Raw genomic sequence first — 67,808 nt, 5'->3', positions numbered from 1 at the left:
CGGGGCCTCCGGTAGGCCCGGCTGCGCCAATCCGCGCAGCGGCCCGCCCCCTGACGCCGAGCTGGGCCCGGCGAGGCCCCGCCCGCTGACGTCCGGGATTTGCATGAGTTCTTGTGCAGCCGCGGCCCGGGCTCAGTTGTCTGAGCGAGCGCGAGCCGGGAGCCGGGGCGGGCGCGGGCAGCGGCGGGCCGGCCGGGGTGTGCGGGGCGAGCGGCGGCGGCGGCGGGGGCGCTTCGGCCGGGGCGGCAGCTGGGCGCCGGCGGGAGCTAGCAGCGTCTGCAGCCGCGCCGGCCGCCCGCGCCCCGGCGCGCTGCGGCTGGGCCATGGAGCTGCCAGCTGTTGGCGAGCACGTCTTCGCGGTGGAGAGCATCGAGAAGAAGCGGATCCGCAAGGTAGGGCGGCGCGGGGGCGGCGAGCGGCGGCCGGAGCGGCCCGCGAGAAGGCGGGGAGGGGGTGGGGAGGCTGCGGGCCGGGCCGGGGATCCCGCGGAAGCTGATGGAGTGCTGTCTCTTCCCCCCAGGGCAGAGTGGAGTATCTGGTGAAATGGAGAGGCTGGTCGCCCAAGTAAGTCGCGGCGGAGGGCGGGGGCCCGGGGCCGAGGCGCGGGGCTTGGGGCCGCGGACCCGCCGAGCTGCTGGGGGGGGGGGGGGGGAGCGGACGGGAGGCGGGGTGGAGGTGGGGTGGAGGGAGGAGGGGGTGGGGAAGTCGGTGGCAGGCACTGGGGAAGCCGAGCCGCCGAGCCCGAGCCCGGCGCCCTGTGTTGTGCTCCGCTCTCCGGGAAATGCCATCACTAATTTATGCACTAAAAGGAGCCGGAGGAGCTGGAGAGACGCGGGGCCGAGCCGGGGAGGCCGGCGGAGGGAGGGAGGGCTCAGGCACTGACTGATGTGCAGCAGAAAATGGCTCCTTTCCCCTTTCCCTCCACCGAACGGCTCCATATTGCAAAACCAAAAAAAAAAAAAAAATTAAAAAGCGACGAAAATGCAATTGTGTGCCTTCTCCCTCCTAGTGGTGCAGGGAGGGGAAGAAGAAAGGCAGAAAATGTTGGGAACTGTCACTGCAGCGCTTTTGGTGGAGAATTTTTTTTCTTTAATTTGAAATGCGAAGGCACCGGATGGAGATAGACGCGCAGGCACACGCACACTCACACACACACACGGAGGCATATTTTTGTGTTGCTGAGTATTTGGGGTTTGCTTGCCCGTGACAGCAGGCTCCTGGGCCACGAGGGGGTGTGGGGGGGCGCTTGGCTGTTGGTGATCGGATTAGGGGTCAAATGGAGAACGACTGAAGCCCTCGCGGGGACTCGGGGCTGGGGAGAGGAGGGGGAGTGCGACTTTGCATTTCGGCTGCTTTGCACGCAGGGTTCCTGGTGAGCAAAGTGGCTTTGGAACATGTCGCAGTAACATGCTTAAAATTCTTGACAACTGCAAAATAAACTGCTAGTTTCATTTTCCTTACCCCTCCCCTTTCTTCCTACCCTTGCGTGTTTATTTGAGGGGGGCAGTGTATCAGGGATTATGTCAGGCCTGCAGAAATCTACCCTCCACATCCACAGCTAAATGTTCATAAAGACAGAGTAAGGCTTTATGTCACTCCCCACCTGGAGGCCTCGGCAAAGCTGGCTTTTTTTTTTTTTTTTTTTTTTTTTTTTTTTTTTTTTTTTTTTTTTTACACCGTGTCCCCCTCCCTTTTCCCTTGCAAGATATAACACGTGGGAACCGGAGGAGAACATCCTGGACCCCAGGCTGCTGATCGCCTTCCAGAACAGGTGAGCGTCCCCCACGCAGCCACCGCCTGCCACCCGTGACCGTATATGGGAATGGCAAAGGGGGCGACGCAGTAATAGGAAAGGGGAGGGTAGGGAGCTGGTGGGAGCCCCCTCCCTAACCGGCCTGGATGGGCACGCTGCGGCCCCAGCTCCTCTAACCAGCGTCCTTGGCGGTTGCTGCAGCTTGGGGTGGGGGCGGGGCAGGGCCAAGGAAGGCCAGGCTTGGGTTTTGGGGGAACTTTGGGAAGGGTGTGTGTGGGTGGCCCTGCAGCTGCCCGGAGAACTTGGGGCTGTGCCTGGCTCCCCAGGGCCCCCCCCTGTTGCAACCTGGGAGCCCCACCCCCGGAGCCTAGGTGTTGCTGTCCTGCAGCCACTGGCCGCTTGGCACCAGCACCTCGCGGTGCAGCTCTGAGGGAGCTGGCATTGTGAAACCGCCCGGACGTCATGGAACTGAACTTAACCTGTTGGCGGCTGGAGAAAAGTTGACATGGCCTTAAAAGCTGCACCCACACACCCCAGGGAATTTAAGCTTGGTCAGGAGTAGATTCCACAGGGTGCTGGGTTGCCCCCCATCCTGACCCCACTGGGCTGTTTGGTAGGGCAGGGCCACCCACCCTCAAGGCAAGGGGGCTTGACCCAAGGGCCTGGGGTGGGCGCTGCCTGGTGGTGGAGGGGTGGCTTCTTCTGGGGACTCATCCTCGTGCGCACGGTTGCTTGTCACGCTGCAGCTGCTGCAGCTGGGTTCGTTGCCGGTGGCTGTGGTTCTCTGTTTCGGAGAGGGTAGAAGGGGGAAGGGCGGGGAGGGGAGGAGCAGCCGGGGCCCTTGGAGCTCGGCCACCCCGCTGCCTTCCATCTCTCCTCCCCCTTTTATTTTGCACTATTTCCTGTGGCGCATTTGGCGCTAAAACTGTAAACTGTAGACCCTCTGAGCTAGCCACCGGCGGGGCAGGGAAGTTGCCCTCCTGCAGTGCAGGGGGGCCCAGAGCCGGGATCCTGCCCCATTCCACCTGGGAGTTCACCACCCTGTAACCATGTCAGCAGCTGATGCCACGTTGCATAATGGGCCCCTGAAGAATTAAAACACAGGCTGTTGCAATGCCACGCAACTTCAGAGTCAGGCCCTGGCCCCCACCCTGGGGCATGTCAGAACTCCCCAGGGTTAGTCCAAAGGGGCATGGGGGTGGTGGCTAGAGTCTGTGAAGAACCCGTTTCTGGCCCAGGAATGGGCTGCAACTTTGGCAACACTAGAGAGGCATCCCACTCTTCTGTGGAGGGCTGGGTAGTGCCTGGGAAGATCCAGCCCCCAGCTGTGGATCACCCTTAGGCTGGCCTGAAGGCAGGAGCCTGGTGGCTGTAGTGACCGGTGCCTCCGCCCATGGGCTTTATTAATAATTTGGAAATTGAGGCGGCCAGGAGCCAGACTCCAAGGAGGAGGTGGTGCTTCTCCTAGCTGCTCCGGCCACGCCCACCTGCTCAGCTGGGAGGAGCCCAGGGTTCACCAGGTGGCTACAAACCTGGCCAGACCCTGGCCTTGGTGGCCTGCCCCCGCCCCCAGCCCCTAATTGGCTCATTTGCCGCTGTGTAAACAAGGGCGCAGCCCCTCCCCCTGTTTAGTGCCTGGCCTTTAAGAAAGAACCCTCCCTTCTGCCGGAGGCACTCGTTATCGGAATCTTAATGAGGTCATTAGCATCCCGCGCTTCTGACGGGAGGGATGAGGTCGGCGCACACCTCGCTTGGGCTGGTTTGTCTTCCCTGGACCCCAGTGTCCACTCCGCTTCGCACAGAGCCACAGGTCCAAGGCTGCGGGCACGAGTGCCAGAGGTGCAGCCCTAAGCTTCTGCCTCCTGAGCACAGAGGTGGGGCTTGGGGGGTGCTGATTCAGGTGTGGGCATCAAAGTGGGGGAGCCCTTCGCCCAGGACCTCTTGGGCAGAGGAGGGTTGATGCGAAGGTTGAGGGCACTGAGGACTGACCCGCCCTAAGCTCTTGATTCCTCTGTGTCCTGCCAGCCCTACCTGATGCTCTTTGAAAGTGGGGGGCCATCACCGAAGATTCCGGAATTAGCGGGGAGGGGGTGACTCAGAGGCTAACAGCACTGCCCTCTGTTCCCTCCCCCTCAGGGAACGGCAGGAGCAGCTGATGGGATATCGGAAGAGAGGGCCCAAGCCCAAACCGCTGGTGGTGCAGGTGAATACACGTGGCCGCCCCCGGGGACCCCCTTGACATGTCCACCAGAGCTGCCTCCAGGCCCGGGGATGGGGGGGTGGTTCCTCCCAGCACCCCAACCCCGCTTCCTTTCTACTAGACCTCCCACCTCCTGCCCCCCATGAGGCAGCTGCGGACCTGGTGAGGGCTGGGACACTCCAGAAACTCCTGGCATGCGGTGGGGCCGGCTCCCTCCCTCCTCTCACCCCTGCACCCGTTCCCTCAGGTGCCTACCTTTGCCCGTCGTTCCAATGTCCTGACCGGACTCCAGGACTCCTCCACTGACAACCGTGCCAAGCTGGATCTGGGCGCGCAGGGGAAGGGCCAGGGGCATCAGTACGAGCTCAACAGCAAGAAGCACCACCAGTACCAGCCACACAGCAAGGAGCGGGCGGGCAAGCCCCCGCCGCCGGGCAAGAGCGGCAAGTACTACTACCAGCTCAACAGCAAGAAGCACCACCCCTACCAGCCCGACCCCAAAATGTACGACCTGCAGTACCAGGGCGGCCACAAGGAGGCGCCCAGCCCCACCTGCCCGGACCTGGGGGCCAAGAGCCACCCGCCCGACAAGTGGGCGCAAGGCGCGGGGGCCAAGGGCTACCTGGGGGCAGTGAAGCCCCTGGCTGGTGCGGCGGGTGCTCCAGGCAAAGGCTCCGAGAAGGGCCCACCCAACGGAATGATGCCGGCCCCCAAAGAGGCTGTGACGGGCAACGGGATCGGGGGCAAGATGAAGATAGTCAAGAACAAGAACAAGAACGGACGCATCGTGATCGTGATGAGCAAATACATGGAGAACGGCATGCAGGCGGTGAAGATCAAGTCCGGCGAGGTGGCCGAGGGGGAGGCTCGCTCCCCCAGCCACAAGAAGCGGGCGGCCGAAGAGCGCCACCCCCCTGCCGACAGGACTTTTAAAAAGGCGGCAGGCGCAGAGGAGAAGAAGGTGGAGGCGCCGCCCAAGAGGAGGGAGGAGGAGGTGTCCGGGGTTAGCGATCCGCAGCCCCAGGATGCCGGCTCCCGCAAGCTGTCCCCGACCAAGGAGGCCTTTGGAGAGCAGCCCCTGCAGCTCACCACCAAGCCCGACCTGCTGGCCTGGGACCCGGCCCGGAGCACGCATCCGCCCTCTCACCACCCGCACCCGCACCCCCATCACCACCACCACCACCACCACCACCACCACCACACCGTCGGCCTGAATCTCTCCCACGTGCGCAAGCGCTGCCTCTCCGAGACCCACGGTGAGCGCGAGCCCTGCAAGAAGCGGCTGACTGCGCGCAGCATCAGCACCCCCACCTGCCTGGGGGGCAGCCCAGCCGCCGAGCGCCCAGCCGACCTGCCACCAACCGCCACCCTCCCGCAGCCCGAGGTCATCCTGCTGGACTCGGACCTGGATGAGCCCATAGACTTGCGCTGCGTCAAGACGCGCAGCGAGGCCGGGGAGCCGCCCAGCTCCCTCCAGGTGAAGCCCGAGACACCCGCGTCAGCGGCGGTGGCAGCCGTGGCAGTGGCAGCGGCGCCCACCACGGCGGCGGAGAAGCCTCCGGCCGAGGCCCAGGACGAACCTGCAGAGTCGCTGAGCGAGTTCAAGCCCTTCTTTGGGAATATAATTATCACCGACGTCACCGCGAACTGCCTCACCGTTACTTTCAAGGAGTACGTGACCGTGTAGCTGGAGGGCATCGGAAGGGGAAGCGCCATTCCCGCGGGGGGGGGGGGCGGGGGGCTGAGCACCTGGGGCCTCGGGGCAGACTCCCCTCTCGCCTACCCGCCAACCGCGAGAGACCCGGGCTGGCCCCCAGGGTGAGGACGCCCGGAGCGGAGGTAACCATGCTCCCCCTGCGGCGGCTCAGACTCGGGCAGAGGCCCGTTCCACGCGGTGCCGGCGGGGCTCGCCCTCTCCTGCCCTTCCCTGCTGGAGATGGACCCCCGGAACGAACAGGGCAGCTCTGCGCCCGGCCTCAGAGTTCTAGTATTATATTTTAACCGTGCTAACTTGTCAAGTGCTGACTCTACTCCCGTTTGTACGTGGTGTTATTATTGAAATGTATTGTTTGAGCTCAAAAGGCCCGACCACCCCTCTTCGGGCTGCTATATATATATTTATTTGTAGGTATTTATATATTGAAATATAAAAACCTAGATTTATGGAGTTTCCTCTAGATCATGTTATATTCTATATCAAACAAACTATTTTCTTTTGACCTTTTTTCCCCTCCATCCAGTATTTCGGTTGACTTCATTTTCTCCCCTCTTCCCGTTCCAGGAACTGCAATACCAGTAACCTTGGTATATATTTTTTGATACTGTACACATGGATGTGTTGTTTCTATGTGCAAAAAAAAAAAAAGTTTGTTAAAAGGCTACACGAGCTCTCTAGAAACTGCTGCTACTAGAAATGTCTAAACTATAAGCTTCCAACTATTACCTGCTTGAATGTAAATATTAAATGGAGATGTTGAAGGTGCATTTTCGCTGTTTGAGATGAGCTCAGAAGGAACGTCGGAGGCAGGGAGGGGCCGGACCCCTCTGGCCACCAACTCCGCCTTCGAGCCCTGTGCTGAACCTTTGCACCAGCAAAGTGGGCTGGTTTTGCGGGCCGCAGCGCCGGCGCAGGAGGGTGACCCCGCTCCCTGGGAAGTCGAGAGGCGCCCGGCTGGAAAGGGGAATTCCTGCGGGGGGGTGGGTGTGGGAGCCGTCCCCGCCCCCAGGGCTTTCCAGCCGGCGGTGCCCACTGCACTGGCAAACACGGCGTTCTAGGTAGGGGAGGAGGGGGTGCAGGGGTGGGCGGCGTGGACACGCGGGCGGGGCTAGTCCCCCTCGCGGCCCCCACCGGGCAGCGGCTGACCTTTGGCTCTCCTCCCCTCCAGCCCCCACCCTTGGGGCTCAACACACCCAGGCGCAGGCCCTGGCGGGGCAGGGAGGTTCCTTAATAACCGCGCCCGGTAGGGCAGGTTCCGCGGGGCGGGGACCCCCAGCCTCTCCGCGTCCCCGGCTGGCATCGCCGGCCCCGCCCCACCGAGGAAGCTGCCGAGGCCCTTGCTCTTCGGGCTCTCTCCCCGGAAACCACCAGGCCAGAGGCTCCCACTAGAGGCGCGGCGAACGCGGCTGGGGTGGGGGGTGGGGGGCTTCCTGCAAGATGGATGGGGAAGGGGAGGAGGGCAGGCGAGCGAGGCCTGCCACCCCCACTTCCTTAGCGAGGAGAACTGGGACTCCTTACCCTTCTCCCTTGGGGTGGCAAGGCCAGGGCCCTTGGTGTCGCGTGGGAGGAAGGGGTTAAGGGTCCGGAGGGGGCGACGGGACTGGGCCGAACTCTAGAGTGCGGCTCAGCTGGCCAGGAAGCCGCGACCCGGGAATGCGGCGGCGGTGGCCAGCTTTCTGCAGACGCAGCGATCTTACTCCTGGTCGAGGTGGCCGCACAGGGCCAGGGAATGCGGGGCTGGGGGCCTGGCGGGCGCGGGGCTTCTCCCGGCCTCCGAAGCCCTTCCCCTACCCACTTGGAACCAAGGGGCCCGGGCCTGTGCGGGGCGCCAGGGCGGAAGAGGTCAACGTGGTTCAGAGAGGTGGGGGGGTGGCGAGGTGGCGAGAGAGCCAGTGTGGGGAAGGCTGGGGAGAGATGAGGGCCAGGAGGGCGGGGAGGCCTGAATGCGGACAGTGTGGCCAGTGTTGGCTGCAGGCCACCAGCGGCTGGACGTGGGGGAGGGGTGCCCAGCGGGGGGGGGGGGGGGAGGGGGAAGGGAAGTTCTTTAAAAAAAAAGCCGTTAGGAGTTTCTAGCCCTGGCTTTTGTGAGTGGTCCCTCCCACTCCCCGGTCACCCCAGCCCCATTTAGAGTGAGTTACACACTCCCCTCCCCCTCCACGGAATGAATGTCCTTTGCCACCCCTGGAGTGGAAGGAGGGTGATCTTGCTTCTGGCAAACTGCCTGCTGGGCACGAGAATTGGGCCTGTCCTTCACTGGCTGGTACACAAAGGCCCATGCCAGGCATGGACGTAGTCTCCCTGTTTTTCTAGCTGAGGAGAACTGAAGACTCAGGATGGGAAGGGAAACCCCTTGTTCAGGCCCGCACAGTTAGTGACCGGAGTGACCCTTAGTCCTTGGTGGTGTTCCCCACCCTGTGGGTGGCTTCTGCCTGGCTAGGTCTGGGGGTGGGAGGGGGAGGTAGAGGATGGCACTCCCACAGAGCAGGGATGGAAACTGTTCCACTACCATTCCTGGAAAGGCATGGCCTGCAGGTGGCCTGAGGCCTTCAAAACCAGGCCTGCTAGCAGAGCCCTCGAGTGGAGAAGGGTGGTCCTGGGCAGAGCCTGAAGCCTGAGGTCAGAAGGCAGACAACGGGCAGAGCTGCTGGGATATCAGCCTGCTGCCAGACCTAACAGAGTGCCTAAGACCCCCTCTGCCCCTAGAGGGTCCAAGACCCCTTCTGTCCCTAGAGTGTCCAAGACCCCCTCTGTCCCTAGAAGGAAAGGGACATTTACTGACCTGAGACATGCCAGGTGCCACTGGGCTTGTGGCTCTTGTTCAATTCAGTCCTCACAGGGGTTGGGCTTCCCTGTGGGAGGAGAGTCTGAGGTCCTGATAGGCAGACAGCCTGCCCAGGTTCCATGCTCATTCGAGAGCCCAGCTGGCTGCTCCACCACCTGCAGGGAGACACCCCATGGCCACCTGCCCCAGGGCCTCTTAGACACAGGCCTTCCAAGGTGTCAAGGGTTTGGAAATGCTCCAAGGGGGTCAGGGGCCCTGGCACTGGGACAGGAGGGTTTCTCCTCAAAGGGTCTTTGGGGTGGGGAGAGTCCAGCTGCCTTGGTTCTCCTGGGTGTAGACTGCCTCTTCCTAACCCTGGATGTCCCTCAGTGCCCAGCACGTCACAAGCAAAGGGTAGTAAAACCTCTCTTTGAGCCCAAGCTCAGGGAAGAGAAGGAAAGCAGGGCACTAGGTCTTAACCTTGCACACTGGGAAGCCTACGTGTCTATTTTTTCTCGAAATGAATCTTTCTAATGGGGCTGAGCCTCCAGCATCCAGGCTGGAGTTCGCCCAGCGCAGAGAGAGAAGCACTTGTGTATCCACCCCTGAAAAGCGAGCCCTGCCTGCCCCAGCCCCGCCCCAGTCTCTGGTCTCGGTGTAGCCTGCCCCTCCCCCAGCTCATTTGCAGAAGAGCCAAGTTCAGCCTTTTAGCATTTGCTCCATCCCTGGATCCCACTGGGGCCAACGGAGAGGAGATCCACAGATCCAGGGTGCTTTGGGTCCAGTGTTGGCAGATTGAGCAAATAAAAATCTAGGGCGCCCAGTGAAATTTGAATTTCAGATGCATAATGCGTAATTTTTTAGTGGAAGTATGTCCCATGAAATGTTGGAGACATATTTCTACTTCTTAAAAAAAGGGATGTGTTGTTTATGTACAATTCAGACTTTAGTTGGCCATCCTGGATTTTATCTGGAAGCCCTATTTTGGTCCTGTGTCGTCAACAGGATCAGTCCCTGCCCACAGGAATGTTCTAGTCCAGTAGGAGAGAGAAGGCACAGGAAGCTGAAAGCCACCTGTCCTGCCACTGTGGTTATGATACTGCATGTTGTCAGGCATAGAACATGCTGGATGACTGCATGACGGTAGAGTCCTCACCTGGTGTTTAGTGGGGGCTGGCTAGGGGTTCTCGGGTTCTCTGTGCATGCGATACAACCCAGAGAAGTGGGGGAGACCAGAATGGGTCCCTCTGCCATTTGGCTCATGTTGGGCTCCTCCCCCACTCCTGCCAGCACCAAACAGCAAACTTCTAGAACAAACAAGGGAGACTTGGCTGGTGCACCAACTCCCCTCACCAGAGAACCTTTACCTGCCCACAACTCCCTTTTCTTGGTTACCTTAATGGATGAACCAAGATGGTGAAGATGAATTGGGTCGGGAGAGAACCTTGAGCACTCCTGGAAAACCCCCTAAGTAAACACACAGGTTGTCTTTTCACCAGGGAACAGTAAACATCTTGTGTCAGATCTAAATGCCTTCTAACGATTTCTGGCCTGGAGTCTTAGTTTGACTGAGGTATGGACACGCAGTCATATTTACCTCTGAAGAACTCTCCTGACCCCTCTCCCTCTCTCTAAAGCTCTCTGCCTTCTTCCCTCGGTTCCTGCTGGGGGGATTATTTGTGGATCTGAGACCTCAGCCTCAGCCTCCCCAACTTTATCCTGGATCCCTAAGAGTGACATTGAGAGAGTTAGGACGAGCTGCAAATTGGCAAGCCTGCACTTGGACAAAATCAAGTCTTCTTTCTTCTCCAAATAAGCGTATTCTCTGGTTCTGTGTTGTGGTGGCTGCTCCTCTAAGGAGGTGACTGCTGGGCGGAGGATATCCTACTGAAGGTTGTTATTGTTGGACACAAGTGTCTACTTCCTGTAGCCACCACACCCCCAACTCCCTCCTCCTGCTCCTCTCTTCCCTTTGCAGTAAATGATAACAGTTCACATTGATTGAGCTTACTATGTGCCAGGCACTTTAGGGGGATTATCTCATTCAATCCTCACATCTGGTGAGGTGGGGAATGTCATTGTCCTTATCTCACAGGTGGCAATATGGAGGCTTGAGTAACCTGCCCAAGGTCAAACAGTCGGTCAATGAGGAAAGAAGGATTTAGAGCTAGCATCATCTGCCTCCCAGGGTCCTGCTCCCAATTTCCAGGGTTCTATGAGTCCTTCAGAGGCCAGCTCAGGCCCCATCTCCTCCCTGAGGTTGTTCTAGATTATTCCAGCCTTTACCAGGGCCTGCTCTGCTGAATTATTGACCTATTCACTGTTTACTGCCTCCCACCCCCGCCCACTACTCATTGTCAATCAATTGCACATTGCAGCACACATGTGTGCATGGGCCTGGATTCTCCAACTAGACAGAGACTGGAGCTCCTGAAAGGAAAACAGTGTGTCTTGGGTGTCCTCTCCACTCCCTCAGCTCCTGCACAGTTCTTAAATAGAAACCTCAGAATCTGATGCCTTGTGTGTGTCTGTATGGAACTGTGTGTGTGTGTGTGTGTGTGTGTGTGTGTGTGTGTCTGTGAGAGAGAGAGACTGGGGCTTTCAGGCAGGGAAGCCAGTTCCTGCTCTGCAAGCCATTAACATCACCCACAAACCAAGGGCCCAGGGCTGCCCCGAGGAGCTGCAGCATTCAGGAGACTCATCTCCCCCCAGCCCAGAGGCTGTTCCCTCTCTCCCCACCATGGGCAGAGCAGACACATGCACAGTCAGCTGCTCTGGGGTCCTGCTGCCCCCTGGCTCTCCACCTGATCCATTTGTGAGAATTTCAGGAGACTCCAGGTAATTATGTAGTAATTGAATTTGGGGAAACAGACCCTAAGGATAATCCTGGAGTAAGTTCCAGAAGGCTCATGGTTGAATTTCTGTATTTAGCCTAGTGGTACATGTTATACATTTCTTTTTCTTTTCCTTTTACTTTTCTTTTTTTTTTTTCTTTTTTCTTTTTTTTTTAAGACAGAGTTTCACTCTTGTTGCCCAGGCTGGAGTACAGTGGCGTGATCTCGGCTCACTGCAACCTCCATCTCCCGGGTTCAAGCAATTCTCCTGCCTCAGCCTCCCGAGTAGCTAGGATTACAGGTGCCCATCACCGTGCCTGGATAATTTTTGCATTTTTAGTAGAGATAAGGTTTTGCCATGTTGGTCAGACTAGTCTCAAGCTCCTGAGCTCAAGTGATCCACCCGCCTCAGCCTCCCAAAGTGATGGGATTGCAGGCATGAGCCATCGCACCTGGACACACGTTATATGTTTCTAACAGCATGGCAACCACTTTACCCTTATGTAGGCAACTTTAATATACAACTGAGGGTGGCAGAGATGTGGGTGTGCATGTGACCACACACACACACAGCAACACACAGAGGACAAAGCACACTTTGATTTTTGGATCTGGTCTTCATGTGAACTGTCTGGATAAGGCCTGACACATAAGAGCTTACTAACTGTTGGCTGTGATTATTTCTCTTAACCAGAAAACTTGATTGCCTACAAGTTTTCAAATCTAGTCTGGGGCAGAGGGCTGACATTAACAAGAGATGTCCAAGATGCATGTGTGTGCATGCGTGTGTGTGTGCACGTGTGTGTGTGCATGCGTGTGTGTGTGCATGCGTGTGTGTGTGCATGCGTGTGTGTGTGCACGTGTGTGTGCACGTAGGGCTGGAGATCTGTAGCGATGCAACCTGTCCTGGCAGGAACGCCTCTCTTTGGCTGCCCGAGTGAAGGACCCTTTCAAACGCAGCCTGGAGTTTAATATTGCCAACAACTGGCCCCGAATCCTTTCAACCTGAGCCAGGTGTAATGTAAACCCCTCTGGATTTCCTCCCTTTCCTGTTTCATCTGAGAAATTCTTCACTAATTCCATGGTATCTGGTTTCTCATTGTTTCTCCCTGCGTTAGACAGCCTCTTGGGGTGGGCTTTGGGAAGGTGTGTGGAACGCTCTCAGCCCTTCAAAATGACACGGCTCTATGCTCACTCCCACTGCCACCCTCCGGAACCTCCTAAGAGACTGTGCTGGCTGTCAGGGCCACGTGAGCCTTAGTACCCTGTGGAAAGGAGCGAATACCTGTCACACAGTCAGAGAACAGTCTCCAGTGGTCACCACACTTTCGTAAACCAGTGTCCAAATTAGGAAGAGGACAATTATGTCAAGCTCCTTTGGAATATGACACTGAGAAGAATGTCACAAAAATAATAGCGTGCTATCCATTCTTTGTTAGGATACTTGCTGTTTGGGGTTGAGGACAAGGAAAAAGACAAGCCAGGTAGAGGAAGGCCAGGCCAGTGCAGCAGGACCCTCTCCTCCTCTGAGCCTCCAGAGGAGCTGGGAGTACAAAATCCTGTGCATGGTAGGGGGTGGGGAGAGGAGAGATTGGCGAGCAGAATCCCTTCTAGGAAGAGCGGAAGCGAGCATCATGATAGCCGTTTCCTGCCTTGTTTATGGCGCACTCCAACTCTCCCGAGGAGGGGAGAGGAAGTGCCCAGCAGGGCGAGGGAGACTTGGGACTGGCTGTGTTCCTCTCAACCTTCCATGCATCTTCCCACCGTCTCCTCTCCTGGCATTGAAAATTATTTATGTTTGCAAATTGCTTTTGACTCACATGAGTTATTCCTCTTGCCTGCCAACAAGTCTGGGGAGAGAAGAGAGTTATCGAGCCTGCGAGCTGAGAAATCCAGGGGAGACAAATGCTGGAGCACCGAAGTCGAAGTCATCAGCCTTGGGATTCAGTCCCTGCTCTGCTGCTGCTATGGCCATTGCATCCCCTTTCTGGCCCTTGGGGTTCTCATCTGCAAAAGGAGAGGGTTGGGTAGAGTGTGAGCTCTCCAGGTTTTTGGTTCTGACATCCCCGAGCTGTGTCACCTGCAGAGGCACAGAAAAGGTAGGCCAGCCTCTGAGCTGCTCCCTAACCTGCACCTGGCAAGCCCTCAGACTGCTGAGGGCCTGAGGCTGGAGATGGTGCTACCCAGCCCCTAGCCCAGCAGGAAGAACTAGACAGGGTAGCCAGGAATGTTTCTCCCCTTTGTCTTTTGCATCACTCTGGTCCTTAGTGATGTCTTGTTCCATAGACTAGGATGCAAACAAATGTCTGCAGAGGAACCAGAAGGGTGGAAAGTCCCGGAGGTTGGTCCAGGAGGGAAACACACACAGACATACCAAATCATCATAACCAAGACCAGGGCCGGCACAGAGCCAGCTCCATAGGGAGTGTAAGTCATCTGCCCCTCCCAGAGGAAAGGGTTGGCCCAGTGATGGTGGAGTGATAGCTCCTGGAAGCTCAGAACAGAGAGGGGCCAGGGGGTTTCTCTTCCAAGTCCTTTGTTCTACAGTGGGGAAAGTAAGGCCCCAAAGACCAAAGTCAACATCAAGGTGAATTATTGACATCATCCGAGATAGATCATTCTTTGCCCACAAGCGGGTATCTGAGTTCTAATCAGGAGCAGTGTTTACCTATCTACCAGCTATAAAATTGGGTATAGTAATAGGAATGATGATAACATAACTCAAAGTTCAATGCCGAAGCAGTGAGTGAGTGGTCAAGTGTGGTTGTTAGAGGGCCATGGTCTGGCTTCCATTCTCCAGACTGTGGTTTGGGGCCTAACCCAGAAAGATGTGAGGGTCTGGTCTTCCTCCAATCCGGTGACCACCAAGTGGAGAGGAAGGCTGCCGTGGGCCCAGTCCTTCAAAGGGTGAGAAACCTGCTAACCTCAGAGCTGGGAGTTGGCTCTGCCTTGGCAGACAGACAGTATTTGCTCAGCCCTAGCCAAACCACAGCGGACCTCAGCCCTAGGTCCACAGGGGAGTAGGGGTCTGTGTGCCCTCCCGTACAAGAGGACCTATGGGTGGGCAGAAGGCAGTCAGATGGCAGGGAGAGGAGCTTTTCTATGGAATGCTTGGTCCTGAAGCCAGCCCTTTCTCCTGGGCCTGGAGATGAGTTCCTGGATGAGTCTCGCCTAGGGTAGAGTATGAGGCCTCCAAGGTCCAGCTCCGCAGAGGGAACTCTCCTCACTTCCATTTTATTCCTCATAGGAAAGAAGTGCGAGCCAGAGGGTGCACCCAGCAGTCTTAAGCTGTAGGTTAACCTGGTGGTTGATCCATGTGTCACTTGCAGTCATGGACATTTCAGTGTTTTGGAGAGAGAATAAGAAAGGGATGAGACAGGAATAAAATCAAGGAAAGAGGTGGCAGCAGGGAGAGAGGAAATCAAGAGAAGAGCAGAGATAAACACAGAGACAGAAACGGAGGTCAGGAAGCCAAAGGGTCGGGGACCAAACACTGGAGAAACCTCATAACAGAAACAGACAGAGGCGGGCAAGGAGCACCCAGGATGACCAGGGGTGCCAGGACGATGTGGAGGAAGACACAAAGGCCCAGAGGAGGCTGGGAAATGGTGCAAATCAAAAACACCGCATTGGGCAGCCATAAAAAAGAACGACGTTGGCCGGGTGTGGTGGCTCACACCTGTAATCCCAACACTTTGAGAGGCCGAGGCGGGAGGATCACCTGAGACCAGGAGTTCGAGATCTGCCTGGCCAATATGATGAAACCCTATCTCTACTAAACTTACAAAAATTAGCCAGGTGTGCTGTTGTGTGCCTGTAGTCTCAGCTTTTCAGGAGGCTGAGGCACAAGAATCGCCTGAATCCTGGAGGCGGAGGTTGCAGTGAGCCAAGATTGCACCACTGTACTCTAGCCTGGGTGACAAAGCGCGACTCCATCTCAAAAAAAGAAAAAGAAAAGAAAGAAAGAGATCATGTCCTTTGCAGGGACATGGATGGAGCTGGAGACCATTATCCTCAGCAAACTAACACAGGAACAAAAAACCAAATACCACATGTTCTCACTTACAAGTGGGAGCTAAATGATGAGAGCACATGGACACATAGAGGGGAACAACACACACTGAAGCCTTTTGGAGGGTGGAGGGTGGGAGGAGGGAGAGGATCAAGAAAAAACACGGCTAATGGGTACTAGGTTTAATACCTGGCTGATGAAATAATCTATACCACAAACCTCCATGACACAAGTTTACCTACGTAACAAACCTGCACTTGTACCCCTGAACTTAAAATAAAAGTTAAAAAAAATCACATTGGAAGGATCAAGGCCAACGTTACCCATGATGGGCCGGACTGCCACCGTGGACCTCCCAACACTGAGAAGCTGCACCAGAAGTCCGTAGTGTCATTCCAGTGGTTTTCCTGCCAGAACGCAGGGCCTGAATCCAACCACGAAGAAATCCCAGATGCGTATTCTTCAGAAGCCAAGGTGAAGGAACACAGAGAGAGGCCAAGGTCCTGCCCAGCACAAAGGAGACCAGAGGGAGGGGGCGTGGAATGAATGCAGGATCCTTTGCTCTTGAAACAGAAAAGAGAAGAGAGTTATAAAGAGCATTATTGAGGAGACTGAGAAAACTGAATCTGAACTGTGGGTTTAGGCGACAGTATTGATCGATGTTAAACATCCTGATTCTGGTCATTGCACTGTGGTTGTTGTGTAAGAACTTGTCCTTGATCTCAGGGAAAACACAGTACCCCAAAGTATGCAGGCAGAAAGGGCACAAGGTTTCCAACGGACTCTCAAATGGTTCAGAAAAAAATATGGGGGAAGGCTGGGCACGGTGGCTCACACCTGTAATCCCAGCACTTTGGGAGGCTGAGGCAGGTGGATCACCTGAGGTCAGGAGCTTGAGACCCGCCTGGCCAACATGGTGAAACCTCGTCTCTACTAAAAATACAAAAAATCAGCCGGGCGTGGTGGCAGGTGCCTATAATCCCAGCTACTCAGGAGGCTGAGGCAGGAGAATCACTTGAACCCGGGAGGTGGTGGTTGCAATGAGCTGAGATCACGCCTGGGTGACAACAGCAAGACTCCATCTCAAAACACACACAGACACACACACACACACACACACACACGAGAAATACACACAAACACAGAATAGAGAGAGCACCAATGACAAAGCAAATGGGGCAAATGTCAACAACTGGTAAATCTAGATAAAAAATATAGGCAAGTTCCTTTACTCACCTTGCAGCTTCTCTGTAAGTTGGCCAAAAATGCTGAGTTAAAGCCAGGCACAGTGGCTCATGCCTGTAATTGCAACACTTTGAGGGACCAAGGTGGGAGTACCACTTAAGCCCATGAGTTTAAGACCAGCTTGGGCAACACAGTGAGGACTCACCTTTACAAAAAATTTAAAAATTAGCCAGGGGTGGTGGTGTATGCTTGTTACTCAGGAGGCTGAGGCAGGAAGATCACTTGAGCCCAGGGGGTTGAGGGTACAGTGAGCCATGATCATGCCAGTGCACTCCAGCCTAGGTGACAGAGCAAGATCTGTCTCAAAACAACAACAAAAATGCTAGGTTGAGATTTAAAAGAGGTTCTTGGGAGTGCCTCCTTGGGGCTAGGGATAGGCGCTGGCCCTGGAGCCTCACGGCAGGCCTGGGAAGGACAGTAAGTGCCTCCCTACCTGGGCCAAGCAGAGAGTCCCGAGCTGCTGTGGTTGTGAACAGTCTGGGTGGGTCATCTGCCTGTGCGTGCATTTTCAGATCCTTCACCCCATGTCCTCAACACAAATGAACAGGAGTCTGAGAGGGTGAGGACACTGGCACCAGGGCCCTATATTGGGAGGCTCCTGGCCACCTCCAGCTCACCCTGGCCCCTCCCACTGCACAGCTTAGCCCCACCTTTGGCCAACCATGATTCTCTGGCCAAGTGGGAAAGCAGGATGTGTCAGAAAGAGCAAGGATTAGGGGTTCAGGCAAGCCCGGCCCTGGGCACCAACCGCTCTGCACTTCCTAGCTCTGTGCCCTGGCATCGATGGCTCTGTCCCCAGAGTTGCCCAAGGCCAGCTCATTGTTACCATTTAGTCCCCTAAATGCCACCTCTCAAGAGAAGCCGTCCCCGACCATCGGCCTAAAGTAGACTTCATCTCACTCCCCAGTTTTTCTTCTTAGAGCAGCTGCTCTTATCTGAAATTATTGATTTGTTGACTTGTCCCCTGCCCCCACTAGAATGTAAACACCGTGAGAGCAAGCCCTTGTCCCTCTTACCTGTCACTCTGTTCTCAGCTCCTAGAACTGCTCCAGGGCTATTTGCTAAAGGGAGGGAGGAAGAAAGGAAAGCAAAAAAGGATGTAGGAGGGAAGGAGAAGAAAGGGGAGAGAAGGGGAAGGGAGGAAAGAAGGAAGGAAAGTCCTTGAACCTCTCACCAGTAAAATGGAGGTGATCATTCCTGGGACAGAAAGTTTACCTAGAGATGGGCTAAAGAAAGCCCTGGGTAGTGTGAGCCTAGAAGAAGCAGTAATCAAAAGCTGGCATCCACATGATTGTGAAGCTCACCTCTGCCCTGGCCCAGGGCCGTTCACAGCCAGTATGCTCCTGCTTGTGATCCGCTCATTAATCTGGATGCCCAGTCATTTTTATTTCATCTGGGGAAGGGTAGATTGGAAGGGGTGAATTATTTTGTCATGATGGGGCCAGGTATGGGGCCAGCTCCTGGAGACACCTGTACTGAGAAGATTTTAAAACCAAAGCACCCTCGGGGCCAGGCGAGGTGGCTCATGCCTATAATCCTAGCACTTTGGGAGGTCCAGGCGGGTGTATCACTTGAAGTCAGGAGTTCGAGACCAGCCTGGACAACATGGTGAAACCCCATCTTTACTGAAATAGAAAAATTAGCCAGGCGTGGTGGTGCACAACTGTGGTCCCAGCTACTTGGGAGGCTGAGGCACAAGAATAACTTGAACTCGGGAGGCGGAGGTTGCAGTGGGCCAGGTGGGCCGAGATCATGCCTCTGCATTCCAGCCTGGGCAACAGTGAAACTCCGTCTCAAAGAAATGAATAAACAAAATAAAGAAATCACCCTCCCCCAGGTCACTCTCCTCATGCTGGGCTGGTGTTCCCCTCCTGACAATGGCCCTTGCTAGAGAAGGACAACGCCTTCCTCCTATCCCACTTGCATCCCTGTAATGGGAGCGAGGCAAAGCCAGCAGAAAACAGTCCACGTGGCCCGGCTGTGAGTAATGACTGGGCGAGTGAAGCCCTCTGGTAGTTTAGGTGAGTGTAGCTCACAATTTAGGTTGTCCCCTGGCACATATGACACTGTGGGAATGACAGACCCGCCTCTAGGCCTTGCTTAGAAGGCTGGCATTAGGCAGGACTGCAGCACCCAAGGAGTTCGCCAAGGGTGCTGAAGGCACTGTGGCCTCCCAAATGGGACTGGTCCCTTCCCCAACCCAATTAGGGCCCAAGGGCCTAAAGAGGGCCCTTATGGAAACTGAAGCCCCAAAGAGACAGGAAGTAGCTCTGAAGATGGAGGTGGAAGCCTTCAGAACAGCGTCCCGGGGAGTCTGCGTGCTGCTGTTGATGGCTGTCTAGCCTCCCTTACAGCATTGATGAAAGATCTAAATTCGTACTGTGCACTGCAGGGAACACACCACACAGGCCAATTTAGCTGGTCAAATCTTGGCAAGCCAGCAAGGAGGGACCATATTGATCTTTAAAACATTTGAGGCGATCTCCTGGTTTGCTCCAGCCGCCTGCCCAGCTGGGCAGAGAAATGAAATGTGCCTCAACTCCAGACCAGCTGGGTCTCTTGCAGCCAAGCCATCTCTTTGTGTCATCCAGGCCTTGTGCAGGGTGTGGGCATTGCCATGTTGAATGGATTGCTGACAAAGGAAGAGTCCAACTTGTGACCTAGTGTCCCAAATTCCTGTCTTCAAGATAAGAGTGGGCAAACAGTCAGATCTATAAATAATGCTTTCCAGAGTGGCCCTTCCCAAAGCACCTCGCAGGCTCGGCAGGCGTGGGCCACCTACTTCTCTGCTGCAAACGCAGAGCTGGCTAGCTCTCACCCAGAACCTTGGAAACTTCCCATGAAAGAGCCCTCCTTGTCTTCTCTACCTAGCAGGGACGAGGGTCACAAATCAAGGAACAAGGCGCCTTTCCTCTGGAAGGCTCTCTTCCTTCTGCATGCCCCGCAGTGGCACAGCTGCCCAGAAATTAGCTTGGGTGGGAAAGATCCCTGGCTCTTGGGGGTTTTAAATCCCTAATGCATCCCTGGTTAGGGTGAAGAATGTGTCCAGAATTCCAGACCGAGGCCATGTGCTCAGTAATGCCCGGAAGGGATCCTGGTCTTGCTGCCCCGCTCTGTTGGCTTGTCTTGCTCATCAGCTGGAACCAATGTCTCTCGCTGGTAGGGACTGTGTCTTTTTCACTATCACTCTCTAGCACAGCCTAGCACTGTTTCTGGAAGGCCTAGATAAATACTGATTGAATGAATGAGTTCTGTGTACAAGGTCTCAGTCACTGCTGCTGCCTAGAAAAAGAGTAGAACTCCCAGGGGACCATGACCACTCTTGACTCTCCAGCCAGGCTCCTGGCACACAGTCCACTCAGGGACCATCCCAGGGTCCCCAGGGCCAGTGGTATTTCCCACCTGCCCATGATAGTAGAAGGCAGAGGAAGCATCTCTCTCTCTCTCTCTCTTTCTTTCTCTGTCTCTCTGCATGTTTAAACACTAGTTATTGGCTTTGGTCTCTGTCCTTTTCTCCGATTTATGAAATAGAGATTCCTTTTGTCATAGCTTGTGGGGCATTTTGTTCTCTCCCTCTGATGACTTTCATCATCAGCTTGAATTTAGGAGAGATGCCAGAAGCAACACCCACCCCGGATATACACACCACCGACTAGAGTTCCCACGGCCTCTCAATGACAACAGCTCACAATTACAGATTGCTCACTGAGCCAGGTGATGCGGAGGAACCCTTACATGTGTTCTTTTTTCATCCGTGTGGTAAACTGAAGTTATATATACTATTACTACCTCCACGAGGAAATGGGTGCCTTGGGAGGTCAAGCACCTGGCCCAGGGTCACACAGCTACTGAGTGGTGGAGCCGGGGCTGAAATCCATGTGACCTGGGCTCCTAACTGCAGTGCCGTGCAGATGCCATAGGGAGTCATCAGGTGCAAACAGTGTGCTGGCCAGGATGCCTCCCCAATAGGAGTGACAGCACAGTCACAGCCACCCCTGCATCAGAGGCATCAGCTGTGCACTGAGATAACCCTATAAAGTGAACAGTTTCTTAGGACCATAGAGTCACCACAAGGAGCTTTGGAAAGACTCTGGGACACCACTCTCATTTTACAGGTAGACCCATGAGACTGAGTCCCACGCTTTAGCTGATGAAGCATCTAAGACCACTGGGGAATAGCACTTCTTCTTCCTGTTGTCTCCTCTTGGGACTGCTACTCAATGCAGACTGAGTGAGACAGTTCAGCTGGATATGGGACGGGATCCGCTCAGGCCCTGGTTCAGACCCAAACACCTTGGTTTGTTCCAGAACTGGGTCAGCCCCGCAGGAGGCCTCCCAAGCTGAATATGGCTTCAGAGTAGCCCCCAAAACAGAGGCTGCTGGTAACCATGTCTGCACTCCAGAACTGGCAACTCACCTGTCTTCACACCTGAGCGTCCTTGCAGCCTCCTCTGTCCTGCAATCACAAGCTGATGAGAGGATCTTCCTTCACCGTCTTCGCTTCGTGGTGGTTCTGTTTCTATAGCTATTCCATCAATACCCAAGTTCAAGACACAACCTCATGGGCTGAGCTGCTAGCCCTACACATCCTAAGCCAGAAGCCCAGGGTGGTTAGACAGCTTCCATCTGACCTTTCCTCCACCTCAGCCCCAGGTTAACCTCTGTGAATGTTCTCAGTGGCACCCAACATTTCCCCTTCTTGGCGCTTCCCAAGGTTGTAAATTACATGTGTGTGGCATTTTGATCAGTCTCCTTTCACCCCACGCTGTAAGCTCCACGAGGGCAGAAGCTATGTCTGTTTTATTCACAAAAATATCTCTAACCCTGAGCACTGGGCTGGACCAGCAGAGAGAAGTAGTTAGGAGGCTAGATGGCTGGATGGCTGGATACTGTGAGAAAGTGGAAAATTGTCTAGGATGCCAGATGGCCAGAACGGCACGGTTCTGTGAAGATGAGCAATGTCTCATTGTGCAGAACAGTGAGGCCAAAAGCGGCCAGGGTTACTGTTCTAATTCTTCCCCACCTTCCTGCCCCACCTTCAGTCTCTTCAGGCTCTGGAGGGCTCCCGCTAAAACTGTCACAGAGGGCTTTCCATCCCTTCAGTTAATATCAGCTCCCAGTGGCTGGTGAGTGAGGCTAAGTTCTTTCTTCTTTCTGGTCATTGGTATTTTGTCCCCTTCCTTCTTTGGTTGCTGCCCCTAGGAAGGTATCTGGGCTATCCCAGTAACTGGGGGAAGCTGCATGGGCTGCTCCTAGGAGGGGATCTGGGCTATCCCAGCACTGGGGAAAGCTGCGTATACAGGCAGAAGGAGCTCACTTTTACTCTCTCCCCAGAAACCCAACCCCAGGTTGATGTCTCTTGTCTTATCTGGAGATCTCCAAGAAGAAGAGGAGGTGGATGGGGCACAGTTGCCCACTCTCAGAGGCACTGGTTTCCCTTCCACTGCTGCCTCCATGCTGGGGATGCATGGGACCTCCTGGGCACCTTTTACATACCAGCCTGGGTGCAGGACCTAGAACAGTGCCAGGAACTGAGGAACATTGGAGCATGAAATGAAGTTTTCCATGATCAGGATGGCAATGGGGACTGTGGGGCATGGACACTGGCATGGAAACCAAAGGCTGTCCTTCCCACCGATTTTGTAATGTGGCACCCACCAAGCACCAGGCAGTTGGTGTTATTTCAGAGTTCTCACCACGGCCCCATTGTGCAGACAAGGAAATGGAGGCCTGGAGGAATGAAGGCCAGAACTGGGATTCAAACCCAGGCGTGGGCCTTACATCTATTTGGTTCCTTCCCTGATAATTCGAAATCTCGGAGGTAGAGGACCTAGATGTCATTCAGGTCAACCTCCCACCTAAGGAGGAATTCCCTCCCAGAAGGGCTGCCCTGCCTATGGGGTGACCCCCAGCCCTCACTATGCAGCGGCCTGTTCAAGGGGGCCTGTAGCAGCTCTGGGCTCCTACTCAACTCCGCCCTCCTCCCCCACACCTGCAGAAAGGAGATCAGCTCTGCCTCGCAAGGGGTAAAAAAGCAGTGTCTTTTCTTGTTTTCCCCACTACCCGGGCACCCCCACCTGCTTTTAAAAACCTTTCAACCTGGCCTAGAAGGAATAAGCAAGCCATTAGGCCCCTTGTGTGGAGGCAGATGCGCCACAAGTGCAGACAGTACCTCCTCCCCTCCGCAGGTTAGTTACGGGGAAGGGGAACCGTCAGGGAGTGGAGATGGATCGGAAGCCCAAACTGGGAGGAGTGGGCTGGTCTGGGAGGAACCCCCAGCACAGCACCGACACTGCCAGTGGGTGCTGACGGCTCCACTCTCTTATCCCAAAAAAGCGAGATGGGGTGAGAAGGGGGGTGAGGGGAGGGCACCCAGCGCACCTCAGCCCTGCTGACTTCGCAAAGCTGGCCCCGCGTGTCCCAGCTGGGCACTAGAAGTCGCAGGGGCCGCCTGACCGAGCCCTGCGAGTGGCGCCCCTCCAGCGGCCGCGCCTGCCAGCCCTCCCTCGACCCTCGGCCCGGCCCCACGCCACGGGTCTTTTTCTCCCCCCACCCCGGAGGCCGCCAAAGCGCAGACCCGCACAGGGGCCGAGACCACAGCCCGGCGGCCACGCACCAGCCTGTGCCATGCCAGAGCCGTCGCCACGTCGCGGGTGGTACCCGGGCACTGGGTCCTGCCCTCCAGGTGGTTCTCATGGACGGGGCGGCTGGCTGGACGTGGGGGCGCAGTTGCTTTCTTGCAGCGACGTGGTGAATTGCTCTTGGCGCCTTGGAAACCTGTGCGTGGGTGCACATGCCCACCCTCCCACCGCAGTCGGGCAGCTGAGGCCGGTCACCGATGCCAGCTGTTCCCCTCCTGTCCCGCCCGCCGTCCCCTCGAGGCCGGCCTTGGGCTCCCCGGGCGCTTTTCTGGGACCTCGCGCCGCCGCCCCTGCGGGCCTGGCCATATTTTCCGCGGCCCGCCATTCGATTCCGGGCTCAGCTCGGTGGCCCAGCCCGGCTGTAAGCAACCCCAGGGCGGCACGGGGCCGGGTGCAGAAGGCGGCTCTGCGCCAAGTCGGCAGGGGACAGGCGACCCCAGCCCTAGAGCAGAGCATCCAATCGTCCGTTTCGCGATGGGGGACACGGGGCGGGGAGCGGCCTGGAGGCCCGGGGCGCGCGGGCGGGAGCGTCGCTTTGACGCCGGCCTTCTGGGCAGATCCATTCATCGCAGCGCGGCCGAGGCGGCGGCCGAGCCTGGCTCACCGCACCCTGGAAGCTGGCCGGCCGCCGCCCGGGGAGGCTTGGGAAATGGGCGAAGTGGTCAGACTGGTTTCCGGAGCCGGGCTCGGAATCCACGCGGACTGGCAGAAGTTGGTGGGGGAGGACCGAACCCCGAGGGCGGCGGTGGAGAGGCCGCCCTGGGATGCTTCCTTTCCCGACCCTAGCAGGCGACCCCGCCAAGTGGAGAGGGGGGACGGCAGGCATCCGGTAGGGGAAACCCCATTTTCAGGTGTGGACCAGCAGACTGGCCGCTCCCCACCCCCATCCCCCAGGTGCCCGCGCCCCTCCCGCTGCCGCCGGGCTCCCCGAGGTTGGCCAAGTGTACTTGGAGGAGTGAGCTCCCGACCCACCAGTGAGCCTGGGCTTTGATCTCCGCATCTGAAAGAAATGGGGGTGGGGTGAAGAGGCAGCTCTGCCACAAGCCTTAGGAAAGGCCTTACCCTATCACGTCCCCCCTCCCAGCCTCAGTTTCTTCATCCACCACTGTCCCTTCCAGCCGGACGCTCCTGGGAGTCTAGGTAGACTGGGGCACGAGAACTCCTAGGGTCGGTGTCAGGAGGAGGAGGATGGCAGAGCTGGTGGCCACGTGCTCTCCTGGGGTTGAGCTGTCCCCAGGAATACAATCGGCTGTTGAGGACAGGACTGTGGGTGCTCCCATCGCAATGGCAGGCCCGAGGACTTGGAGACAGGAAATGGAATCTTTGGTGAGCAAATTTCCTACCAAGGAATGGCATAGCACTTGATAACATAGGCTTCCAGGCACCTGGTTCTCGGTGTTGAGGAAGAGGTGCCTCACTCCCCACACAGCAGCCCAGGGCCTAAGTCCCGCGTTCCTGTGTAGGAGCGTCAAGGAAAGGGCCGAGAGGGCTAGGGGATTGAGGCGAGAGCGCTCCCATCTCAGAGAATGGAGTGCCCAATTTTCCAGGTTTCAGCAGCTGCTAGGCGGTGGTGGGGGGGAGGTCTCGAGAGCCGCCCACGCTGCCGTCTTTCTCGCGGTTCTTCCGTGGGAAAATGCGCGCGTGGGGCTGGCCCTAGGAGGGGGTGATGGGGGCTCCAGGGCTAGTGACCCCCCCAACCCCATCAGAAGAGAGAAGGAACCCAGAGCTAGAAAAAGTCTCCAGCCCTCATCTGTGCTGCGCCTGTGGGGACCCCGGCTCCTTCCCGCAACCAGGGTGGGCTGGTTCTGGGGCTTGGGCGCAGGTCCAGTCTGGCGATCAGGAGTGGAAGGGGGGGTCTCGGCCGGCCCTCTGGGGCTGGGTGAGTGGTCGCCGCACGCAGAGCCCCCCTTGGGGCGGGGGGGGTGCGCCGGCCCCCAGGAGGGGCGGGGCGAGGGTGCGGGCCTCGGGGCCCCCAGGCCGCGCAACCCGGGTGGGCTGCAGGGGCCCCCGCCGGCCCGGGGCGGGCTTTGTCTGCGGCAGCTCCGCTTTGGGAAGGCGCCAGCCGGGGTACAAGATGGCGGGGAAAGGGTGGGATCGCAGGCGCTCGCCACGCGGAGCGGCCCCGCTCTGCCTGCAATGCAGCAGGGGGAGGGGCGGGGGCACCCGCGACAGCGCCCGCCCCGCCCCCCTCCGGCCGCCGGGCGCCCCCCCGCTGGTGACCCCGCGCCCGCCGCCCCCGCCGCCTCTGTCTGGCGGCTGCAGCCTCCGCCTCACTCCGCAGAGCCCCGGCCGCGGCAGCTGCAGAAAATGGCTGCCAAAGCGGCGCCAGTCGCCACGCTGCCCCGGCGGGGGCGGGCGCCGCAGCCCCCAGCCCCGCTCTCGGTGCCCGCCTGGGGACGCTCCGCCGGGCGCAGGGACCCTCCCGGGGGAGCGGGCGGGGGCGGCAGCGGGGCGAGCGGGGGAGGGGCGGTTACCTGCGGGCAGAGGGGGCACGGGGTGGGGGGCGGCAGGGGACTGAGCAGGAAGGGCGCCCTTGATCTGTCCCCACCCCCACCCCGGTGCCCGTGCCCTCGCGAGGTCGCGGCGCTCGGGTGGGGAAATGTTAATGGGGTGTTGACCTCGGTGACCGTGTGCCACCCCCACCCATTTAGAAATCAGTCTCCTCCGCACCCTCCGGCGTTGGAGCTGGGCCGGCTAGCCCCGATGCTCCCCGCAGAAAAATAAAAAAATAACAAATAACAAAGCTGCGTGCGTGCCGACTACAGACAAGCCAAGCCCGGAACTCCGCGGAGAAGATCCGGGTGGATCCTCGGGCGCCATAAACCGCAGCCACCGCGGCAGCTCAGCAGGTGCCGGGCGCCCACCATCCTCTCGGCGGGGAGTCGCTCTCCGACCCCCTCCTCGGCCTCGCCGAGAGCCACCCGCGCCGAAGAGGCGCCGGCGGCCACCCCGCCGCTCCCCAGCACCCGGGCCCGAGCACCTTTCTCCGGGCCCCAAGGGGAGCTCAGGGCTAGCTGGACACCCGGCCTGGGGCGTGGGCTCGGGGCAGAGCCAGGGAGCACACCAGGGCAGGGGACGAAATCGCTCCAGGAACTCCGGGACTGAGATTGCTGATAAATAAACGAAAAGTGTGCACAGGGGACTGGTGGGTGGGGTTGGGCTCCGGAGTTGGGACCCCTTGGCACAGCCGCGTGGGTTCGTACCCCCACTTCCCCAACCCAAAGGAACCCAGGCCCCAGCGGGCCGGGCCGGCCAGGGAGAGGTGTGTCTGTAGACTTGGTGTTTTATTTTTCCCTATCTGCAAGTTTCTCTCTCATCCCTCTCCGCCAGCTGCGTTCTCGACTCTTCTGATTTCACCAACAGTGCCTGGAAAATTCAAATTCAGTGTATAAGAGGGCAGGGGCCAGGGACCAGGAGCCAACAGGTCAGGAAAAGGGGTTTCCAGATTCGAGAGCGCTTCTGCTCCTGAGGTTTAAGAGCAGAGAAGAAAAGGCGCACTTCAGACAAGTCCCTGTGCGGAGAGAAGTCGGGGGACATCTAGGGGACCGCATTCCCCCTCCCCCACCTGGGCGGAGGAATCCATGTACCTAAGCAAGCAGAAACTTGAAGATGGGGATTTATTATAAACGACCTGGCTAAATGGGCGTGGGGAGAGCGGGACAGGGATGGCGTATTTCGGGGGCACCAAGAGGCAGCACCCGGGTATCCATGGATTTTCCAGGACCTAGAGAGGTCTCAATGGCAGAGGTTCAGAGCTGGGCGAAAACCCAGGCAAACTCTCTGCCACGAAGGCACCCCCAGTCCCTCCTCTGGAAGGAAATAGCTTTCTGCTGGGCAAAACACCGCGGCAGCGAATCTCAGCTAAGGTCAGGGGGGATACGTGCTGGCACCAAGGGCTGCCGCCGCCACAGCGCTTCCTTCCGCAGATACAGCAAGGAGGAGGCGGCCGAAGCTAACTCGATCCAGCAGGCAGCGCCCTCCCCAATCTCGCACCCTCGTTCCCTGGCAGTGCCCGCTTCCACCACCTTCCTCTGGGAGGGACCAGGTTAAGGAATTTGAGATTTCGAAGGGAAGGAGGGCGAGGGTAAGGGAGGATGCCCAAGACGGGCGGAGGTCGCGCTGGTCATAGCTTCCTGGTCCCCATCCCCCCCTCTAGCTGGCCCTCCCACGCGACCCCCACCTGCGGGGTGTTCCAGGCGCAGGCTGCCCAGCAGGGGGCATCGCCGGGCGCCTCCCGGAGGCGGCAGCCCTAGAGGCGAGCTCGGTCACAGGCACACTTCCTAAGGGCACTAGGGTGTCCATTGTCTTAGCGGTTCCCTTTGGGTGACCTCAGGACTGGAGTGGGTCCCCGAGAGGATGGCTCTGGCCGCCACGGCGTCGCTAGAACACGCGCGCCGACACTGTGACAGCCCCAGAGGGGTCAGCCGGACACCTGTGCATAGGTGCGCGTGCGCGCGCCTGGGCGGGTTAGGGAGGGAGCGAGGGGCGTCCCCGAATCCGCAGTGCCCTTTCTGCCTGAGTTTGAGGCGATCGAGAGCCTTATCCCCAGAGGAAAAGCGACGCCTTCTCTCTCCGCCCGCTCTCATCCCGCGGGTGGGCCCGGCGCTGGGCACCTGACCAACCCGCAGCCCCGGCTCCACTGCATTCTGCCTGGAAACCCCAGAGTGGCTCTTCTATTGCATTTTTCTCCCCACACGCAGGGTTTTTTTTTTTTTTTTTTCCCTTAACAATTGGCAGGTTTTTAAAGTAACCTTTAAATGAGACATCGATTTACCATTATTATGATTGCATTCAGAAATCCAGCCCGAAGGGACACCCTGGGAGATGCTAATTCGGAGGTACCTAGAGCTGTTTATGGTTTAGCACATCCCTAGCCTCGGAAGCACATTTCTTTTGCAGTTAATTGCTCTGATTATCTTGGGGGGAGGTGACGGGGGTGGGGGGGCCGACTCGGACTGTTCCCAGAGCCCCGTGCGTGCACGCAGTGAACCTGATGCTGCAGCGGCTACTGCGGCAGCGACACACTGTCTCACACACACACACACACACACACACGCGCGCACACACGCACACACACACGCTCCCCTCCCGCATCCGGGCCTTCCCGCTCCTCCGCCGTTGCTCGCCGGGTTTGGGGTGGGGGTGCGTGGGGTGGGAGTGGGAGCGTGCGCGGAGCGGGAGAGTACAGGCCGAGCGGCCACCGGAGAAGAATGACAACGAGGCAGAGGGGAGGAGGAAGACCGCGGGAAGAAAAATTGGGGAGAGGGTGCAGGCAAAAAGGGGGGTTAAGCAACGAGGGGGGTGCGGAGGCGAGAGGCGGAGATACCCGGGGAGAAAGAAAGGGAGGGGGCGGGGAGCGGGCGGGGAGCGGGCGGGGGCGGCTGGCTGGTTTCCACTCGTGAGAGCCGGTTGCCGAGAGACGCGCGGGCCAATGAGCGCGCACCAGCTCAGCCCGGCGCCCGCCGCGTGCCCTTATATGGTGCGGCCGCTCGGCGGGCGCTCGCGCACATCGCCATATAAGGGCAGGAACCTAAATACAGGCTATACCTTGTTCTCCGCTCGCCCGGCCGCGGCCCCGGCGATCGATGAGCGCGCCGCCGAGCGGGCTGCGGCGCGCGGGCCCCGGGAGCAGGCGGGGAGGGGGCGGCAGCCGCTCAGCCCGGGCCAGATGTGGCCGGCGCAATGGCAGCCCGGCCAGCTGCAGCGCTCTCGGAAGGTGCCACTCGCGGTCGCCGCGCTCCCCCTCCTTTCCCTCTTCCCCTGGCCCCGCGTTTGGAGGTGCAAATGCAGATGAACCGGGATTGAAATATAATTGCTTTTGTTTAAAAAAATGTGAGTCAGTCCGTGTTGAGTTTGAGCAGAGGCCTGGGATCCCGGCAAACCAAGCAGAATGCCTCCGGGAGAGAGGAGGAAAAACCCTAGGGTCTGGGCGGGGAGTGGGGGTGGGGGCGCCGGTCGAGTGCTGCGTGGAGCCGCAGCGCCAGGAGGCCGGAAACAGTGGCCACGAGGACCCACTGGTTCTGTGCCCTGGAGGCGCGGGCGGCCTGGAGCCCGCCAGGTGGTGGAAGAGACAGGTGAGAGGTGTCACTGTCACACCTTTCTTCGCTGTCGCTGAGCCAGCCCTGCTCTTGAGGGTAGGCTACAAGAGGCTGGTGGGGACAGGGGACAGGCCCCCCAGCTCGGAAGACTGAAGCCATCAGGGCCGGATCTGGGCGAGGGAGGAGTCATCTCAGGGATTCTCTGTCAGAGGGGTGGTGGGTCCTGGGTGAAGCCTTCTGAGATCCTGGTCGCCTTGGTCAGATTGATGCCTGCCTGTGCTGGTGACCTTAATGTCTGTCTCGAACAGGACACCCCACTTGCTTTCCCTCTCTCCACTTCTGGCTGGTCTCCTTGCCCACGGAAGAGGAGTCTGAGCTGCCCCTGCAGACTCAGGGTCTGGGCGGTAAGAGTGGCCCCAGGATGTCCAGGGAGTGTGGAGGGGCCTCTGTGGCTAGGACACATGGTGCACTGACCCAGTTCTCTCACGCAGCCTGGTGGCACGGCGACTTGGTGCAGGTGTATGCTGTTGTAGACCTGGTGGTAGCCCACCCAGCACCCCCACCAGGTACAGACTGAGGCCTTTACCGCCCACCGGTGGCAGCAGGCAGGAGAGACCTCCGGACACCCACAGGTCCCAAGCCTCCACCGGTGGATGGCATGGAAGAACCTTACGCACCTGGAGCAGTGGCCCCTAATATGGAGAGTACTGTCCCCCAGCATGTACCCATCGCCCCTCAGGTGTCCTTCTCTGCGCAGTTTAGACTGTGATTGTGTCAACCTTGCCTCGGATCCCCAGTGCCTGGAGATGCTGACAAGGGAGCCTCTCCCTCCAAGGAAGCCATTTCCAGTAGCATGATGCCACCTATAGAATGTACCTGGAATTAGTCTGAGCTGCAGTCATGCTGCCAGCAGTGTGGAGCTGGAGGGAGGAGCATGCCTTAGATTGTTCCTCGCCAGAGTTGAGCCCGGAATAGTAGTCTAGTCACACAGGCCTTCCCCCGGGGTCCTCCTCTTGCCATCCTGGGTCTCCTAGGTAGGTATTTGGTAGCTCTGGGTCTGGCGTCATTGGGAAAATGGTGGCCAGTACCTGGTGTATCTGGGACAGGAATCTGCCACTCCTACTAGGAGTCCCCAGCTTCCTGGGCAGGCACAAACTCCAGGGTTCTGTGTACTGCCCTAGGCACGTGCATCAGTGGTCAGCACTCAGTATTGAACAAGTATTTCCAAAAGGTTCAGGGAAACCCCCATATGCCTACACAAATGATCTCAAGGTGTCCAACATGGAGACCAGACTGGCGGCTCCAAGGCTGCCTGCTCAGAATGCTGGGTTTTGCAGGGAGAACAGGTTAGGAGAAAGAGAGAGACTTGTCCAAGGTAACCCAGCTAGCCAGGGGCAGAGCAAGCCTGGGTTTCATTCCCAATCCACTGTTTTTTTGTGTTATGCAGGTGCATCTCAGCAGCAGCCCAGGCATGGGCTTCTGTGTCAGTGTGGCTTGTCAATCCCGGAACCCAGGAGCCCTAGCATGGGGACTTAAAACTGACTACTATTGATTTCAGTCAGTCCTACTTCCTGAGCAGCTGGGCAGAGGCTGGAAAAGGCAGTTGGTCTCTGATCTCAGGCTGCTAAGCTCCTGGTCCCGCCAAAGGCTGGAATTGGCCAGAGCCAGTGACACTGCCATAGGCTGCTCTCTCACACCAAGCTCCAAACCCTAGAGCAGCGCAGCCATGCCCGGCTCCCCTAAGTTCCTGGTTCCACACCAGCAAGAGCTACCCTGAAACCTCCCCTTAGGCTCTTCAACTCCTGGGTGACAGATTTAGGTTGAGCTCTGTCCTGTGACTTAACTTGGTCATTAACAAGTTACTTAATCCTCTGAGCCTGTGTCTTCATCTTTAAATGTGATTAATAAGCCTCCCTCTAAGGGTTTTGATGAAGAATAGAAGCAGAATCCAGGAAGCCTCCAGCACAAAGCCTGGCTCAGAGGAGCCCTCACTCAGCGGATGGTGGCTACATCTGTCCACTTCCAGCACTCTGGTACACCCTCTTGTGCCAGGCTAGATACCAAATGGGATACAAACACCATAACACATCATGTCCATTTGAGCCACTGTAGAAACAGGTATTCCCAGCACTCCCTAGCAGATGCCCTGGTGAGTGGTTGGTGGGTATCAGATCCGACCCCCTTCCTACCCTTGCATAATTTCTTCCAGTCCTGCCTAGCTCCACCCTCTGCCCTGCCTTGTCCCCTGTGACAGTCCAGGGCCCTGCAACCCTTCACACACCCACTTCCCAGGGCATCCTCGGAACTGCCGTGTAGACGGCCCCAGAAACTTTCCTTCCAGGGAAGGGGATACGTGAACCCACAGAAGCTGGGGAAGAAACTGAGCCTAGGACCCCTTTCTCATCTTGGAAAAACAGCAAGTGTGTGTGTGTTTGTGTGTGTGTGTGTGTGTGTGTAGTATGGAGTCCTGCTTTCCTGGGATCCAAAGTACTCACCTGTGGGTCCATTACAGATGCCTGTCATAGCAACAAAATGGGAAAGAACCAGCCCATTCTGCAGGTGGGAACACTGATTTGTAGGAGAGAGACCTGACCTTGCAGTGCAAGCATGTGAGGCACTTCCCCAGTTTCCACTGGGCCCCTAGTCCCACGATTTGAAGGGACTGGCAGTCAGTGTTGAGAGAGGCAGCTGGCGAGGCACCCGGGTTAGCCTGCAGGTGCTGAAGGACCCAACAGGAGCTGTGGGAGAAAACGACTCAGTCTTGCCCTGTCTTGCCATGGCAAATCATCTCCCCCAACATCCACTCCTGTCTCTCCCCTTCTCTTTCCCTACACTCCATGCCCTCACCCTGGGAACCACATCTCTGTGATCTCCGCCAGCGTCAGCCACATCTGCTCCTGAAGACCGTCGACTCCCCCATGCCTACCTGTGTCCACCTTCTTCATTTCGGCTGGACACCACTGCACACCTGACTTGTGCAAGTGAGGGTCAGACTTGGGGATATGCTCTTAGACATTCCCGACTCCTGAGATGGAACTGTACCCACCCCGCTGTCCCTCACTGGGGAGCTGCAAGACCACTCCAAGGCTGACGCCCAGTGTCCTGCACCCCGATCCAGTGGGTACCCTTCCCATTGCTCAGGCCCTTCCAGGTTGAATGGCGCCCCCCTCAAGACGAGAGGTCCAACTCCTCCCCTCAGCTTGGGACAGAGTGGGGGTAGGGTAGAAAGGACAGTTCCCCAAGGGACTGCCCACCTCTTCCCAGAGCTCGTGTAATGTCCGGAGCAGGCTGGAGAATGAGGTCGCCAGAGATTCTGTCTTGCAGACCTAAGAAGAGGTTTGAGGGAACAGGAGAGCTGACAACTCCTGCAGGCCTCCCTGCTGGCCACTTTCTCTTTTCTTCATCCCAGGTCCTCCCTACTCTCCAAAAGGGAGAAACTGAGGGAGAAACCTGGGACTGACTGGAAGGCCTGGAATCCCAACTGCCCCTGAGTTTTTTGACTGGGAAAATACCTGGGGACAGCTGGAGTCTTCAGGTATCCTGGGGTGCTCCTCCCGCAGAGCGCCCCCTTACCCTAGGGAACCTTCGATCTCTCTCTCTCTCTCTGTGACACACACACACACACACACACATTAGAAAGGAGATGATACCTCTAAAGTCAGGCTGCACCATGGGGGTGGTGTAAAGAAGTTAGAGACTGCCCCAAAAGAGCAGTGGGAATGATCACAGAGGGAAGAGGAAGGAGATAAAATGAGGCCTATCCGTCCCAACCCAGCGCCTGGCTCTCCAGAGACACTCCCTTTTCCAGGCCCCACAGTCCCTTAGCACCCTCCTCCCTTCCCACCAACACAGCATATGAAGGTGTCACTGAGATCTGCCACCCATTTTTCCTCCCTCTGCCCATCTCATCCACAGGTCGCTCAACCCACAGCAATTCCTTCGTAGGCTTCCTCCTGTAACCCTGAACTGTTTAAAAGTTCTTTTAAAAAAGAACTTAAGAATGATACCAAACTTCTTAGTTGCAAGCCTAAACTGTGGGCACCTTCTCATTAAACGTAAAACCTGCCTCTTTCCCAAGAGAGAGGACGTTCTTGTCCATAGAGGGGTGAGGGGAGGTGCTGCAGAGCCCTTTTGCGCTCCTCTTACTCTCTGCTCTGTGACTGCAAAAGTGAGAATGGTGCCCTCGGAGGAAACACGTTTTACTGCAAAAATTCTCTGGAGCCCGGAATTGCCCTGAAAGTGGCCCTGCAATTACAATTCTGGTCCAAATTCATTTACCATATTTATTTGTGGATTTCTCTTCCCACTCCTCTTCGTATTAAAAAAGATCAAGAAGATTTTTTAATGTATAAAAGATGTTTCCTCCACATAATGTGCCCCACCGCCACCCACACACCCCTTTATTCTGCTTTGAATTCAATGACTTCTGCCGTCTCGGTGACTGAGGCGACCATCTCAGAGCAAGGAAGTGCTCTGGCTCAATCTGTTCAAAGGGTGGGGAACTGAGTCCCTGGAGGGTCCAGACCCACACCCAGGAGCTCGTTTGCAGGACACCCCCTTAATCCTCAGCAGGCTGCCAATCTACCCTCTCCACACCCCACCACATTCAACATCTGCCCCAATACCCCAGTCACAGTCCATGTCTCTGCCTTGAGGGCCACCGAACCTCCCAGGATGGATGGGGTGATGGTGGGAGTGTCTGCTGGGACTTCCATGGTGGCTCAGCCCTTCATCCGTTTGGCCAAAAAGTAACAGCTCTGAGGTTGAAACTAGAAAACTGCAGAAACTCAGCGTGAACATCACATTTCACTGCTTTAAACTTTCTCTCTCCTTGGTCCTGGTCAGGAACCCCATAACCTCTGCTAAACCAGCTTTTCTTGCCATAAACCTCCTCTGTTTTTAGGATCTCAAGGACTAGCTGAAGAAAATTAATTTTGCCTCTGATTGCTGTGCTATACTAGATAAGCCATTATTATGCAAATGAGGGAGTGCGGCTCTCAGGATGAATAAGACGGTGCCGGTAGCGGCGCGGGACAGCCCCAGATGTTTGCATAATTACTTCTGCCCCAACTTCGAGAGTGCAAAATGTCAAGGGAGGAAGTTGTGCGGGTAAATACGGTACCATGTTCCCTGAATTTGATTTCCTACAGAAGGGCGGGGAAGCAAATCGGAGGCTTCAGCTGCAGAGAGAAAAGGCATCACGGCTCCCGGGCCGAGGGTGTCCCGGCCGAGTGGCCGTCTGCGTCCATCCCCGAGATGCTGAGCCACCCCTCGGCCGAGGGCGGCCAGAGAGAGCATTGTCCTGCCCGGGCAGCGAGGCGCTTGCGCGGGCACAGAGCAGCAGCTTGGCCCCACGCTTTCCGGAAGCCCCGGAACCGGCAACACGGCTTCTGGGCGTGCGCGGAGTCGCTGCGCTCTGGCCGCTGAGCCTCGACGCCAGTCGAGCCCCGTCAGGTCCCAGACAGCCTTCTCCCGGGACAACGGCTAGAGGTGCACCGAGGAAGCCCTGTACCGGGGCTGCAAGGAAAGGCGTCGACCACACTGGAGGACACCGAGGCTTCGCCCAGAACCTCGCCGGCACCGTCGCGTTTTTTCGGTCAGCTCCCAAACGTCTGCCCTCGGATTTGCCGCCCGCGTGGCCCACTCTCGCGGAGGGTAGGCAGCCCGGCAGACGCGTCTGTTCCCCGCGGTTCTGCGAGAGGCCCCAGAGTGGCCTTCGCAGCTTGTGCCTCCTCGAATGACCCGGCAGGCCCTGCACTTAGGATTTTCTGATCTCTACAAGGGGAAGCTGGACTGTGGCTCTTGGCGTTAACAGCCTCGCAAGGGAACGGCACCGGCTGAGAGACCTCCACTTTGGAACTGACTTGAGGTCCCGGCGTCCCAGCAAAAAAGTCACTGCAATTCCTTCTGCATGGGGGCGGGGTAGGAAAAGAGAGAACAACAAGCGCTAGGCGGAGTCCGAGGAGTACCTGGAGCTTCCCTGGGGCTCTGGAGAGCCGCGTGTGGTCCAGGAGGAGGCGTGAGGACTGTGGCACCCTGCATCGCTGGAGGCAGAAGTGCCCACCCTGGCTGAGCTCCGGCTCAAGGGAGCCCAGGAGGTCCAGCTGCCTCTCTGCGCCCAGGCTCTGGTGCCATCATTCCTTGAATCGCCCAGCCTCTCCCCATGTATTCCCGTGGGAGGGTTGGTGCTCCTGCCTTTCCCATGAGCTGGGTCACGGGAGGAGGGGCGCGCATGAACGGTGGCTCGTAACCGCCAGGCCAAGGCTGTCAGTGCAGGCAGAATCTGGGGTCAAACTCTCCACCGGGGCATCTGGAACCACAGCCTGCTGCCCACGGGTTGAGCCGTCAGGATGCGGGACGGCTGGGGTGATGCGGGAACGGAGTCGGTGAGCCCCGGGCATCTCCAGGCAAGGGTTGGGGCTGGGGGTTTCTGATAACGTCCTGCTTTCGGACGGGACTCCAAGGCCTTGACCTCTAGGCCGCCCGCTTGTCCCAGGTTGCTCTGCTACCACACCCTGCCGGCCTCCCCTCGCCTCTCGCAGTCCCCGTCCCTGGCTGTGCCTAGTCCGTCCCGTCTGAGCCCCTTCTCCCCAGACCGTGAGAACTGAGCGCCCAGACCCAAGGACTCCCGGACTCCTTCCAGGCTGCGGTTGTCCGGCCCAACTCTGGACCGTCCCTCTCTGCTCCCCAAAGGCGCCTGGGGCTCCTAGGACCGGGTCACACAAGCAGCACCAGCAAGCAGTGCGGGGATTGGGTGTGCGTGTGCGGGGGTCGGGGCGCGGGGTGGGGGGGTAGTGGGAAATGGGGCCGGCTCGCGGCGCGCATGCGTGCTGGTTCGCGCGCTGTGCGCGTGCTCCAGCGGCACCGCACCCTCTCAGCTTGCCTGGCTTCGGTGCTCCGAGGGGACGCCCGCGCGTTTTCCCAGCGAGCCCACCTGGCCCAACCGGTCAAGATGCCCAAGGAATGAATCAAAACTGCGTCTATGCAGCATACTGTCGAGCACCCTCACAGGGCGTCCCCCTCATGGAGAAGTAGGGACAGCCTAGGCTGATACTGGGGTTCCTGAGGAAAGTCACTCAAATCAGAATCACGAGGTCCCATGAGCTTGTTCTGGTCTCAGAACACCAATAACAGCAACAACAGCAATACTGAACATTTATTGAGCATTTACCTGTGCCTGACAGTGTGGGGGTGCTTCCATATCTCATCGAACCCCCCCATGGACTCTGTTGGGAAAATGTGCTAATATTCCTTTTCTTATAGTTATGGAAGCTGAAACACAGAGAGGTTAAGTAACTTGCACAAGGGCACACAGCCAGCAAGTGCATTGGAACCCAGGCAGGCTGGCCCCAGAGCTCACCTTTTTAGCCACTGTTCTTTACCATTAAAAAAAAAAAAAAAAAAAAAGCAAAACCGCCCACCAACACCCAGCTTCCAGTTTACTTAAATCAGCCCCTAGAACTCCCTTCCGTCTTTACTGTTGCAGCCTCATCCTTGTTGCCAAGGGCTCTGAGGGTCCTCCTGCTGGAGCAGTGCTCTGCGCTTCCTGGAGGCTCCACTGGACCTTTCTTGAATTCTTTCCTCAAGCCTTGGAGGAGCTGAACTTCACAAGGATCCAAAGCCCCAGCTGTGGAGCTTTAGGGACTTGAGCTTAGGGCTTCTCAGGCAGAACCCCTGCTGCGTCCCCCTGCGCAAGTGACTTGGCCCCAAGGTGCCTCTCTTTCCTCATCTAGAAAATGGGGATAGTAGAACTGATGTTACCTGGCTGTTGTGAATCTTAACTGGGATAACGCAAGCACTAGATATAGGGCAACTAGTTAAGCAATAGATGTTGCTTAACTCTGATGGGATATTTTCCTCCTGTGGAGGGGAAGAAAGGGGGCCTGATTTCAGTTTCTGGGGTTTAAGGCAGAAATGTGGCTTCTAGAATGTGTGCAGCCTTCTGGGAGATTCCTGTAGAGTGGGCAGGCAGCCCCTTCTTATTCTTTGCAGCCTGTTCTAGTGCTTCTCTAACAAGGAGGATCTGTGGATGTCTCCTAGGGAGGAAAAAGTGGGACAGGAAAGGTGGGAGCTTCTTGCTCTTGGGAACAACTAGCGGCGGGAACCAAGGCCAGAAACCCGGACAACCTCAATTTCAGTCACCCAGGCTGGGCCTTGGGACCAGTTTCCAGAATGTCGGGTCACCCTGCGGCATTCCCGCAGCAGGCGGCAGGCGCCCAGCCCTAGCTCGGCGTCGGGGAAGCAGCGCTGCGGGACGCCCGCCCGGCTCTGGGGCCGCAGGAGGTAAGCCACTGGCCACAAGGCCACGCCTCGGAGCCGCCAGCGCTCACTTCACTGCCGGCCCGCCCGAGGCAAATGGTTGACTTCCAAATCTGCCCGCGTCCGCAGCCAAGACCGGGCAGGTCCGACGCCCGCCAAGCCGCGGAGTTGAAACGCTCCCAAAGAACCGGCCGGCCTCATCCTCGAGCTAGAGGACGCGCTAGGGCTTGCCGGCCTGGCCCGCGACCCAGGAGCCCAGCGTCCCGCTGGGGCCCGTTCACCCCTCTCCTTGGACTGCGCCAGCCTCCAGCCTCCCTCCCGGAGGACGAGTCTTTGGGCCGCGGGCCCAGGGAGGCCTAAGAGGACCCCCAAACTCCGGGGTCTCAGGAGGTTGCAGTATCGAGTGCAGAGTCCCGGCACCTTTTGGAGGCTGGGGCCGAGGGTAGGGCGGGCTACCGGGAGCAGGTCGCAGACCGTGGGCCTGCAGTCGCGGGCCGTGCGCCTAGGTCGCCAGAAGAGTGCAGAACAGGGCGGGAGACCTGGGGGTTTGGGAAGCAGGTGTCCCCAGGCGGGCGGGAGCCCGCATTTCCGTAAACAAAGAAACGGGGCAGCTAGTCTCAGGAGAGGGGGTGGCTGTTAAGAGAATCGCGGACAATTTCCTTCATAAAAATGCGATCTGAGAGCATTTGATTTCCACTTTCACTCCCCCCATCCCCCGCCCCAACACACGCACCGTCTCTAAAGACACTCAAATTGCAGCCATATGGGGCTAAAGTAATAGGAAGCAGTTACCTTATTTACTGCAGAGGCGGCGCACGCAAACCTGGCAGCCGCAGCCTCAGCAGCGGACCGCCGAGCAATGGGATTAAGAGTAGCCTGTCTTGTCTTTTACAACTTTGTTTTGTTTGCTCCTGGGAGGTGTAGGTGGGAAAGGCAATTATCTTAACTTTGAACCAGGAAAGCGGTTGTGTGGAGAAAAGAGAGGTGGCGAGAATTTAGTCAGTCAGGGAAGGGGGTTCGATAAGAAAGGTGGGGAACAAGGATCCTCTTTCTGTAGGTTCCTAAGACCGTACCACCAGCTGACCTGTCCTCTCGGTCTGGTTCAGACCCGGCTGGAATGACTGCAGACCTCCTCCCCCTCCACGCCCATGCGTGCTAGCCCCCTCTCCTAGCGCCCTCTCCCGGAACACAGGACTTCCTCCCGTGCCCACCTAGCCAGAGCCCGGGAGGTGGGCTCCCATTTCTCAGACCGCCACCTCCCGCTTTGTCTCCAAATTGTCAAGGAGTGAGGTTGCCCTGTGACCTGTTTTCACACCCCCTGCAACGCTGCTCTCTCGCGGGCAGTTGGGGGGCAGCGGGTGCGCCAGGCAGGGATGAGACATACTCATCCTTCCTTGCTTTCCTTGGCGGGACTGAGAGCGTCTGCTGCTGACAAGAGCCAGGCTCCCTGCCCTTAGATTATTCTATACCTCTTCTTTCCTTCTGAATCGAGTTCCACCTTTGCCACAGGCTTTGCAGGATTCCCCGACGTTTGCAAACTCAGACTCTTTGCAAGTGATAATTTTGTTCAGAGCAAGCATTTCCGAAATAATCACCATCAGGCACGAAGACAGGTGGAGAATTGGGTGGGGAAGCTAAGATAATTACCTAAGACCATATCCAGAGGAGGGGGCCGCACCTGCCAGCATCAGAGGTTTCATTTCTTCAAGTTTCAGAGGTATTTAGGCAAAGAAGGGAGAATGAGGCAGAAAGAGAGGGAGACGGAAGGAAGGAAGGAGGGAAGCAAGGGAGGAAGGAAGGAAAATGGAAAGAACGCATGGAGGAAGGACTAAAGCTATCTTTTTCGGGGAGAAACTGAAACTATCTCCTGCACGCCTAGTGCAAACCCCATGGTCTGTAAAGGCATCAAGGGCAAGCACAACTCCGGGAACCCGGTTCCAGAAACCCTATCTGAAGGAAAACCACCGCTCTTCGCGGGTGCGTGAGAGCTTGCCAGGGGTGGGGGTAGGGCGCGAGGTCAGGCGGGTCAGGTCCCCACGGGCCACGCCGGGAAGGCCCCCTCCCTCCCACTTCCACAGTGGCCCTGAAGCCAGCCCGAGGAGCTGAGGCGGCCGGTGCGGGGCTGGAGCCGAATCCTCGGCGGGCAGCGGATTCCAAGAGGGGGCAGGCGGGAAAGGCAGAGCGACCCGGGCCCAGGGCGGAGGGTGGGCTTTCTCAGGGCGGGGAAACCAGACACTTATAGGCGGCTGAGGCCGACTTTATTTTTACTGCCCAAACTGTTGGAAAGTATTTAAGCTTAAGCAGAAACAGCTGTATCGCTGGCACCGGCCGACGAAACTATTTGTTACCGGGAATGACTTTTTATGATTCAGGACGCGGCCGTCGGCGGCCTCCCACGGGCGGCCCGCGAGGGTCACTGGGAGATCTGAGCGTCCTCGACGCGCTGTTCGTTCAGACAGAACGGCCGGAGAGATGGGACTGTTCGGCCAGCGGTCACCTTGTGAAGTTTAGGAGCAAGGCCAAAACCTGAAACCCGTGTTTCCAGGGGCTGGGGCAGGACCGGGAGGGAACATGGGCGAAGCGCCCCGCTTGCCGCCGCGGGTCGAGGACCTCGCGGCTGCCGCCGTCTGCGCGCGCCTCACTTTGGACAGGAGGCCAGTTTTCCGCTCTGGGCTTCCTGCCTCTCCGAGTCTGACTCCTTGGCTGCTTCTCTCTCTCTTCCTATCGTTCTCTCGCTGCCTCTCTTTTTTTCCCGCCTCTCTTTCTTCCACCCCATCTCTGGCCAAGGGAAACCGCTTCCAGTCGGGCTGATCATCGATGTTTGAACTAAATCGTGGGTTCCGAGGAGTGGGAGTTGTCATTTGGAGCTTGAGCACTAAGAGAACAGGGTGGGAGGGAGCTGGACCCGGAGTGCGGCTGCTGTCCCCAGCGCCGCCCCCGCCACGGGTCACCGGCAGCCTAGCTGGCGGCAGGGTCGGCGGTGCACGTGCGTATGTGCGCACCGCGAAGCGGTCGCGGCCGGTCCTTGTCCCTTTCCAGGAGCCCGCCATCTTCGCGCGTGAGACCCTCTCGCGCAGCCCGCACTGGACCCAGCGACGTCCCCCAGCTTCCCGCGCCGGCGTTTCTCGCAGGATGTCCGCCGCTCACGTTGGGAAAAGCGGTGGACAGGAAGTGCACGGGCCGGGCGCCGGGGTCGGGGGGAAGCCAGACGCACCCCCAGCCGCGCACCCCATCCCGTGCCGGCTCTGCCCAGATGCCCTTAGCCCACCGAGGCCACGGGCAGGGGGCGACCAGGGCAGGCAAGGTCGGTGCTGGGGCCTGGCGGGGGCGGGCAGCGCGGGCTAAGGGCAGGGGCAGGTGGCTGCGGGCGTCGGGGACGGTCGGGGGGCAGGAAGAAGCCGCGCGACATCCTCTGTGGGGTCCCGGGCTGCAGGCGGGCTCCGGAGGGAACAGCCGGGCCTCCACCAGGTCTGTGTTTGGCTTCGGAGCCGGGGAGGAGCGCTCCAGCCAGCCCGGCTCGCAGGGCCCAGAGGGTGGCCGAGGGCAGGGCCGCTCGACAGGAGCCTGAGACACAGGCACATTGATTTGTTAGCGGGACCAGGCTGTGGGGGGGTGGAAGTTGCCATGGAGACCGGGGGTCGGGTGTGCGGGGCGGGGGGCGGGGGCCGGGGGAGAAGCGGGCCGATGGGCGCGCCGCAGGCTCTCGGGGTTCGGGCGCGGCCCGCGGCGCCCCAGCACCTGTGCATTGTGCATTGTGCGGCGCGAGCGGCGGGGGGAGGGGAGGGCGCGAGTCCTGGGCAGTGGGGGTGGGGCGGGCCGGGGTCTGCCGAGGGGCGGAGCTGGGCTGACATCGCCGCGGGGATCCCAGCGAGAGCTGTGGGGGACGCCGAACACCGGAGGGACAACTTGGTGGCGGGGGAGGGGGCCCCGGCGAGGACAGAGGGCGGCCGGCCCCCCTCGCCAGCCCAACAGACTGACAGCGGCCGGGCCCGCCCTCCCCGCGGCGTCACTTCCGGCGGCGCCCCCTCCCTCTTGCCGCTCCGTCTCTGGAGTCGCCTCGGACTCCGCCCCCTGGCGATTGGAACGCGGGTCACGTAGCAACGCGGGGGAGAAAGGGAGAGGGGCGTGGCTCGGAGTTCGTCCAATCAGCGTGCGGGGGCGCAGGCCTCCGGCCGCTCGGCTTTAGCAACGTCGTTAGCAACACGTGGGGCGGGAGGAAGCGCTGGGCGGAGGGGAGGGGGCCGAGCGGAGGAGCGCGGGAGGGGGGCCGCGGGAGGGAGCGAGAGCGCCGGGAGGGGGAGGAGAACTGACGTCAGCGGGAGAGTATTATGGTCTGTCGTGCGCTGGCTGCTGCTTTTCTGCTCCTGGAAGCGGCCAAGAGGGGAAGCGGCGAGTCAACATGGAGCTTTCAGCGGTGGGGGAGCGGGTGTTCGCGGCCGAAGCCCTCCTGAAGCGGCGCATACGGAAAGTAGGTGCTCCCGGGCCTAGGGCCTCCGTGCGGCCGGGCCCTCCCCTCCCGGCCCGGGTTCCCTCCCCCTGCTGCAGCCCAGCTTCCCTTCCCCCAGGTCCCAGCAGCGGCCGCGGCCGTGGCGGCGGCGGCGGCGGCGGCGGCGGCTCTGAACCCAAGCGCTTTCCTTAGACTTGCAGCGATGCACGGATTGCATGGGTGGGGGGCGGGGTGGGGAATGAATGCCGGTGCATGCACTTTGTGCAGCGTTAGGTGCAGGGGTGATGCAGTGGGCGCGTGCCTTTTGCGGCGGGGTTTCGAGCATTCATCTGGTGCATGCATTTTCGCATGCATTTCTTGTATCCTCGTCATGCATTTCTCCCCATGCACACACATTATCCCCTTTGCACCCGCAGGGACGCATGGAATACCTCGTGAAATGGAAAGGATGGTCGCAGAAGTAAGTAGGTTATATGCAATTCTCAATCCCATACTGTTATTCGGGAGCTTTCTTTCTTCCTCTTTTTGCCTTTACGTTGAAATACAATACAATGCAATGAGAAAAGTTACACACACACACACACACACACGCACACCCTCTGCTCTCACCCTGCTCCTGGGACTGATGCCTACTTCTTCCTGATTCCCTTTAGGTACAGCACATGGGAACCGGAGGAAAACATCCTGGATGCTCGCTTGCTCGCGGCCTTTGAGGAAAGGTACAGACCCTTCCAAGTCCCAGCCACTCACTTAGAAACAAGTAGAGTGGCTTCTCTCCAGCCTGGACTAGAGTCCCACTTGCTTTCTTTACTCACGCACCTCTTCTCCTTTCCTTCTTTCTCCAGGGAAAGAGAGATGGAGCTCTATGGCCCCAAAAAGCGAGGACCCAAGCCCAAAACCTTCCTCCTCAAGGTAGGTTGGCAGTGTCCAATGGTGGAGGACAATGTTGTTGAGTCATTTGTGGGAAGGGGGCCCTGAGGACTGTGAGCCAATGGGGTGTCCACACATGTTGCCTATTTGTAATCTAGGAGGGAGTTCCCTGACAAGATGTCACCAAGTCAGTAGCAGCTCCAACCGTGTCTGGGGGGACTGGCTTGGCCACACTAGAATTCCTTTACCCTCCCCCTCCCAAATGGACATATAATCAAATGCAAAAAGTGTGCTTTTTGCGAATGACTGCTTCCAGCCAAATCTTCTATCCCTTCTCCCATCCATCTACCTCTCAGCTCCAACAACCTCCCCACCTATTCATCCACCCACCCACCCACCCATCCATGCATCCATGTAGAAATTCCCAGGCATCATAGGGTAAAGATAGGAGATCAAGGCTAGAGCAGGAGTCGTGTGGGGGTGGACAGGGCCCTGCCCCACTCTTGATACTATCTTCTCTCCTGCAGGCTCAGGCCAAGGCAAAGGCCAAAACTTACGAGTTCCGAAGTGACTCAGCCAGGGGCATCCGGATCCCCTACCCTGGCCGCTCGCCCCAGGACCTGGCTTCCACTTCCCGGGCCCGGGAGGGCCTTCGAAACATGGGTTTGTCCCCGCCAGCAAGCAGCACCAGCACCAGCAGCACCTGCCGCGCAGAGCCCCCTCGGGACCGGGATAGGGACCGGGAGCGGGATCGAGAAAGGGAGAGGGAGCGAGAGAGGGAGCGGGAACGTGAGAGGGAACGAGAGCGGGGTACCAGCCGAGTGGATGACAAGCCCAGCTCGCCGGGGGACAGCTCTAAGAAGCGAGGCCCCAAGCCACGGAAGGAGCTCCCAGACCCCTCACAGAGGCCCTTAGGCGAACCCAGCGCCGGCCTCGGAGAGTACCTCAAGGGCAGGAAGCTGGACGACACCCCTTCCGGGGCAGGAAAGTTTCCAGCCGGCCACAGCGTGATCCAGCTGGCCCGAAGGCAGGACTCGGACCTGGTGCAGTGTGGTGTGACCAGCCCTAGCTCAGCTGAGGCCACGGGCAAGCTGGCTGTGGACACCTTCCCTGCCAGGGTGATAAAGCACAGGGCTGCCTTCCTGGAGGCCAAAGGCCAGGGTGCCCTGGATCCCAGTGGTGCTCGGGTCCGACATGGCTCAGGCCCCCCCAGCTCTGTGGGGGGCCTCTACCGGGACATGGGGGCCCAGGGGGGAAGGCCCTCCCTCATCGCCAGGATCCCTGTGGCCAGAATCCTGGGGGACCCGGAGGAAGAGTCCTGGAGCCCCTCCCTGACTAACCTGGAGAAGGTGGTGGTCACGGACGTGACCTCAAACTTTTTGACCGTCACCATTAAGGAAAGTAACACGGACCAAGGGTTTTTTAAAGAGAAAAGATGAATGCTGGGTGGGTGTGCCCAGGACGAGAGCAGGGGAGAGAGTGAGCGTGAGCTTGGCATAGTGATTTTTATTTCTGGGTGGGATGTGGCCTTTTGGCTGGTCCCGTCCCTGATGTGACCCCCACCCCCACCAGCCCCTTTCATCCCTCCTTCCTCCCCGTCAGTTTTTGTTGGAAAGATTATCTCTAGAGTTATATTTTCTATTAGATGTAAATATGTTATTTAAGAAAAATATCTAAATATATATATTTCAACTCTTGAAGTTGTTTTATTTAAAGGAGAGAGACTCTCATTGTGCTTTAGTTGGGGCAGGCAAATGAGCTGGGGCAGGAGGGGCCCCCTTGCCCCAGGGCTCTAGGGAAGTTGGGGCCTGGGTACAGGTTTCTGAGAGTGTCTGGAGGGGCTTGGCCTGCCCACCCCACCCCTCCTCCCTTCTCCCACAGCCCAATGCCAGACTCCTGGCACCAAGGCCCGGCCCAGATTTGCTCTCTCTTCCCATTGGCCAGGCAGGCCAACAAAAGGTTGGCTCCCCAATCAGAAAAAAGGGGGGGTGGGGTCAGTTTTCCTTTTTTCACTTTTTTTTTTTTTCTTTTTTTTAAGGTAAAGAAGTCTATTAGGGAAAAACAGTATTAACTTGAATAAGCTTTTCGTGTGTGATGTTGAAGGTTAAAACGTCTCCAGCAGGCAGGGACAGGAGGTTTCTCCCCAGGACCACACCAGGAAATGCACTTTAGGGAGGGGTGTGTGTGTGGTACACGCAGATCGTGTGTATGTCATGTGGATAAAATCTCCCCGTTCCCTCGTTCCTTTCCTTACTCCGCAGAAAGAAAAGAAATCCAGCGAATCTGTTTACATTCCCGAAATGCCAGGATAAATTGGGAGGATTGCGTGTCAGTGCTCAGAGTTCGAGACAGTTGTTTTACAAGAAAAGTGTTGGGGTGGACTTTTACTTTTCGCGTCCTCTAGCTTCGCCAGGAGAAGAGACGGTGGCCCCCACCTCCCAGGAAGAGTTGGACAAGCCTCCCTGCCTGGGGAGGGCGGGCCGCCAGCTCTGTGATGGACACACGGCCAGACAGGCCCACCCTGCGGGACCCACGGAGGGAGGCGCGGCGGCGGGCACTGGGCGGCGGGCGCTGCTGGGAGCAGTGACTTCGCACCCAGGCCCTCGCCACGGCCAGGCTTGGAGTGTGGCGGAGGACCAGGGCTCGGGGCTCGGAGATGGGGCTGGACTCACCCCCGCGGCTCCCGCCGGGCACGGAAAGGAGGGGCGAGGCGGGGTTTTCATCCAAGTATGTGCATCGGAACTTTTGCTTTTTCCTTTTTTTTTCCCCCCGCCCTTCTTAAAAGCAAAAGCTATAATTTATAGGTCTTTTCGATTCGCAGTGTTCTCTATTTGAACTCGACATTCAAACTCCGCCAAAGGGGGAGGGAGGAGCGGGAGTTGGGAGTGGGGACGGCCGCGGCGGGGAAGGCCGTACGCGGCGGCGGGGCCTGGGACGCCCCTGCCCGGCGGACTTGACCGCTCTGCGCTCCGAGGGCGCAGAACGTGCGCCCCTCTTTTGACTCAAAAGCACAAATCAGTCCCCTCCACTCCACCCCCGTCTCTCGGAGCAGGGATCCCGCAGCCTCCCTGCCCTCCCCGCCCTTAAAGGGCCAGCGAAGATCTAACTTACCATTGCTTGTAGAGGGAGGGGCGCGGGGGCCCTGAGCGCCAGAGGAAGCACAGACTCGGGGCGAGCGAGGCGGGGAGTCGGGGGTGAGGGAGCTTCGCGTGGAGTGGGGGGTGCTGGGAGGGAACCCAGCCTCATCCTCCGCACTCCCGGCTTCTCAGCCTCTCTCTCCTCCAGACTTTCTTGCCTTTAAAGAGAGAAAAGGAGGGAAACGGTGTATTACATGATGGTGTTTGTTTTTGAATATCAAATTGCGCCTATAAAGAGAAGCCCCTGGAATGGGGATTTTTATCTACTCACATTTGTAAAACTGGTATTTTAGACTTTGTATAAAGAAGCGCCGTTGACTGAGTGTATCTATTTAAATGTCGATGCTATTTTCAGATGAAACTTCACTGAGGGGGCATGTCTGTTACCGAGAGGACGGGACTGGGGGACACGCGTCTTCACCTGGCCGCCGCCTTCCCTTCTCTCCCGCCTGCCCTTTACTCCCACCTCCCTCCCTTCCTGGGGCTGACTTTGCCCCTTCCCTTGGACCTTCCTCCAGCCAGCTTGGCTCTGTCCCTACCACCCCTCTGTCCTGCTGTTTGTCCGTGGCCGTGCGTGTGTGTCTCCTCCTCTCGCTCTTGCGACGCTGACCTGGGGGGTGGGTGGGCAGGGGCCGGGGGCCACGTGGCTGGGAGTCTGCAACCGCGCAGGATGTGTGCGCTGTTGGGTTTATTTGATTCTAAGATTTGTACAAATCTCCAATCGATCTCCGCCTCAGCCCAAGAGTGAAGCTTCGGTACTTATCTTCTGCGGTTGTGAATGTCTGTATCCAATACCGCTTTTTACGTGTTTAAATACATACTTTGTAAATAGAGACATGGCTTGGTTTTATTCTTCTTTTTCTTTCCCTGAGCAAAGGGAAGAGGCATCCCAGGAAGAGAGGATCCGTCCCTCTTCTCTCAGTACCCATCCCATCCTCCCGCCCCCATCCTCTCCCCCATCGGCGGGGAAACGGTTCCTGCAAAGGCCCTTCCCCAGCTGGGGAACCCACCTGGCTGGGATAGAGGTGGGCGTGGGAGGCCGCGGCGGCTGACTCTCCTCAGCCCGTCTAGGGGAAGCCGTTTGGCTCTCCGCGCCTACTGGCTGCACTTCTTCGGGACCCGGGCAGTATCTGGGGACTCCGGAGGATGCGCCTGAGGTCGGGGGTTCACCTTTCCTCTGACGGGCTCCTCCAACGCGCCACACCCCCAGGCCGGAGGTGTCTGGTCTCCGAGGCCCCGGGGCCTCGCCGCGTTGCCCACAGCCTCCCGGGCCAGCCCCTCGGCGCTGTTGTGAGACCCGCTTTCCAGACCCACCCAATCCTGCTAGCGCTCCCCGAAATGCAGAGCCTCGCGCCTATTGATTGAGGAATTGAATTCGCGGGTATTGCTAGGCAACTGCCTGCTCGGAGCCGGCGCAGAGCGCTGCTGATGTGATTAGTGAACCTGGCGCCGCGGCGCCGCAGCCCCGTGCACCCCCGCCCCGGAGTCCCCGCAGCCTTTCCGGCCCAGGTCTCCTAGGTGGGCCTAAACCCCAACGCTGGGCAAGGGACGGTGCGGGGAGATCAGAGTGCGAGGTGGGGGTGGAGAGGGAGATGTTCTTGGCCTTTTCTGGCCACAGACTTCACAGCAGTGGGGGCGGGGTCTTGAAGCCCGCACAGGAGAGCCATCCTTGGGATCCCCAAAGAGGCCACCGCACTAAACCCAGTTCTACTTCCATAGTACCCGGCAGACGTCACCCTGCCAGGACGCCGCGATTCAGGCTCACCCGTAACACCCACCCGGAGGAACATGGACAGGGGTAGCTCACGCATCTCCAGCCCCTCGCTGAGGAGTCAGTGGCCCGGCCCTTGGCAGATCTTCCCCCTTCCCAGCTGTGACCAGTGTGGGAGGGCGCGGGAGGACAGGAGCGTCCTGGCGCCCGGGCCCAGGGCAACGGATCACAGAGCCTTGAGTGCCCTTCCGACGTGAGGGCCTGCGCTGCCGGCCGAGTAGGGTAGCTGGCCGCCAGGTGTCAAAGATCTCAGCCCGAGCCTGCCCCACCGCAACGGGTGGTCTCTGTGCTGGCAGGGGACATCAAGAGAAGGTGGGTGGGGTGACCCAGCGATGGTCGCCGCTTGGACGGGGCTCCCTTCCGAGTCCATTCCTGGGCATGTGGGGCGGTGGAATGGGCTCTTGCTTAAGCAGACGGGAGGGCCCCCACCCTGCCCCTTTTTTGGGTTCGCTGGCCATCAACCTCGGCTTTGAGGAGCGCCCTCACGGGTTTCCGTTTCCTGGGCAGATTCCCTGGGAGTCCCCCACAACTGCAGAGACCAGGTGTGCGTGGCGGCCTCCAGCCGGACTGGTTAGCCTGCGTCCCGAGGACAGGGCCGGCTAGTGCGGCCACCGCGGCGGGAAACCTGGCCTCGCACAAACATTGATTGGGTTGGAAGGTTCATGCTCTTCCTAGAGTGTTGGATAGGATTCATTTTCCGTCCCTTTGATGCTGGCTTCGCACCAGTCCTGATCTAGGCACTGTGCCGTGCGCCCGGGCCGCCGGCGCACAGATCTGCCCCGGCCCTCTGGGGCTCCTGTGCCGGTTTCCTCTTCTCATCTAAAAGCCCTCCAGGCCGAGAGACGTGCTGTCCAGCGTGGAAGGCGGCTGCCCGCAGCCGCGGGTCCTGAACGCGGCGAGAGAGGCTGCGGGCAGGGTCGGGGCTTTCCTCCTGAGACTTCGGAGGCGGAGGTGGCCGGGGGGGTGCAGGTGGTGCGATGCAGTCCCGGGCACCCTGGAGACGCGGCTGGCTTTTCCCTTGTCGGTCCGAAGGGCCGGCGGCCGACCTTGGTGGGATGCGCGCGCCCTCTACAGGTGGCGGCGTCGGCCCGGGTCGCCCGCGCCCACCCCTTACCCCCGGGGGGCCAGTAGCTTTCTGGTTGCGAGCCCTAACTGAGAAAGCCTTATCTAACCCCCACCCAACGGCCTGGGCGCCCACCACCACGGGCGCCCCTCTGCGTCCTCCCTGAGCCCTGGCGCTGGATCCACGAGGGCGGAGGGGAGGACGGAGAGGTCCACACGCCCGGACCACCGTCCTCCCAGCCCCTCCGCATCCATCGCTCCCGGCGCCCGCGGGCAGGTCGCGGCGGCTTGGGGCCGGGCCCTCGGCAGCCCAGTCTATTCTTCTGAGGGGGCACTGGATTAGGCGATCACATCAGCGGCGCAGAAACTAACAAAGGCCGAGCGAGCTCGGCCCGGCACCCGTCTGGCCGAATCCCCGTAGAAACGGGCTCTCCGGAAAGCCTGGCTCCGCATCGGGAGCCGCGCCTGTCCCTGCTCGGCCAACTTGCTCCTTCCTGGTGGTCCCAGCCGCTTTCTGCAGCCCTCATAAGCCAGAGGACAGGCTCGCTGGGGTCGCCCCTGCCCACTTTCTCCAAAACAAAACAGCCAGAGACTTGCGAAGGCAGCAAAAGAGAGCCCACCAACAGTCTTCTTTCTCTGCAACAGTCTGATTTCGAATTCGCAGGCCTTCCTGGAGCGGACTAGTGCTGGGGGTCACATTTCCATCTGTAGGGGGAACGCTTTCCTGAACCAAAAGACTCAGGCCTTGGCCCCAAGTAGCTTTTCACCCAGTGACCGCAACATCTAGGCCCAGCTTCCCTCTTCACTTCAAAGAAACTCTGTCCTCCCTGGAGGCTGGAATTTATGAATAAATTCATGCTGAGGTTGGTGCAAGCCTTAAGGGGTCGGGGAACGTTCTATAATAAGCAAATCACCTCTTTTTTCGCGAGCCTTGGGTTAGGAGTTGCAGTAGCTTCTAACTCACAGTGACTCCTCTGGAATTTTATGGCTGCCTCCTTGTAAAGCGTTAGCACATGTGGTGGCTTCAAGGGGTTGAGTGGCTTTCCAACATAGCTTCTCTGGATATTGTGGGGGCGGGGAGAGGGAGAGTTTTGGTTTAACTTTGAATGTCTCTGGAAGGGGAGCAGTCTCAAAAATGAGTTGATTATACATTGCAGCATCCCTGACCTCACCTAACAGATGCCGGTAACGCTGCCCCTGTCCCCAATCCCTGCCATTGTGTTTTTTCTATTTTTCCCATTAATTCAGTCTCTCAAACTCAGCACTACTGACGCGCTGGGAAAGATCATTTCTTTCTGTCATGGAGACTGTCCTGTGCACCTCAGGACATCCAGCAGCACTTCTCTGGTATCCACACACTATATGCAAATGGCACCCACCCCACAGCGTGACAACCAAGACCTCCAGATCTGCCAAGGGTCCCCTGCAATGCCAAATTGTTCTCTGTTGTGAACCACTGGTATATGGACTCTTAAACCCCCATCCCTTGCTTGGAAACACATGTTTTTCTGCACCCTCTGCAAGCGGCCAAGCCTTTCCCAGGCTTTGATTTTTCTGTGCCACAAGTATTCAGCCCATGTCCAGACGAGTTATTTTGCCTCAAGAAAGGAAAAGAGCAGAGTCTATTGTGTTTCCAGGGATCACTCATGATGTACACCAGGCCAAAAGTTTTTTAAAAAATTTATTGATATACTAAGAGATAACAAAAGGACAAAAATCTTCTGACGCCATTTGCTGTCTTTCCCCTGTAAAATAAATTAACATCAGTCTAAAAAAAGAAAAAACTCTGCAACTTTGCTAGTTTTCCAAAAATGCTAGAAAATCAACAGAATCATGGGATGCACTTGAGTAAAATCTGGTCGTCTAGGCACTACCTGTCCCCAACTCCATTCCCTTTCCCCACACCATCAGGGGCTTTTTGGGGGAAACATTTCCTTGAACTGATTGATCCTAATTAAATGTGGGCCCTGGGCTGCTGTCCTGTTTCAACACAGATCCTCTCCTAGGGCAATAACATATCTACTTTTGTTCTCTTTTAAGAAAGCAAACAGCCATAGTTGAAAGCAATTAGAAGTGGCATGCATGAATGATTTTTTTTTTTTTTTAATTAAAAAACACAAATCATGCCAGTGATTGGCTTTGGTTCAAAGCTTGATCCTCCCCCAGTCTCCCCTTAATGAAAGCTCTGGGCCCAGAGCCCTCTCCAACTAGGTCAGAATTTCGAGCGTAACCAAAACAAGGAACACTCTTTTTTGGTACAAAATATATACATATGAAAATATGCCAACACCTCTAAGGAAGACAGACTAGCCACTGCTTCCTATTCAATACAGGAGCAAACAAGATGGGGTTAACACACCATTACACACATACACACTGCCACAGTTCCTGTGGGACCTTTGGGAAAAAAGCAACAATGCATCTTGTCAGATGTGCCAGACACCTAGCTACACAAACACACACACACATAAATAGCAGCAAATAAAAATAGAAAGTCTACTTTTATTTATTGGTAAACGTAAAACAACCAAGTCTGAGCATTTGGTGCAGTTCCCAGTGGTGGCCCTTGCCCTGCACACGTGCACACGCTCTTGAAGCACCAGGAAACACACACGACACAGTAAGAAGGCAAAGTGGCTGGGAGTAAGGTATCTGCAGATTCAAACTTTGGGACTGAAGTAGCTGGTAAGCAGAAAGGCACCGAATCAGGGTCTGGAGAGACCTGGCTGCTGGGGAGGACAGGCAGCCAGGGACAGATCCTCATTTCTCCAACAGCTCCTGGAAGGACAGAGTCACCCCAAGGGCTTGGAGAGCTGTTAGTCTGGCTTTGGAGCGTTGAAGGTAGCACAGCGCTCCGCAGGAAAGAGTCACAGGCTTGGCTGTCTGGGCACAAGGAAGCTGGTGCCCGAGGCCCATCATGCCAGGATCCATGCCTCCTCCCAGGATGCACGGTGAGCTGGAATTTCTCCCTCTCCCATTGGGGGCAGCTCTTCCTTACTGTCTGCTTCCAGCTCGGGCCTAGCTATGTGGGACCCCCAGCCCTTCAATTCGCCGAGGCGGGCACCATTCCTGTGGCAGCCACCACCACCACTGTGGGCTGGCCCTCAATGAAGCCATGGACATGGGTCCATCCCCAAAGGCACACTGTTAAGATCAATTTGGCTACACCAAGGCCACCTCTTCCTATTTGGCACGGTGAGGTACTGGGGGGTCTTGCAGTCCGGTAGGCCTGTCCCCCGGAAAACAGAGCCCATTCCCGAAGTCTGGGCTACTCCATGGAAGGGTAGCCTTCCCTATAGTCAGGCACTGGAATACAGCCCCATGCCTGCGCGCTGACTCCATCCAATCAGAGGAACACAAAGTGACCACGCCACCCCCGTTTTTGGCATCACAAAGACCCAGTGACCAGATTGCCTGCCGCTGCCACCTCTGGGCTGCCCTGCCTTTCTGCCCAAGCTGCTCTCTCAGAACAGAAATCCTGATACTGGTCAGAAGCCATACAAGGTAGCTCCCAGACGTGGCCACCTAGAGGTGGCTCACAAACTTAACAGGGGCCTCAGGGCCAACGCTGACAGATTCAGCTTCCCAGGGCCCTCTATCGGGTGGGTCCCCTAGAATTTGTCCAGCTTCCCAAATGGTACAGGTATAGTTTTTCAGCTGGAAAGGAGCCAAGCAGGGAGCACCTAAAGGTGTGGGGGATTGTCAGGGAAAGTGATATTCCTTAAGGAATGCCTCATCCACTTAGGCAGGACCCACAGCACACACCTGCAGCATGGGCAGAGCCGACAGACGGGCCCATCGACTCGCAAGTGCCAGCACTCCTGTCCTCCAGGTCTCCGGGGCAGTCTGTGGGCCATTAGCACAAAGCCAGTCCTTTATTAGCAAAAGGGAGATGCTGAGAGTGGAGGGAGGGGCTTGCTTGCCAAGGCTCCTGCCCACTGGACTCCCCTGGACCTGAGCACCTCCACTTTGGGTTTTCCTTGGGACACTGAACTCTGGGCTTTCTAGAAATGGAACATGCTTCAGTGGGCCTGGGGCAGGGGGTGGGTCTGGGTTTGGAAGGGGACTTGAGTCACTTCTCCTTGGGACCCGGTCAGGAAGGAGGGCGGCAGCCACAGCCTGCCTCTCCTGCTCCGAGGCGTGGAGGCTCTTCGGGTGGAACCTAGCTGTGGGACCACCCCCTCCCCACCCATGCTGGCTCGCAGGCTGTTTGGGGGCTGTGGATGCCACCCTGAATTGGGGCTAGATGGCCACAAAACCAGCCTTTTAGGGCTCCTGGACTTGCTCTACTCTAGCTGCCTGCCACTGTCCTTTCACAGTAAGGCCCCAGCCAGCCCCCAGCTGTCAGGGGCAAGCTCCCCACCTCACCACTGCGGGTTCAAGCAATGCTAGCCAGGCCCGCCCCTGCTCATCCCATCTCCCAAAAGCTCCCACCAGGTGGAGGGAACACTAGTCCCACTGGCCTTGCCTACCCCCAATACTCTCTGCCCACCCCAGGGCTGAAAGCGAGACACACCAGATGCCCCAGCTGACACCTCAGCCCCTGCAAGACAGGGAGCAAAGCAGTGATGCCGTCACACAGGCCAGTGAGGAGCAGTTCAAACGCAGCCACGAAGCAGCCTGCTCTGTTCAAGACAGTCACATTGAGCCACAGGTGCCACTGTGTTTCCTGAGGCAAGAGGCGAGAGCGAAGAGGCCTGCAGAGGTAGGAACACGGTGGAGACCAACAAGGCAGCGAGACCCCCTGCCCTACCTCGTGGGACAGGGCAGGATGAGGGGAGAAGCCCCTTCCAAGTCTGCCCATCAAGGAGACCACCCACTCCTCCTCCCCAACCCAGACTCGAGGGGGCTTGGGCTGGGAGTCAGTTAGCCAAGCAAAACCACAGGCAGCGAAGGGGAGGAAGACCGGGCAGCTGGTAGCGCGGGGGATTCAGTAATGCCTCAGGTTGAAGAAGCCCACGCTGGTGGGAGACTCCTTCACTGTGACGGTGATGAGGTTGGCAGTGACGTCAGTGACAAAGACATGCTCGATGAGGCTGCGGGTGGGCTTCCAGTCCTGGCTGGTCTGAACGGACACTGACGGGTTCTGACCAGTGTTGGGCGGCGAGGCGGAGTCCGGGTCAGAGTCCGAGCTGCTGCTCTCCTCGCCGGCGCTCATCTCCGGCAGTGTGGCTGCCTTGCGGGCTTCTCCAGGGGCTGTGCGGCTCTCCTGCCCACTGGGGGTAGCACTGCCCTTGACATAGTCCCTCTTGCTGGCAGGGGTGGGCGGTGCCACTGCTCTGGAGGCCAGCTTCTCACTTTTGCTTGTGTCAGTGGGCATGGCAGCCCCGCTGCCCCCAATGAGGCCACTCCCAGTGCCCTTCCCAGGGACTGGGTTGGTAGCTGGGACACCCTTGGTGGCGGTGGCATGGCGGGCAAGCAGACCCACCCCAGGCATGCCATTCTTGACACTTTGCAAGTCCAAGACCTGGAGGCTCAGCTCCTGGGTGGGTGCTGACTGAGGGCCTGGGCACCCAGCAGGTACCCTGCTGGCACCATGGGTGTGTGTGGGACCCCCTGTGCTCCCTACTTTCTGCTCCACAGCCCCGCTGCTGGGGGCCTTCGGGATTTTGCTTCCTGGAGGACTCATTCCCAGCTCCCCTTTCTGCGTCCTCACCTTCAGGTCCAGCCCAAGGCCGCACTTGGTGGTGGCCTGGGCCTTCAGCGCCAACCTGCTGGCGGCCTGGCTTTGGGTCATGCGGTTCATGTAATGCACGATGGAGCTCTGCCAACTGATGCCACCCCGGCCAGGGCTACTGGCCATGCCCTTCATCAGGCTGGCCAGGTTCTCTGGGGTGGCCATGGCACTGGGGCTACCACAGGCCTCCTTGGCATGGGCCTTCAGAGCTGCCAGGCCTGCCACGGGGGCGCTGAGTGGAGGGGGTAGCTTGCTGGCTGGGGCCCCCAGATCCTTCCGGGCGGTCTTCAGCACCTTGGCCAGGCTCACGGGTCTTCGGGTTGCCTTCTGCTCTGGGGGCAGGGGCTTTCGTCCCCGCTTCTTCCGGATGGGATCCTTCAGCTCGGGTTTGGCCACCAGGATCTGGGCCTTCTTCTGAGGCACTGGGTGGGTGTCGCGGCCCCGGGGACCCCTCTTGGCATCTAAATCACTGTCATCCTCTTCATCCGAGGAAGAGGATGACGACGTAGAGGAAGAGGAGGAACTGCTGGACTTGGATTTGGAGGGAGCATCAGGTTCCTGAAAAAAGATAAAGAAGTTGGCTGGGTGTGGTGGCTCACGCCTGTAATCCCAGCACTTTGGGAGGCTGAGGTGGGTGGATCACCTGAGGTCAGGAGTTCGAGACCAGCCTGGCCAACATAGCGATGCCGTCTCTACTAAAAATACAAAAATTAGCCGGGTGTGGTAGCACGTGCCTGTAGTCCCAGCTACTGCAGAGGCTGAGGCAGGAGAATTGCTTCATTGAAATTGGGAGGTGGAGGCTGCAGCGAGCCGAGATTGTGCCACTGAACTCCAGCCTGGGTGACAGAGCAAGACTACGTCTCAAAGGAAAAAAAAAAAAAAAAGATAAGGTGTCACACCTCCACTGCCTGCTCCCAGGGTCCAGAGCGCCATGCTGTCCCCAAGGAACACTGGGCACCTTGCAGCCATCAACTCCTGTGGCTTCCAGACCAGAGAAGCAATCAGGAAGGAGCAACTTCTCACCACGCTCACAGTTCCATGAGAGGCAAAATCAAAGGTAAAATAGAGAGAAAAATAGGTGACTCATAAAAATGAAGTCAGAATAAGGACGGACGAAGTCCACACCATAACATCCCGGTCCACCATCAGCTTTCACGGGGAATGCAGATTTATCTCCGGGCTGTAGAGCAGACGTTCAAAGGGAACGGTATCCAGAGCATCACAGTTATCAGGACTCAGGAGGTTACAGGTCATATGAAGTAGCACACACAGCTTTGCAGCCTAAACCAAGTGGGCTTCGGTATCCCCATTTCCCAGTCTGAGCCTTACAGGACACAGGTAAACAAACCACTGCCCTCCTCGCCTTCTGGATGTCACCCCAAATATTAAATAAGAGTGTCCTCGTGTTTCATAGGCCTCCCATGCTGCCTGCTGGATCAGAATTCTACAGCGTGAGCTTTAGGGAGTCAGATCCAACACTGCCTCCCTACCACCCCATTCTCCCGACTTCAACAGGAGTGATCTCCTCAAACCTCCTCAAATAAGGCGTCAATCACTGCCTTGTAGCCACTCCTCAGTCGGCAGGACTTCTGCAGCCCCACCATCCTGCTCGAAAGGAAGATTTTCAAGACAATGTGAGGCCAGTATAGACCAGCCAACAAGATTCTACAGCACAGAATCCCGTTCACTCAGGAAATCCTCCTGGAAAGGCGGGTTCTGTAAGTGACTGAGCTCGTGGCCACAACATGCAGAGGTCCACGGACAGTGCCGGGAGGAGGGAATCAAAGCAGCACCCGGGACTGAGGCCAGGCCCTCCTCCCTGATCCTGTCCTGCCTCACCTGTCCTCAGGGAAGGGAGGGGCCCTGCCATGGACCCCAGGGGTGCCTGCATACCTGTGGCGGGGTGACAGGACGGTACCGAGACGGCCGAAGCGCATCATCAGTCCACAGTCCCTCTGCCCTCCTCCAAAGCCCCTTCCGGCACCCCCTGGCTATTGGTCAGCCCTGCCTTTTCTGGCCACCTCGATTTAAGGTACACTCACAGGTGGGCCTGGAGTAGCCCAAAATCTTGGGCTTGTGGGTCACATCTAGTTGGCAATCCTATGAGCACCTACTGTACGCATGCTTCCTGTTCCTTTCTGGACCCCATGGGAGTGAAGAGTGCTTGTCAGCAGCAGTTTGACCCTGCCACCCAGCAGAGAGGCGTGCAAGACAGGCTGAAGCAGGAAGCCCCTGGGAGGGGCGGGGAGGAACTCTCAGCCGGCTGGGGCTCCTGGGCAGCAGAAGCTGAGAGGCAGGAAGAAAGGGGGCTCCTGTTTCCCGAGTAGAGGGACAGACTGTTGGCAGAAGTGCCACCCCCTTCCTGAGGGCCCCAAACCCTCCCTCTGCCTGCCCCCTACCCCAAGGGAGTGCTGGGAGGTGGGGTCAGTACGCCTGGCGCAGCCACCCACCTTGAGCTTGGAGCGTCGGCTGCAGGAGGACATGGCAGTGAGCTTCCTTGGCCGGCCTCTCGGCCTCTTGCCTCTCTTCCGGTTCTGCACCTCCTTCTCATGTTCCCTGAAGGCACACTTACTAGTTAATGGGGGAGAAGCCCTAGTGCATACCCCTTCTATCACATAGGACTCTATGGCTTCCAGCACCCTATTCCTGTCGGCCTGCAATAGCTTATCCTGTCTGCTGCAAACACATCATCAAATACCCAAGGCAGAGGTCAGACCCCATTTTTTGCACTAGGGTCAGTAACCAGCCATCCCATTTCATTTGGGTAAGAACAAGCTGAAGACAGGAAAGCAATGCTGGGAAAACGATGATACCCCAGTTTTCTCCGACCTCTCTTAAGACAGCTTCCTGCCGGTGCACTGCTGCGTGGAAATTCTAGCATATCCTAACCAGAAGTGGCCTTGGTGGCCACGCGGTCCAACCTACTTACTTTCAATAGGAGAAGGAAGCCCAGGGCAAGGAGATGCCAGCAATCCCCTGGGCAGCTGCCTATGCATGAAACCCTCACCCAGGCAAGGAGCAACATGGGCTCTGCCCTCCAGCCCTCGCACAGCCTGACTGCTGGCATATGACTCTCCTTGTTTCCTTTTTAAAAATACCTCTGTTCCTAAACTCTACTCTTGAGGGAGATAACAAAAGAGCCGAGTTCTGAAGTAGGCAGGGCTCAGTGCATGCCCCACCCTCAGTACCCCCCGAAGAGCCTCCACACCTGCTGGGTCATGAAGCGCTAGTAGAACCTCCAGCCCCCAGGGAAAGCTTTATTTCAGACTACTCTCAAGGGAAGGGTCCCTGGTAATTACACTGGGCAAACACCATCTCACTGGGGCCTGGAAGACAACCTCCTCAACGCAGTTCTGATCAGTACCAGGCAAAGCTCATACTCCAATTAAGTACTGGTCCTTAACCCGAAATCTCCTAAAAGGCCAGTGAAGAGTTGCATGGATCTCCTCCGCTGAAACATTAACCTGTGGACGGAGTGCTGTGAGCCTGTGCGTCGCCAAGGGCTACACCCCCACCCCCTCCAATACCAAGCAGGTAACGGCCAGCTCCCAGTGCCCAGAGGGAGCTAGCGTGTTGGTGGATGGAGAGGGCTGAACAGCCACCTTCTCCGTTTTCTTTCTTCCACGATGTAATCCAAGCCACCCATGGGTTTTAAACTCTTGTTATCTCAGGTGTTTCTGCTCTAACCAAAACCAGGGGCAAGGGCACAATCTCTCTCAACTGTTAGGACACTGTGTTAGATGCAGAGAAAAGTACCAACCTCTGAAGTGGGTCAAGCCATTCCCCCACCCCAAGGCTCACAGGACCCAGACAGGAAACAACACAAGACAATGGGTTGCCATTACAATTTTCCAAAGGGATTTAAGCAAGCACAGGCTCCTCTTCTTTTTACTCACCCCATCAGAAAACTCTTCTTTCCCCACTGTCATGTCCCCTCTGGGAAGACCCAAAATGTTCTGCTACAGCGGAAAAAAGGGAACGCGCCTTTCGCCACCAGAGAACAAACCTGTCAGATTGACCCTGGCTGGGAAAGACTCCGGCAACCAATTCTTCTGCCTCTATCCACAGGGCAAGTCCAGCCAGGGGAGCCAGGGGGAGCTGTCAGTGAAACACCCCACGCCTTGCCATTGCTTGAGTGGCACTCCCTGGCCCTTCATGCTGGGGTGCGGTGGGCACATCCACTGTCCTCTCCTCACCACCCCTTGCCCTCGAACATCTCAAGGAGGCCTATCTCTTAACCCAAGCTTCCTACCTAAAAATAGAAATGACATCTACAATGACAGAAGCAAGTCTGGCCCAATCCGGTCCCATGGGGCTACCTGGTACCGTATGCTGCAGGCCAGAGCAAAATAAATGTTTCGTTCTTGAGAGACACCACGATAGGCACAAGCGCACGTTGTGTGTTCCAGCTCCCTCTCTGAGCCTTCTCTTGCCTGATGGCACACATGTGCAGGGCTGGAAGGGCAGGCCTGCGTCACTGTGGCAAACCTGCTATCCTGGTTTTCTGTTAGCGCCATGTGCAAGTTACTCAGCAGAAAAGGCCAAGAGAAGCTACATCTTTATCTGAAGCAACTGGAAAAGTTGGTTTCTGCAAGTATGGCTGTCAGAAAAACCAAAGCGGAACTTACTTGGGGTCTTCTCAGGGATGGATACAGGCTGGCTGGGAGAAGGTGGGAGAGGGGCTGGCTGGGGACTTTTACAGCCAGTCACAGAGATGGCCCTGGAGACAATCTTGCTAAGGGACCTCAGACCACAGCCCCAGCTCCAGCCTCCGGGCAGGCGAGCAGCGCCCAGCACGACTCTGCAACCAGCCACCATCCCTCCCCCACGCCCTCCCCACAGTGCTGTCAGCGTCCTCACTTCTTCTGGAAGGCCAGGAGCAGCCTTGGGTCCAGGATGTTCTCCTCCGGCTCCCAGCTGTTATGTCTGCAAAGCAGAGGGCAGGGCAGCATTAGACGCCAGGCTGAAGATCACGGCTTTGCAAAGCAGCCCGAGCGGGCCCGCCCTCACCACTCCTAGACTCAGGCCGATGGCTGTGGCACCGTAGCACCATGGCACTTCTCAAAGTGCAAACCCAGCTTTTGGAGGCTGGCCACCCCCCACCAACCCAGCACTCTAACCTCAAACCCAAAGGGAAACTGCCGCTCCAACTCCCCAATTAAAACAAGGCCACAAGAGGACTCCCACAGTCTCTGCCTGGGAGAAAAACAAATCCCAATAAAACGCAAAGTTGCAGAGAGGGAATCCCCCAAACCCTGGCCTGGAGCCAGAGAAGGAAGGGAAGGCAGGTCCAGGATGCAGGGAGGGGCACAGGCGCCCAGCCCGAGATCCAGAACAATGTGGCGCGCGGGCCGGGGCACCTCGAGGGGTAGCAAAGAAAGAGCGCGGTCCGGGGAAACGGGGCCGCGGGAGCAGCTGTGCACAGAGCCCCTTCCGGGGATGCCAAATCCCCTCCCTTCCATTAAAAGAAAGAAAAAAAAAGAAACCCCACATCCATCAATAGGAAGCTCAGGTTACAGCAGAGAGAATCTAGCCAAGAGGAGGGGGGCTTGCATCCCGCGCCTCCCTCCCGGCCGGGGCGGGGGATGGGGGGAGCGCGGCGCCGGGGCCGAAGAGGTTCCGGCGCGGGGGGCCGCCCAGCTCTCCCCCGCGGGCGTGTAAACAAAGGGCAACCTCGGGCCGGGCGGCCTCCGCCCCCTCAGAGCCGGAGGAGCCCGCGGGGACCCCGCGAACTTCCCGCTCAGCCCGCGGGCGCCCCCAGGCCCCCGGACGGCGCGGCCGAGGGCTCCACGTCCCCACCCCCGGGCGAGGGGGCGGCAGGGCGGGCGCAGCGTCGCGGGGGACTCACTTGGAGGACCAGCCGCGCCACTTGACCAAGTACTCCAGCTTGCCCTGCGGGGAGAGAAGAGGGGCCGTGAGCCAGACGGGCGGCGGGCGGCAGGCGGCGGGAGGGGGCCGGGCGGGCCGCACGCACCTTGCGGAGCCGCTTGCTCAGGATGCACTCGGCGGCGAAGACCTGCTCGCCCACGCTGCTCAACTCCTCCATGCTGCCCGGCAGCCCGCCCGACCGCGGCGCCAGCCGCCCGTAGCCCGGCCGCACCGCCGCGCGCCCCGCCGGCCGCACACAAAGCACCGCCCCCGCCCGGCGCCGGCCCGCCCCGCGCACGCGCACCGCCTCTCCGCGCCCGCGCCCAGGCCCGCCGCCCGCCCCCGCGCGCTGCCCAAATCCCGTGCGGGCCAATCAGCGAGGGGGGGCGGGCGCGGGGCGGGGCGGGGCGTGCATTGTCCGCGGCGGGCTGGGAGTCGCGCTCCGGTGGGGGGTCCCGCGCGGGGTCCGGGGCTGGGGCCGGGGCGCGGGCGCGGGGTTGGGGGCGCGGGTGGGCCCCTGGCTGGGGGAGGAGGTGCCTAGGGGCTTCGGCTCTGAGGCGCCCACCGAGTACCGCGTGGTCCCCGGGGCGCGCCCGGCCTTGCTCCCAACTCCGTTTTCCGGGCAAAAAGCCATTGTTCTGGCTCTAAGGGAGGGAAGCGGGACGGGGCGCGGCGGCCGCTTCCTGCCCCCGCCTTCGAGGGGCGCTCCTCCGGGGCGCGCGGGGCCCCACCCTCCCCCGGCTTCTTGAACTGGCTTTTCCTCGGCGGTGGGGGAGTCGCTCTGCTTTGGACTGGAGCAAAACGGGTCGGGGGCTGGGGGAGGAAAGGAAGATGAAGTCCGGGGGAGGGGCCCACAAACCCCGGCAGCCCAGGCTTTTCCCCTCAAAAGCGAGAGAGAGGAAAATGCATTAACTGAAACCACCAAGCACTCTAAGAAAGAAGTAATACGAACTGCCCGGAGTTCTTATTAAACAGCTGTGAAAAGTGGATCCAGTCCCCGAGTTTTAGGGCACGTGTAGGTAGAAAGCCAGCTGCACTTTTTCTGTATTTGTTCCCCGATTTTGATGAAGTGGAGGGGGAGGGGGCGATTTGCAGGGCTGTTCCTAACTTAGGACTAGGTCAGTAGTGGCCCGCCAGGGCTGGACAGCCGGCGTCCTTCGAATCAATTGTCCGCGGTCGAAAAGGGTCAGGCCACGTTATGAAAGTGGGGGTGACCCCTTGTCCTCCCTGGGATCGTAGTACGCAGGCTACCCTTTTATTCCGGTGTTAAGATTCTAATTCCATGAACTCACCCTTTAAGTTATTTAGATTTTGAATCAGGACAACTGAAACATATAATGAAAGAGATAGACCTGAACCATAACTTGACTCGTCTCAATGCAATCTAACTCCATGAAAGTTCACTCTGCTTTTGTTGCTTACTTGAATACAGCTGCAAAGTTCTCTTTCTGTTGAACAGATCCAAAAGTCGTTTATTGTTGTAGGAGACTGTCTCAATGTAATTGTGATCATCAAAACCATATTTATAAAGGGTTCTGCAGGAGAAATATGTTTTTTTGTTTTAACAGAAAGGCCTACTGGAGAAAATACTGACGTGTAGGAACCGATCTTTCCATTTATGGCGTGTTCTTCAGTTTCTTTGGTTAGGTAAGTTACATTCATTTGATTTCCTGGAGAGAACGTGCAAATTCAGATGTTGTTTGCAAAGAGGGCAGGAGAAAGGGAAACGTCCTTGGGGGGAAGGTGTTTGTTTACTCAGGGACAGAGGCAGTAAAGAATCCTTGTGTTGGGTTAAAACTGGCCTCTGGAGTGAAGGGATCCGCTAACAGCCTCTCCGCCTGGCTCCTTTTGTATCCCGTCTTGTGCAGCTTGGCAGTAAATTGTGGAGTTGAGGGCAAAGGTGTATTTATTGTAATCCTACAAATAGCTGGATCAGTTTCACATCACGTTTCCTTGCAGAATTCATCTTGGGTCTAAGATTTTGCCCTGGAAGTTTCCAGTTTCCTCTTTGACCCATGGTATGCTGGGATACTTGCTTGATTTCTTTTTAAATAAGAGAAGGCTTTGAAAAGGGAATGATTTCTTTGCCTAAGAAATAAATTTGCTAGAATTTGATACTAACACATTGAAAAATAAATCAGCGTCCTGGAAGGTTTAACATGTACATCATCTACCTAATTGCAAACACTCAGTTTGGATAAAATAATATTTAGATAATTCATTTGGAGAAACAAATATGACAGATTTGGCCAGAATGAAACAATCAGATACATACTGGGAGCGTGTGATCCAAAATCTGTGGCACATTTTCTAAAAACAAAGCTGGGAGTAGGCAGAAGGGAGGAAAGACCCCAGCTAATCCAAGTGTGTAAAACAAGCGGACGTCTTCCGTTTTGACTGTCACATTTTAAGAATTATTAAGACAAGTTAAAACTAATTATTGTATTATTCATTCGAAAGATAGTTAGCATGTACTATCAGGTGGGCACTACTAGATATCCAGTAGTATAAGACCGTAGCAGCAGCCCCATCTGTGGAACTTGTGTGGGTGATGGAAGTGGATGGACAGAGCCTCCGTCCACTGCGTCCAGTGTGGTGGCCGTTAGCCATCTGTGGCTGCTGAGCACTGGCAGTGTGGCTAGTGCCACTGAAGGATCGAATTTTAAATTGTATTTCATTTTAATTCATTTCAGTGGGAATAGCCACATGTAGCTGGTGGTCACTGTACCGGACGCTGTGCAGGTCCACAGGAACGAGAGGGATCTGCTTTAAACATATTTTAAGTGAAAGTAATATGGTTACATAAATTAATCCTGGAATATGAGTAGTTTACCTACGCTCACAGTTATGCTTAATTATATACGAGAATGTTTAAAACACATACAAAAAAGATATTAAAAATCCAGGCGCAGAGGAAGACATTCAGAGAGTACAAACTTTGTATGGTACTGAGTTCCTTTCTACGCAAGTGATAAGGGCAAGTATTAACTTATTCATGTCTGAAATACTACTAAGAAAACATAAGTATTTTCACGCCATGCTTGTGGATCGAAAATTAAAGATGCCAAAGCAAAGAATGACTCTCTCTGAAGTCGATGGAAAAGTCAGGAATTGAGATAAATCCAGTGACCCTGGATTTAGCAGCTAAAACTAGATAACAGTAGTTACTTGTTACCAAATAGTTTCAGAAAGCTCTTACATTTTCTAAAAGTGCTGTTTCCCTACTGCCATCAGTGGCATTGGCTAAAAGGAGGAACCAGATACCACCACCAGCCGGTCTACATGGGATACACTCAGGATTTAGAATACATCACACATTTACATCACATTTAATATCTTATGTCATAGTTTGCCCCCAGCTCCTCTGCACATTTGCAAGACTAAGATGTGACTTACAGGCTAGCTGTGTTAATGTTATGCCATTTCTTTGTGTGTAATAGATAAATATTACGTATGCGAGACAGACCATGCTTGTGTATCAGAACTCAAGTAAAAATAAGCACAGTTCAGGGGCTTGCAGGATTCCTCAAGAGTTCAGTTTGCCTAGGGACCCCTGGACACACGATGCAAATGTCCGCCCCTGGATCCTGACCCAGGATACCCCAGAGGCAGCCCGGGGCTCTCAGCGTTTAGAACACCTTCTTACAAAGGGCAGCCTGCCCAATCCCTTGCTGTGCACATGAGGCAGATGAATTCAAACTGTGTCAGGTACAGGGCTGTGGAGCCTGGTCCTGCTGTTTCCCATGTTTGCCTGGGAGGGGCAAACGGGCAGGCTGTTATGGAAGTGGTGAGAGCCTGCTCTCAGGAGCCCTTCCAGGGTCAAAGGCTGGAGCAACCCCTTATGCTCCTCGGATTCCCCTCACCCTCACCCACCAGGCCACCTAGCCCATTGCAGCACACCTAAAGACAGGCTCAGGCTGGAGGCCCCCCAACCCCGCCACGGATCCTGGAGGCAGGGGGTGGTTAAGGAACACAGTTACAGGAGGTGGAAAATGGACAATGAGCTCATTTTATGATGATGGTCCCCTTGCAGGAGGTCTCCGTTACATGAAACTTTTCTTTTAAAGGGTGTCATTTATGAGTTTTGCAATCAGATCGGTCCCTGATTCCAGTTTCTTACTATTAAAACAGTGCAGCAGTGACCATCTTTGTCTTCCCATATGCAAAGTACCAGCGTAGCTACAGAGTAGCATGCACAGACCTGTATTAAAGGGGTATGTCTTCTCTATGGGAGAAAGAAAAAAAAAAGGATACGTGGCTCTACTTTTTTAGTTAGCTATTACCAAACTGCCCTCTGAGGGTCTGCACTAATTCACACTCACACCTGGGTAGGTGGGGTTGCCTCTGTCCCCCCTTCTCCGTAACTCTAGTAATTGCAAGTGATCTAGTGTTGTCTGAGCAACCTGGTGCTCAGCTGGTCCAGCAGTTCAGTGTGCATGCCACCACAGCTTTTTCCAAGACCTTTGCCTGGTGTCTGGTGTAGAATTGTTACAGTGCAAAACAGTTTTATGAGCGTAAGTTTCCAGGGTGAAATGCAGTATTTTCACAATTTAAAAAATAACAGGCCAGGCCCAGTGGCTCACGCCTGTCATCCCAGCACTTTGGGAGGCTGAGGCGGGTGGATCATGAGGTCAGGAGTTCAAGACCAGCCTGGCTAAGATGGTGAAACCCAACCTCTACTAAAAATACAAACATTAGCCAGGAGTGGTGGCGTGTACCTGTAATCCCAGCTACTCGGGAGGCTGAAGCAGAGAATTGCTTGAGCCTGGGAGGCGGAGGTTGCAGTGAGCCAAGATCGCACCACTGCACTCTAGCCTGCGTGACAGAGTGAGACTCCATCTCAAACAAACAAACAAACAGACAAAAAACCAATATCATACACACAAAGCTCTAAAATCTAGGAGTGAAACCCTTACTTAGAAACAAATGGTTCAGGGATTCTAAGTGATGAGAACCAGTACACAGTTCCTAAGTGTGTTAATCGTTCCTCTCTCCTGGAGGTAGGCTCAACATCCTCTATAAATCCTTTGGGGACAACCCATGGGTTTAAAGATTGGAGAACTGCATTGCAAGACCCCCTCTAAATCGAACGCTTGTTCTATTTTACCGCCTGAGTTACTTCTTGTCTGAAAGAACCCAAACACAGAAATGTTGTTTAATGTACACACACAAAAAAGAAACATCCTGTTGCTTTTTGGTGGGAGAGTGTAAAGATCTGTCCAAGAAATTCCTATTAAAAAAAAAAAAAAAAGACCCTTTCTTTCACTGTTGTTGGCAAAACTCTCACGAATGGAAGAACTGCAGTTGGAGTCAGGGAAGTTTAGAAGAAGGGACTGGGAAATCCTGTTTTATAGGTGAGAAGAGGGCAGCCCAGAGCGTGTCCAGGTTCCCTGGGTGAGTGAGGGTCTGAGGCTGGGCTCCCACTGGGGCAGGGCGGCACCTCGCCAGTGAGGCTGCATCTCCTCCACCACCATCCACCTTGGTGGCTGTCAGCTCAGCCACGAGAGTGGGGCACGCCCAGGTGACGAAATAAAAACATTCAAGAGGGCCGGGCACGGTGGTTTACGCCTATAATCCTAGCCCTTTGGGAGGCTGAGGCAGGTGGATCATGAGGTCAGGAGTTCAAGACCAGCCTGGCCAACATGGTGAAACCCCATCTCTATTAAAAAATACAAAAATTAGCTGGTGTGGTGGCGGGTGCCTGTTATCCCAGCTACTCGGGAGGCTGAGGCAGAGAATTGCTTGAACCGGGAGGCAGAGGTTGCACCGAGCCAAGATCGCGCCACTGCACCCCAGCCTGGGCGACAGGGTGAGGCTCTGTCTCAGAAAAAAATAAAAAAAAAGGTTCAGGAGGATATATACTGAAAAGCCTTCCTCCTTCCCCGTCCCCAGCAACCTAGTTCCCCACTCTGCAGGCAGCAAACGCTGTCTCCTCCTGGGGTCGCTTCCAGAGAGGGGTGCCTGTCCTAGCAAGGGGCCTCAGGACATTTCTCATAGCTGCCCTCCTGCTTGCTGCTTTCTATCACAGGCACAGTGGCACGTCACCACAAGCTGCTCTGGGCCGGGCCTTTTTTTTTTTTTTTTTTGAGACGGGGTTTTCGCTCTTGTTGCCCAGGCTGGAGTGCAATGGCGCAATCTCGGCAACCTCCGCCTCCCGGGTTCAAGCGATTCTCCTGCCTCAACCTCCCAAGTAGCTTGGATTACAGGAGTGCGCCACCACATCCGGTTAATTTTGTATTTTTAGTAGAGATGGGGTTTCTCCATGTTGGTCAGGTTGGCCTCGAACTCCCGACCTCAGGCCTCCCAAAGTGCTGGGATTATAGGTGTGAGCCACCACGCCCAGCCGTGCTGGGTCTTTTTTCTTAGCAGTATGGCCGGAAGGTCACCCTCCATCCAATGGAGAGCCTCGCCGCCTTTGCTAAACCTCTCTGCGGTATTCTGGGGTGGGGTGCTCCATAGTTTATAGATTATTTACCAGACCATGGCTGATAGATGGTGAGTTGTTTCCAGTGTTTAGCATCTGCTGCTGTGAGTAGCATTTATTTAAAAAAAAAAAAAAAAAAGTTTCTCTATAGAAACGCTGTGTTGCCCAGGCTAGAGTGCAATGGCACGATCTTCGCTCACTGCAACCTCCATCTCCCAGGTTCAAGTGATTCTCCTGCCTCAGCCTCCCAAATACCTAGGATTACAGGCACACGCCACCACGCCTGGCTAATTTTTATATTTTTTTAGTAAAGACGGGGGTCTTGCCATGTTGGCCAGGCTGGTCTTGAACTCCTGAGCTCAGGTGATTCACCCTCCTTGGCCTCTCAAAGTGCTGAGATTACAGACAGGCGTGAGTCACTGCACCAAGCCATGATGTTTATTATTTTTTTGGAGACAGGGTGTTGCTCTGTCGCCCAGGTTGGAGTGCAGTGGTGTGATCATAGCTCACCACAGCTTTGACCTCCTGGGCTCATGTGATCCTCTTGCCTCAGTCTCTGAGGTAACTGGCGTTACTAGATGTGTGCCACAAGACCTGGCTAATATTTTTATTTTTGTAGAAATTGGGGGTCTCACTATATTGCCCAGGCTGGTCTTGAACTCCTGGGCTCAAGAGATCCTCCTGCCTTCACCTCCCAGAGGGCTGGGGTTGCAGGTGTGAGCCACTGCGCATCAACATGATGTTAATTTAACTCACAAGGCACAGAAGTGTTTTTGGCAGCCTCAGCTCCTGTGGCCTGGCTTGTCCTCGCTGGACTCTGTGTGTTTGGAAAGAACGGACTCCTGATGCTGGCAGGGATGGCCACTGTCTTTCGAGGCGTGTTTATAGGATATTCCTCCTTGAGGCTGAAACCTTGTACTTTCCATGTCACTGCTACATCAGTAGGAAAGGCTACCATCAACCTCACATTCATATTCCTCCTTTCTCTCTCTCTCTCTCTCTCTCTCTCTCTCTCTCCCTCCCTCTTCTTTCTTTCTTTTTTGACAGACTCTTGCTCTGTTGCCCAGGCTGGAGTGCCGTGGTGCTAGCTCA

The 67,808-nt window shown here is 57.1% G+C and overlaps 3 protein-coding genes across 6 annotated transcripts; 2 read left to right on the top strand and 1 right to left on the bottom strand.

The window, feature by feature from the left end:
• The first annotated feature begins 150 nt into the window (after positions 1 to 150).
• CBX4 (chromobox 4) lies at positions 151 to 6,437 on the top strand. 2 transcript variants are annotated; one of them, XM_025360848.1, is made up of 5 exons: positions 151 to 392; positions 521 to 564; positions 1,706 to 1,771; positions 3,890 to 3,956; positions 4,201 to 6,437. In XM_025360848.1, exons 1-5 carry the CDS (start codon positions 324 to 326, stop codon positions 5,638 to 5,640), a joined length of 1,686 nt encoding a protein of 561 aa, XP_025216633.1. In that variant the 5' UTR covers positions 151 to 323; the 3' UTR covers positions 5,641 to 6,437. The 2 variants fall into 2 exon arrangements, with proteins under 2 accessions (XP_025216633.1, XP_025216634.1); XM_025360849.1 differs by having other exon boundaries at positions 190 to 392; positions 3,906 to 3,956.
• A 30,743-nt stretch (positions 6,438 to 37,180) lies between these two features.
• On the top strand, positions 37,181 to 45,035 carry CBX8 (chromobox 8). Of its 3 annotated transcripts, none has more exons than XM_025362369.1 (5): positions 37,181 to 37,484; positions 42,324 to 42,367; positions 42,561 to 42,626; positions 42,753 to 42,819; positions 43,305 to 45,035. In XM_025362369.1, the coding sequence occupies exons 2-5, from the start codon at positions 42,330 to 42,332 to the stop codon at positions 44,214 to 44,216; spliced, it is 1,083 nt and encodes a 360-aa protein (XP_025218154.1). In that variant the 5' UTR covers positions 37,181 to 37,484; positions 42,324 to 42,329; the 3' UTR covers positions 44,217 to 45,035. The 3 variants fall into 3 exon arrangements, with proteins under 3 accessions (XP_025218154.1, XP_025218155.1, XP_025218153.1); XM_025362368.1 differs by lacking the exon at positions 37,181 to 37,484 and adding an exon at positions 41,541 to 41,928; XM_025362370.1 differs by lacking the exon at positions 42,324 to 42,367 and having other exon boundaries at positions 37,202 to 37,484.
• A 5,387-nt stretch (positions 45,036 to 50,422) lies between these two features.
• On the bottom strand, positions 50,423 to 60,527 carry CBX2 (chromobox 2). Its single transcript, XM_025363818.1, has 5 exons — positions 60,399 to 60,527; positions 60,273 to 60,316; positions 59,285 to 59,350; positions 56,875 to 56,980; positions 50,423 to 54,982 (listed from the first exon to the last, which is right to left on the bottom strand). The coding sequence occupies exons 1-5, from the start codon at positions 60,468 to 60,470 to the stop codon at positions 53,678 to 53,680; spliced, it is 1,593 nt and encodes a 530-aa protein (XP_025219603.1). The 5' UTR covers positions 60,471 to 60,527; the 3' UTR covers positions 50,423 to 53,677.
• Between the last annotated feature and the right edge of the window lie 7,281 nt (positions 60,528 to 67,808).

The sequence above is a fragment of the Theropithecus gelada genome, chromosome 16 (genome assembly GCF_003255815.1).
Source record: "Theropithecus gelada isolate Dixy chromosome 16, Tgel_1.0, whole genome shotgun sequence".
Classification (NCBI taxonomy): Eukaryota; Metazoa; Chordata; class Mammalia; order Primates; family Cercopithecidae; genus Theropithecus; species Theropithecus gelada.
The sequence above is the reverse complement of the archived record's forward strand: the minus strand, read 5'-3'. Positions and strand labels throughout refer to the sequence as shown.

Excerpts from the sequence above, each read along its gene's own strand:
- CBX4 (XM_025360848.1), top strand. The coding sequence starts at position 324 with ATGGAGCTGCCAGCTGTTGGCGAGCACGTCTTCGCGGTGGAGAGCATC. Across the intron at positions 393-520 it reads AGAAGAAGCGGATCCGCAAG|GGCAGAGTGGAGTATCTGGT; the intron begins GTAGGGCGGCGC and ends TCTTCCCCCCAG. Across the intron at positions 1,772-3,889 it reads CTGATCGCCTTCCAGAACAG|GGAACGGCAGGAGCAGCTGA; the intron begins GTGAGCGTCCCC and ends CCTCCCCCTCAG.
- CBX8 (XM_025362368.1), top strand. The coding sequence starts at position 41,860 with ATGGAGCTTTCAGCGGTGGGGGAGCGGGTGTTCGCGGCCGAAGCCCTC. Across the intron at positions 41,929-42,323 it reads TGAAGCGGCGCATACGGAAA|GGACGCATGGAATACCTCGT; the intron begins GTAGGTGCTCCC and ends TTGCACCCGCAG. Across the intron at positions 42,820-43,304 it reads CCAAAACCTTCCTCCTCAAG|GCTCAGGCCAAGGCAAAGGC; the intron begins GTAGGTTGGCAG and ends TCTCTCCTGCAG.
- CBX2 (XM_025363818.1), bottom strand. The coding sequence starts at position 60,470 with ATGGAGGAGTTGAGCAGCGTGGGCGAGCAGGTCTTCGCCGCCGAGTGC. Across the intron at positions 60,317-60,398 it reads TGAGCAAGCGGCTCCGCAAG|GGCAAGCTGGAGTACTTGGT; the intron begins GTGCGTGCGGCC and ends CTCTCCCCGCAG. Across the intron at positions 59,351-60,272 it reads TGGCGCGGCTGGTCCTCCAA|ACATAACAGCTGGGAGCCGG; the intron begins GTGAGTCCCCCG and ends TCTGCTTTGCAG.